Raw genomic sequence first — 72089 nt, forward strand, 5'->3', positions numbered from 1 at the left:
TTTAGACATCTGCTTATTCTCTTTCCACGGGAAAAGAAATTGTGCATTTTACGGGAAAGTAATGGCATAGCTTCAGTTCAACACCAAAGTGAAGAGCTCTACCCTTCACCTTGTGAAGGAAGAATGAAAGTTCTGAGTTAATGAAACCTGCTCTTTCTCTCCCTGAGTCAACACAGCAGCACTTGGGACCCTACATTCCCCTGTTAATAAATCAAGGAAATAATTTTATGTTTTAAAAAATCATGTGAATAAAAATAAATTTTAAAATCATGTGATTAATCGTTTTTTTCTGATAACGACTGTAAAGTGGATGGTAGTGGACTCTGCAATATCTGGGATAAAATTTTAGATATTGTTTTACTGAGGTTGAGAAATAGAGGAGAGAAGGATGTAAATCTGTTAGCTAAGGTTGTCCGAATGGTTAAAAATACGTTTTAAAAAGTATTACTTTAACACTGTCTTCCAGAAGTGCTCATTTTCCTAGGCAGTTTAGGTCAGAATCTGGGCAGTAGAAGCTTTCCTTCTTCTCTCTGTCCTACCAGCCTCTGTCCGATTTGAAAGACTGAAAAGCCCTGTTCTTCATAGCAGGTGTAGATATCCACAGGGCCGTTATAAGAATCCGCCTCCCTCCCTTCCCCCACACACGAGATAATCAAGGAAAGATAAACAAAATGGACAGAAGGGAAGAGTGCTGCACTCTAGATCTTTGATTCTTGGTAGTTATATTCAAATGGGGCACTTCTCTTTGAGAAGTGAAGGTGTTTCTCACGGCTACAGAATTTATAATCAGAAAGGGAGCCGACTTAACCGATACCAGCAAAGGTTTCCTTCCTTTTCTTAATCCCTCCCTGCTTATTTTAGCCGCTTCTCCACCCCGCCGGGAATACCATCCAGATCTTAGTCCAGGTAGATCTGACGTCAAGAGATGGCTTTCGTAGATTTGACGTGTAAACACTCATTTCCATTCCGACTCGGAAGGGCTGGGGCTCCACTCTGCCGGGAGACCGGGAGACCGGGAGACCGGCAGACCGAAGCGCTGCACTGAGCGCTCGCCGCCGCCGCCCAGCCTCTCTTGCGCGTCTGTATCTCGTCCGCGGAGCAACCGGAGCGAGAAGTGGTCCAGAGCCCAAGGGTGGAAGGGGCAATCCTTTCTGGCTTTTCCACCTCGCTTCTCGTCCCCCCCTCCTTCCCACTTGTGTGCGAGCGAGTGTGAGAGCCATGGAGCGAAGAGCCTGGACTCTGCAGTGTACTGCTTTCGCTCTCTTTTGCGCTTGGTGTGCACTGAACAGCGTAAAAGCGAAGAGGCAGTTTGTGAATGAATGGGCGGCGGAGATCCCCGGGGGACCGGAGGCAGCCTCAGCGATAGCCGAGGAGCTCGGCTATGACCTTTTGGGTCAGGTAAGAGTTTGCACTTTCAAGAAACTTTCTGGGGACCGAGGGGACTGTCGGGACTGGAGCGCAATCTCCCAAGTGGGAGTCCCAGGTTGCACTCTCCTGAGCCCAGTGGCAAAGGGCAGGAGCTTCTCCAGCTCTCGCCCCTGGCGCGCTTGGAGAAGGCTTGCATTATTTATTGTTTGGGCTGGGCGCAGCCAGGCAGAACCAAGCCGCTGCAGCTGGGTAGAGCTTAGTCCTGCTGCTGTCCGCTCTGGAATTGAAATCCGTTCCCGCGCGGTTTGGAAGAAAAATCCCTCACGCTTGTTCACGGAACTTGAGATGCACTCAGTCTGTTACCAACCAGCACCCAGGGGAGAGGCAGTGCGCTCTGTCCCCTGGGACTCAATGGGTCTGCGTCAGGAGCCGGCTGTTTCCTTCTTTTCAATATGGCAGCATCAGATCCAAGTCCTGATGCAAGGGACCAAGCAGGCTTGGAGATGTTCTCCGGCAGCCTTCGCGGATACGCCCAGGACACTGGGAGAGTGTCAGTGGCCAGGACTCGCGACCCGGTGGCTCGGGGGCTGCGGAGTGGTAGATGAGGTGGGTGAAAGACATGGGACCAACTCTCTGGGCCTCTACCGCGAGCTCCGGAGTCTCACTGGAAACTTGCAAAGTCCGAGCTTCACAACTTTGCTCCGTCAGTTCCCCTGAAGGGTCAAGCTGCCCAAGTGTCTGTGGGGAAAGGATTTCTTTCTTTCTTGTTCCTCAGCCAAATGCGTATTAGCTTCCCAGGGGTCTCATCTTGTGAAAATATCTGCTGCCCGTCCAAGCGAGGACTGGGTTAACAGATAGCTGGCGGCGGGTGGGGGGTGGCGGCGGGGAGGCGTTAAGGTGTTAAGTAGGGGGCTGCTTAGCTGTGCGATTCCAGGTGAACCGCGGCGGGGTGTGAGTTCTAATCTGACCTTTCCTGTTCCCTTGGCTCAGAATCAAGCCCGCATTCCTTGCCTTGTAAGTTGCTGTGCATCGAAACGGGGGAGGAGGGAGTTGTAAAACATTTTGGCGCGTTTTTTCTAGAGGCGTTGGTAGAGATGCAGCTGAAGTCAGGGATGAGTAATCGAGCGTGGGCGTTGGCGATTCCACATATCCAAATCCTCTGGGGAATGTGCCTTTCCTTGCCAGAGGCTTCATTCTCCACCTTTATGAGCCAAACTGTCTGAAATGTCCAGCAGGAAGTCAATACTCATATTGACTTTGCTCCTCCCTGTCCCAGTAGCAGACCAATACTTTTCCTTTTGCCCAGGCCTTGTTCTGTGCTAGGCTCTGTGTTGGGGCTGAGAAATAATAGGAGGAAAAGAATCGTTTAAGGAATTGAGAGTCTAGAGACTGGTTTAGAAACAAATGATTGCAATCGCAAGTAATTGATATAGCGATAGAAGCTCTTCCTGGAGTCTCAATACTTGTTGGTTGAAGGATTGAAGATGGAAGAGAATTTGGAAAAATTCCCAAGGAGGAAACATTTGCACAGTTTTATGAATCAAAGGTTGCCTTGGCGAACATGATGAGATTGGAGAAGGCACTCCAGGCATAGATAACAGTTTGTGGGAAACCAGGGAGATACAAAGAAAGTGACTTACTTATAAGTCTGGAAACTGCAAGGAATTTGGGGAATTTAAAGAGAGTGTGAGCAGTGGATGGAATATACTGGTGGGTACTGTGGACATCATGGAAACCTTGTGTATTCTATGAGGGGGAAAAAACCAGGAACTTAATCTTTTGGGCAGCTAAACAGCATTGGTAACTGTGTGAAAGGAGATTGGAGGAGAGAGCAAACAATAACTCCCTCTTCATTTTCTCACCTATGAGCCCCAGACATACATCCAAACCTGGACCATGCATTATGGGAACTGCCTTTCAAAATCACAAGTCCCAATAAATAAATAAATAACAATAAATCAGTACTCTTGATAGGATCTTCAAGGCAGGGATGGCATAGTCACAAGAAGCTTTAGAAAATAGTGGGAAAACCTATTTATACTTGCGTGTGATTTGCATATGCATATTTCCAGTTAAACGGCATTACTAATAAATGTTTTAAAAATAATAATTCTTTGTAAAAGACTGATAGTGCTTTCCTGGCTCTGCTTATGTCTTCCTTTGTTTACACTTAACTTAGCGTCACTATCTTGAACTCCTTAAAGCCTCAAGATAAAGCAAAACCAGTTGATAGCAGAAACAGAGCTAAGCATCGGTGATCTTTTCTCATGGCTACTATTCTCTCTCCCCAGTTCCAAGTAAAGCTTAAAGCAGATTCACCCCCTGAAGTTCAGGCTTGGAGCAGGGCCTACGCATCTCTATTAAAAAATTCTCTAGGTGATAAGAAACACCAATTTAAAAAATGTAATTCTTCTGAAATTGTCAATTGTTTGTCTCAAAAAAAATACACGGCATCTAGAGAATCTGATAGGTTCAAATTAAGAACTATTTTAAATAAAGGGAAACTAGCTTAAAAGAATAACGAATTTAGTTCTAAATGGACCAAATGTATTGATAGTCGCTCAGAGACGTTTACACACTGTAAAGTGGAACACCTGTCCTAAATGTGGCATGCTATCTTCTTCCTCAAAGCCTTGAACTATTGGAAAGTCAAGTGCTCACGACTAGTACCCTATAACAAGTATCACTGTGGATTTGATGGCTATGTTTCATAATAACAACAAATTGTTCTAGCTGAATGTGGCAGTGCCCATGTATCATACCAAAGGGTTTGCTTGCTTTCCACAAATTATTGTTCTCCGCTAGAATAAATTTGACAAAATGAATATTTTTTAAGAAATGTCTATCTACACAATAACATCACCTAGAAAAGCAAATGTAGTTCCTCTGAAACATGTGAAACAGAAGCATCATCAGCCCCCAAGTATGCTGTGAGCCCAAGTGATAATATCATGAAGTTTTTCTCACTCAATACACTGAGAAGAGAGGGAAGGCTTCTATCAGCACCTTCCTCATGAAGAGAAAAGTTAACTTCAAATACAAGAAATGGACTTAAAAAAAGTTGCCTGTCTCCAAGTTAGCTGGGTTTCAATATAACCTATATATACTTATTTTGGAAAAGGATTTTTATTTTAATTTTTTCTTTTATAGATTGGGTCACTTGAAAATCACTACCTATTCAGACATAAAAACCATCCTCGGAGGTCTCGAAGGAGTGCTCTTCATATCACTAAGAGGTTATCTGATGATGATCGTGTAAGTGTTGTGCATTTGTCTTCAAACCAGTAACCTGACTTATCTGCTTTCTTTGTGATTGCTAACAAGAGCAAAAGCAAGTATGATTCTTTTTATTGTGCTCAGTTATTTATCTGTAGTGTTTATTATTTCCATAGGGTTATAATTACACATGATAATAACTGGATCTGATTGAATTGGTTGACTAAATTCTATGTGTATAAATATATAATATATATAAAATATACATACAGTATGTGTATGTGTGTGTGTGTATATATATATAAAACACCAGCTCACAAATCTGGTCTAAGAGCATGAAAATGAATATTGAGAATCAAATGGTAGCACTAATGAACTGTTTAACAATACAATCAATCAACAACCTTTTATTATATGCTTATTATGTACCAAATACTTTGATATCTGATGTGATGATGCCAAAAAGATATAATACATAAACCCTGTTCTTAATAACGTCAGTGTAACTGAAAAATGAAATTTTCAAATTCATTCATTCATTTCAATTTCAAAATGAAATTTTCAAATTCATTCATTCATTTCAATTTCAAAATGAAATTCTGCCATTTCTATCTGGTTTTGTTATATAGGGAACTAGTGTTTTTGAAGGAGCTTTAAGTCCATGTCTTCATGAGGCAAGTGTTTCCATAAGTATTGTATAGCCTGATCCAAAGCATTTGATCTCTTTTTATTCTGCTTTGTATATTCAGTGATTAGGCAACAGCAGGAAATGTCTAGAATAAATACAGGTAAAGTATGGGGCCAATTTAATATTTATTTAATGGACCTTTCAATTTTTGAAGTCTGTTTTCAAGGTCAGCAAACATATCAATGGAAATGTTGATATGAAATAGAAATCTGAAGTATTAGAATTTGCATATACAACGTTGCCTTTTCTCAAGAATGCGCCATACTGGTGAGAATTTCTTCCAGCTGGCCTGATATCTGTGTACAGGATTTCTGTTGTCTAGGACATTCTAAAGAATTATGGAAGCTTTGTGAGGGATACAACACACACTTTCAACTTCCCGTGAAGAAAAGTATAAGTGACAGCAAGGTGCTAGAACTGTTAAAAGTACATGGAATTCAGGAACCCTGCAAAATAATTTTCTACTTTATTGTTATGCAACTGATTGAATTTTTAGAAGGAAAAAAAGAAGACATATTATGAGTGTAGGAAATGACTGGGCCTGGGTTACCAGTGTTCAAACAGGAAACAAGCAACCAAACCCGGACCAAGAATGCTGTATCAGGACCACGGACAGTAACCCACAGCTCACAAACAACCATTGCTGGCTTTTACCCAAGTTAATGGCTCGAAGCGAGAGACCTAATCAGAGGCCCTGAACATCACTTTCAATGTTTCTTGTCCAGTGAAATCTTCCCTTCGCTGTCCCAAGGCAGATGGCTAATTGTACGTGGGCTTTGAAAGTAGGACAACTTCCAGCTCTCTGGCTAGGCTTAGTCTTTGGGCAAAACAAGAGATATTTCCTTGTCTGCTTAAATTCATGCCTGACATTAACGCACAAGGAAGTCAAACTGACCTCCCTTCTCATCTTCAAGGAGAAAACTGGATAGAGTGGAACAGACCTAACTGTTATTATTACTCAAAATATCTCACTAAAATGAACAGATGGTCCAGTTCTATCCTTTAGATATTTCCTTAATAATTGATTTGGGGGAGAAATCTCAAAGCATAATGAAGAAGAGCTAAGAATTTACTCTCCAGCATAATTTCATGAAAAAGAAGTCTCTATAATCCTATGAAAAGTTATCCTCAGAATAATTTTATTTCAGGAAAAACCCTAGAAACCATTGAAGCTTGCAGTAGAAACTTGGACTAGATGATTTTTAATGGCCTTCTCAAATCAAAAGGATTATTTACAATTAAGCACATGATACTTATTAGATACATAATAGAAGGACACCCCCAATTTGCTCTGTTCCATTTGGTATGCTCTTACAGAGATTAACATGGCATTTGGAGTTAATGACATTAATCATAACACTGTTTCCAACAATTGGATGTTTATCTGATCAGATGACAGAGTGCCTCTTCTTATACTCCATTTTTTTAAAATTGCTTTTGATTTTCATTTTATTGCTCTTTTTTGATAGGGATAATATTCTTTCAAATTAGCACTCTGAAATGCAGCAATAAGCTATCTTGATAAGTCTGTTAATGAAATCTCCAACTGTAAGTGACTCTCTCCCTCAAAGATTAGTACTTGTTCCCTAGCAGCCAGCTCCCAAAGACCAACTCAGATGACAGGCAGTATATTCCAAGCACTGAGGTATTTTAAGCCAAAACAATTAAGCTTGAAAATACAGGCACTTTAAAAATAAATTATAGTGACTAATTTCCAACTCTCAAGTCCCTCCCAATGTTTATAATAGGTTTGCAGTATATTTTCTAATTGAAAATTCAGGACAGTCTTAGTGGATGGTTTTATCCTTTAGTTGTAAATTATTTTTTGGTTTTTATTTTTGGATCTGACATTAGTATTCTCACATTAACAATATCCTGTCACACACTGGACTATTATCATGTGTACAAAAGAGAGGATATGTTTTGGATAGGAAACAGTCATGTTGCTCAGCAAAATAAGAGCATGGTATTATCTCACAATTAGTATAACCACAAGGCAGCCCCTCACCCTTTCAGGGCCTCAAGTATAATAGGATTATGCCATAAATGTGGGGAAGGTAATTTTTATTGTCAGATCTCTTTGCATAATACATGAAACTAAATTAATGGTAAGTGTGCATGGTCAGGAGTGCTCATTCATCACCCTGGATCTGTTTCTCATATTAAATACTCTTAAGCAGAAGGCTGAAGCATAGAGGAGCCAGAATTTTGAATCTGCAAAGACATAGCACCTTTCTTGCCTTTTGTTGCATTTGCAATTTCTATCTTTGTGTGTAAAGAAAGAGAAATTAAGCTGTAAGAGCAACATAACAGCAGTCTCTGGGATCTCTTAGCTTGTTGACTCATGCCATGAAAATGGACAAATTTTCAGCTACAGAACCCTGGAACCTCAATATAAAAATCAGTATTATGGTCCATTTGCTGATGAAAGCAGGCTGAACTTTTACTTCCACTGTAATCACAGTGTAAATGATTTGAGGGAATCATCACTTCACTGACTGCTTCTCCTCCCCCTAAAGGTACACTTTACTGTAATAGAGGAAATGTTCATCTCCCTAGTGGGCAATCCCTTCTTCTCACTGAGCTGCCAGTTTGATCTGTAGTCAAACGAAAACACTGTGGAGCTGCCTGAACTCTGATGGAGAGAGTACTAGGGCTAGTTAGAGGGAAGATGATTACACCAGAGGTGGCTATTTGTTGATTTTCTTGCTATAAAACTCCTTGTAGGTGATATGGGCTGAACAACAGTATGAAAAAGAGAGAAGTAAACGTTCAGTTCTAAGAGACTCAGCACTAGATCTCTTCAATGATCCGATGTGGAACCAGCAGTGGTACTTGGTAAGTACCTAGAGGAGGACTATGTTGGACCTGGGTTATTTATTATGTCTGTACAATAGATTTTTTTAAATGATAGGTAATTCAGCAGAGGGCTGTGCTACCTAGAGATTAGGGTTGATGGGACCTTCCATGATCTGGATCTTCTGTTTTACTATGTGAGAATGTCTGAAACACAGATATTTAGCTACTATAAGAGGAAGGGTTGTTGCCTTTTTGTCTTCTTAAGTTTATCTGCAATAAGTACAGAAGAATCATGTCTTACAAGTTAGGGGTTCCAAAACAGTACTCATGGTAAAAATCACATTTGCTGAAAGTTACTCTTGAGAACACTTTAAATCACCCAAAGAGTACAGTGAACATGATTCAGTATATATAGCCCTGAGTGGCAATTCTTACATGCTTACAGGTAAGATTTTCTGAATTAGGCTAAAGGAAGGAACACAAGGAAAGACAAAAGGCATCTATTTGCAGATGTCTAGACTTGCAAACCAGTTCTACCTTTAAGATAGTTATCAAGTCCTTATTGGAATGTGGGCATTGAGTAGAGAAACTGCAAGTGTTCCTGTTTGCCCGCAGAGTGCTCTCCTTCTGTTTTAATATTAAGCCTCTATCATAGTAATACATGTTAATAGAAGTGTTTATTGTTGAGAACATTATAAAAGACAAATTTTCATGAAAACCATAAGCTAAGGCTTAGATATCCTTGTTGCATAATGGGAAAGGAGATCAATTCCTCTTGAAACTCTCTTAACCTAGGCAATACCTACTCATTGCAGCTGAAGAGATTCATTAGTTAACAGTGGTGCACTTACTATGTGCCAAATACTATCATAAATGTTTGACATGAATTAACTCATTTAGTTCTCACACAACATTTTGTTGTAGGTATAGTAAGTACACCCATTTAACAGATGAAGAGACAGAGATATTGGCAAGTTGAATAACTTGCCAAATATCACATGATTATAGTGATGGGGCCATAATTCACAGCTCCGGGAGCCATACTCTTAACAACCACACTCTATATTGTTCTGATTGACAGAGAGTCCTTCTTCTCTGGTGTCGGCCAACAATCTGTGTGTAACTTCTGTGATTCAGCTTCACGTTGGCCTAGTAAATTCTTGTTTTGCCTCACCTCTTTCTGATGAGCATCAGCCAGGGGTCAATGCATTCATTGATACTTTTGATTGTTGTTATCTATAAATTTCTTGTTGACCCCTTCACTAAAAACCTGGCATTCTAGTACATCTCTCTTGAATGCTTAGGGATGTGCTCATATCTGTGTTCCCTTGCTGTCTAGCTCCTCTACCCTAGGGTCCCAAATACTGTAGCTATCAGAAAAAAAAAAAAATCCCAACTCTTCTCTCACCGATACTTACTCCCTAAATCACTCATACTTGGAAATAGGCAGTTAAATTACAAATCCTGTTAAGACCACAGCCTCCTGGGCATTCCAGGTTCTGCCTTTTCTTTTAGAAAAGTTATAAAAACATCCATGAATAACTGTGAACTAGACAAAATAAAGAACATTCTGTGTGGCAGTAGAGGCTAGGGATTTGGGGGGAGATGGAAACATGGAACATCAAATAAGGCTTTGATAGATGAAAAGCTTGAGCATGTAATTATAAATGAAAGCAACTTAGGGATAAGCTTCTTCAAAGCCACACAGCTCAGAGACAAGGGGCACAGGGTGATTCATCCTTTCGAGTGATTTTCCATTGGAATAAGTGGAAAAAGGGCAGCACTATGATGATGCACTTGGTCCTACCCTCTGCTTTGTTTTTTTATTTCACCTAATCACCTGCTTCTAAAAAAAGAGAGTGACCCCAGGAAAAAGAAAGGTGGGTCTCCAGATTGGAGCTTCAGTTCTCATTTTGCAGCTAACAAATCATGATTTTTTGTTTTTCTTTACCAGCAAGATACTAGGATGACTGCAGCCCTACCCAAGCTGGACCTCCATGTGATACCTGTCTGGCAAAAAGGCATTACAGGCAAAGGAGTTATTATCACTGTACTGGATGACGGCTTGGAGTGGAATCACACAGACATTTATGCCAACTATGTGAGTCTAAGCCCTCCCATTGTTGCAACTTAGGGAGCGTCTACACAGACACACAGTTAGAGCTTTGCTTCCCTCAAGCAGGAGGCTGCTCTGATGTCAGCACTGGGAATGATGGGCCAAGTTTTGTCACTTCCCTCACCCTTCTGCCAGTGCACAGAAACTTGTTTTTTGTTTTTTTGTTTTTTTTTAAATCACTGGGCATTGAAAGAATTCATTGGAGCCAAGGATTGCACAAAAGCATGTGTGTTGGGGTTGAGGGAGGCACTTACACCAAACTCTGTGACACTAAGTATTTGGGGACATGAAAGCAATCATATCAAGCCTGAAGTCTGAGAGCATTTTCACAGTCTTCCTCCTCACATCCTTTATGGGTCAATATCTCTCACATTGTGTAGTTGTATGAATGTGATTCCTTCCATGTAAATCAAAGTGTGTACTACACAGCACAAAAATGACAAGCTGAGAATAGTTTACTAAAAATGGGAAATAAGTAAATGAAAGTCATTTCCTTAATTGTTTATGAAGTTCTCCATAATATTTTAGGTCTTTAAATCAGTGTTTCATCTTGAATATTGCCCCTTGTCTTTCTGTCATCCTTTCTACTCAGTCAACATTCCCTAGCTAAAGAGCAAAGGAAACAGGAAGGAAAAGGAGAGATGAAAAAATTAGGAATTATTAAGATATGTGGAAAATATAGAGATGTAGCAATAAGTGGTGTTACAGTTCCTATGTGGAAGATGTTTAAGTGTAGCAATCTGATTGGAAAAGGGGGTGGGACCTGGAAGCTTGTCTTGAATTTCAAGCACACCCTCTTTAATAAAATTGCATGTCTAGTTTAGTATAACTGGGGAGGCTGAAGGAGATCACTGTGGACCTGAGCCCCACGCCACAGCCAGATCTTTGCACCTATATTCTTCTGAAGAGAAAGATGAGTGTCAAAGTGTCACTAACTAGCTCTATAGCTTAGTAAGCCATTTAACTTCTCTAGGTCTCAGTTTTCTCATTTGGAACATGAGGTGGTTGAATGAAGTAAACTGTGACTCCTTCTGTTCTAATATCCTAAGAGATTCTATGAGCTATCGGTTTGGAAACATTCACGGAGAATTGGATGTTGGCTCACTTTTCTGGGTACATCATCTTTGCCTGGTTTATGCATATGATAAATGATCAGCATCTGGGCCCAAAACTCTAAAATGCAGACTTTTGAGCTATCAGCCAGGATGGGAACAGGATGAGGTAGAAGACTTGGAAAGCACTGCTTTTTTTAATGCTACAGTGTTATTTTTGTTTTCTCTTTAGGATCCAGAGGCTAGCTATGATTTTAATGATAATGACCACGATCCATTTCCCCGATATGATCCCACAAACGAGAACAAGTGAGTAAATGTGGATTTGGGGGCGGGGGTAAGTGCTTTAAAATGCTTTTATCTTATTTGAGACAATTACACTGTAAATATGATCCACATCTTAGCTCTCAGAAAATGTTCATGTACACCACCACATTTTGTTGATTTTAAAGCAGAAACAAAAGCTTCTATTTTTATATTCCTTTTGCCTTATAGAACCATATTTCAATTAAGCTTTCTTCTTATATCACAAAATGTTCCCCTCAAATGTTACTGAACAGTGATAGCTTTAGAAAAAATGTTTGGGACATAAAGAATAAAAATCCGGAGTTCACCCCCCTGCCCCAATTCCTCTATGAATCTTTTACTGCTGTCAACGTGCTTGATAGTCGTGAAGAGAAATATAGATGACCAAGATAACAGATCCCCATGACTTCCTATGATGGCCACAACCGTGCTCACTAGTTCCCTCAGAAGAGTATGGCAAGACACCAGACAAGAGAAATATACCATGAGGTTGGGCCCTCAAATCCAACACAGTCTCCAGGGTATTGGGGTACTTAGCAGCCTATTCCAGAGTTTCTGCTGGGTATTCTAAAGCTAAAAGGAAGAGAAAAAGGACATCTTCTGACTCCTAAATTAACTCTCCATAGCAGCCACAGGGTGGTGAGCGAGGCCAAGAGCCAGACCCGCCAAAGCAAGAGGCCAAATAAAGACCCAAAGGCAAGAGATGTTTTAACCTTTTTTCCCGAGCTCCAAAGAAACTTCACCCTCTAGGCACACAGGCTCAAGTGTCTATGCCCATGTGAGAAGTCATCTCTGTGCATAATGATGTCTCTCATGGACTTCAAGGAGACCTTCACGCTTTCCTCTCCATCTGCTCCACCCAAAAGAAACTTGCACAGAAGCAGATGAACGCCAAGGCAAAATGAGTGCTGCTACAAGCGGAGATGCAAAGAGCAAGCAGTGAAAAGCTCTTTGTGGATGCCACATAAAGTGCTTCCCTTTTCTTTCTTCCTCTCTCTTGGACTATTACCCAAAGAACTCAATCAAGTTCTTTCTTTCTCGCTCTCACTCTCACTTTCCCTCTCCCTTTCTCCCTTATTGTCTCAGAATTCCCATGTGGCTGGGGCAGTAATGTTGACCTAAAGTTGTTACTTTGGACTGTCCTCCTCCAGAAGGCCAACAAACTCCAGGAAGGGAGGCTGGGGCTCAAGGACTTGGCCTCAACTCCTGGGTGTATGTTTTTTCCTTGTGGGGAAGGGAGGGCTTTTTTCCTTGGGGAGGGTTCCTTCAGTACCATTTACTTCTTCTAGGGTTTATCTCTTAAAGGGGTTAACAGCAAACAGCCCTAGAATATTCTAACATTCCAATAACAATATAAAAGGAAACATGAGGGGGCACCCTTGGGAGAAAAGTGGGAGGTCTCAGAAACTTAGAGCAGGACCTCCCAGACAAACATTCAGCCATATCTCTGAGTGATAGCAGTGCAGAACCAGGAGCGACATCTGTTTTTTAAAGCACGACCTTGTAATGTTAGCCTGGTTGGTAGTGATGGCTTTGCCAATTACCAGGAGGGAGGATGACCTTGAGGAAAGCACTCACCTCACTCTGTCTCTATTTTTCATTTTGTCTCCTAAAATGATGACAAGGTATCTGTTCTCTACCCTCCTGAAAGAAACTTCCCAAGGAAATGGGCAATAAGCGCTTGGAAGAAAAGGGCCCTCTTCCTAGAATTAAGTAAAAACGATAACTCTCATTCCATCCCCTTGGCCAAGACTGAGAGGGAAAACTGCCCCCAACCACATGGGTACAGCTGAGGAGACTGTTAGCTGGAGGTGTCAGCCTCCTTCTCAGAATGCATGCACTGGGTCTAGCCCCAGGATCCAATGCTGGTGATAACTTGTGTGGTAGATGCATGATGGGTGACTGCGTGGTGAAATAATATTCTCTAAAGTTTTGTACTCATGAGAAGGGGATCTCAGATGTCCCTCTTCCCTCCCCCTGAAAAAAAGGGACTCTCAACTCATGGTAATAGCCACATTTCCCCCAATTCACAGAGTTCCAAAGGCCCCAAGGAAGCAACCCATATAATTGTGTGTATTTTGTGCCTGAAAACTCAGCTTCCACAGCATAGTAGACCATGGACCTTGCCCATAGCATAGAGTTAGTGTAGCATGGCCAAACACTTAAAAGCACAGACTTTCCAGCTGGATTTAGATCAAATCTTAGATCTTCCACTTAATAGTTGAGTGACCTTGAGCAAATTATTTAACTTCTTTGTGACTAGTTTTATCATCTACTAAAGAGACAATAATAGTACCTATTTCATTGCATTATTATGGGGATTAAATACGTTTACATATGTAATTGGCTTGGACAGTGCCTGGTACATAGAAAAAGTTAAATGTGTGCTATGATGATGAGGATGATCAAGGCTTCTCATTTAGCAACGAAAGGAGACCTCCTTTCAGTGAGAAAACAAGCATGACAAGAATAATAGCATCTGATAAGAGTAGAAGCAAAGACAAGTCAATTTTCTGAGCCAATTCAGAATCTGCTATTTGAAAACGACACAATAAGCAACTATCTGTCAGGGTCCTCTTGACTATCAACCAAAAAGCTAGCATCCCCATCATTTATCAAAAGGTATAACAAAAAATAGAGTTACCCTTCTAGCATATTGTCAGAAATAAATCCCTTAGGTTTAGAAAATAAATGGCCCCATTTTATCTTGGCCTTTATAGCAGTTAGAGGCCTATTATCTCTCAATTCCAAGGGCATTATCTCTCCAAACTATCTGTGTTGCTGCTGTTCTTTATTACTATGTAAATGAGGCTAATAAAAGCTGCATTTGAATTCTCCTCTGCAAATCAAAAGAGGAACCACTAAATAACAAAATTTTAAAAGTGCAGGTAACTCTCACTACTAATCTGGCATGAATTTGTAGTCAGTATTTCAACACCAATTATTTACGGATTATTTTTCTAGTTTTATAACATGTGGCAAGGAAATTTTAACTAGTACAATAGTAGTCTTTATCTTCTGGAATAAGTTTTAAAAAATCAATTTGTAAATGCCAGTTACAACCATTGTTCTAAGATAATAGAGGGTTCTTTTATCTCAGAGCCTGATTTAAGGAAAGAAAGCTGTAGGTCTAGGAAGATGCTATAGAACCACTTTAAAAAAGTTTTCTCTTTTCTCAAGGTGTGGAGGTGAGAAGTGAGGATAAGAGGAGGAAAAGATATCAACTCCTATTTGTACCATGATCTTGCACCTTTTAAGAAAATAGTACTCAGTATGTAAAGAGAGATAAATAAGAGGTAGTGTCATATTGCATCATTTTTAGGACAGAGGTACAATGCTAGATACGTTTGCCAACAGGTTGATTCTGTAGGCTCTACCCGGAGACTTTACTATCTTGGGCCCTGTCTTCCATCTTGTGTAAATGGAAATACAGGTGGTGGTGATTTCTGGCAGCATATTTCCCAGATGATGGCAACTGAATTTTTCCTCCTACAAAGGGAAAGAGGGCTAATCCACCAAAGAAGCATAAGGTGCCTTCTATGTTTTCAATATGCATGCATTTCTCAGAGAATGGATGTATTGGTCAGGACAGCTTCAGTTGCAAGTGAGAGAATCCAAACTCAAAGATTAAGTAAAATGGAAATTTTAAAATATTTTTACCCAAGAGATATTCAGCTTCAGTTATTGCAAGATCCAGAAACTCAAAAAGTAGGCCATCAGGACACCAATTACTCTGTCTGCATCTCCTAGTGCTGCTCACCTCCACTTAGCTTCATTCTCAATAGAATACTGCCTGGTAGCAAGATCCACATGGCTCACATGGAACTTAAAGCTGAAGATTCTGCATCAATTCTTGAATGCTGTCTGGGAGGACAGGCCTCATGATAGGGAGTCACTAGAAGTGAGTGAGGGCCACTTCCCAAAAGGGGGAAATGCTAGAAGACCCCCCCAAAAAAGTGGGTGTCTGCTACATTAGGGAAGACTGTGAATTAAAGATAATTACATTGCTCTGACTTAGGACTCCTATCCAGTATTAACATAAAGGAGGAACATCAATTAGTGGAAGGAGAATAGGAAATCATCTTTGGTATTTTAGGAAAAAAAGATAAATGAAACAGGCTTATTTTAAATGACCCAGTCAATTTAGGATTTTTATATTTCATGCTGGGCTAAATTAATAGATGTCTAGCACAGTAGTGTTAAAAGGAACTGACTGACAGAATTGCTCAGAGCTAACCCTTCCTCTTTTTCCCTCTATGTCAGTATATCTGGTCAGTGGCTCCTCCAAGGCACCAATAGCCCTCACGCTGCTCCTAGGAGCTTCCACAATGGAATAAAGTCATGAAGTAAACAAATTCACATTAAAGTTCTCTCTACTTGTCAACCCTCTTGAGGTCAGGGAGGTGATGGGAAAAGACAAGCAATATCCCCAGAATTTCAGAATTGATACTTTAATGGTGGACTTTGGTCTGCTTTAGAGATGGATTTTTTGTTACCCAAACACTCTGAAATCATAAATCACCCTCATTGTCTAGTTGCAAAACTAGTCTTGTTCAGGCTTCTAGTCCCAATCAGAGTTGCAGGAGCACCCTGGTTTCCCGAATCGCCTGTAGCATCTTGTTAAAATTTCACAATCCTCTTGGTATCAGGAAACCTTCAGATGATTTAGTCTGGTATATGGTTAGAGGAGGAGAGGAGGGCTTGAGAGGGGGCCCTGTTCTCCATATCCTACTATGACTGGTCCAGGTTAACCTAATCCAAGGCAGTCACTAGTGAGGGGGAAGTAAGGAGTCACTTTAACACCAAAAAGTATGATGCAGAAACCATTCCTTTGAGATGGTTTCTGAAAGTGTCACAGCTGCTCATAATAAGTATCATACCTAACACTTCCTGGGTTCTTAACTATATACCAGCCACTGTTCTAAGTGTCTTGCATACAATATTTCATGGGATGCCACAATTCTTTGAGGACCAGTAACTTACCCAAGGTCACATCACTAGTTAGTGGCAGAAGCTAGAATTTGAACTCATATACTTGGGCCCCAATACTTGTTCCCTTCATCTGATACCTACACTTCATCTAATACTGATAGGAAGAAAACCAGCAACAAGGCTGACAAAAAGTTAATATATCCATGTACTGTGGATTCACATGCAAAACTAATGTTTGTCCTCATTTATGTTTTATGAATCCTCTTTTCTAATCCTCAGACATGGGACCAGATGTGCAGGAGAAATTGCCATGCAAGCGAATAATCACAAGTGTGGGGTTGGAGTTGCATACAGTTCCAAAGTTGGAGGTAAAGCAAAGGGTTGTTCCTGTAGTTCTGCACTTTGTCTTGCATTACCCGGTGTAGACGGGATGGGGTGGGAGGACTTTTCAACAACCAGAGGCAGAAATGAACTTCATGCAAAGTTTGCTGCACAACTTGACTGTGATTTGCAAGCAAATCGGTGGATCTGGATTCTTAGAAAATGACAGCCGAATATAGCCCATACATCCTTCTTGGGGGATAGGGGTGGGGAATGGAAATGTTGAATAGCTTTTGAAGCAAATCGAATTTTCTCTGTGTTCTGATTTAGAAGGGTTTGTTATTGAGTGCTTGCTAAGAGAACAGACAGAGGGGGTAAATTTAGGCAAAGACTTCCCCTGCCTCTTAATTCTGTAGTCCTTCGTTTCATAACAAAGAACAGTTAAAAACAGTAAAAAGAATACTTACTTGTTATAGTAAGAAGCCAAAGGTTATCTGTGGTAGCAAGAATTTAGAATCTTTGGTTGTTTCAGTCAGTGTCTTTATAGGTAAGCATATGGTAAGTTCAATCAGGGCAATTTAATAAAGGAACAATTTATAAGAGTTAAAGGAAACCATCAAGGGACTAACTAATGTAAGCAGATGTTACTACCTTTAGACTTAATGGAGCAAGGGGAGGGAGTAGTCATGGAAACTGGAGAGAGAAAGCTGTGGCCACACAAGACAGACACTGGACTGGAGCTGTTGCCATAAGTACAACAATGGAGCTGCTTCTAGGCGGGGAGGATCCAGGAATAAGTACCTCACTCTCCCCTCACCCCCAGACCTCCTGCTGATGTTTCAGTTGGCTGAAACCAATGGGAAGACAAGAGAACCCACTGCTGCCATCCACGTTCCTGTGAAGAAGGGTGCAGACTAGATCTACAGGGACTCACAGAGAATAAAATATTTGTCTCTGTTCGTCACGCTAGCCCTTCCTAAGGCTTTCATGGTTACACTATTAACTTTGCATTTAGTTTGTTTTTTAAAACCACAACAAAAAAAGATTCATTGTAGAGCATGGCAATGACGGTAAAACTCCTTTAAGCTCTACGTGAGTATACCTTGAATTTGGCTTTGTATTCCTTTTCAGAAATCAAATAAATATACATCCTACCATATAGAATGCATCTCTCACTATCACAGCACACTCCTAGATGTTAAGGGTCATTCCTGATTCCTTTGATAAAAACATCATCAAAGTGACATGTTAATTTAAAGAAAATGAAGGCAGAAGCGCAAATTACATAATCACCTAGAAAAATTTAAGTAATAGTGAACTAAATAGCTATAGTTGTGAGAGAATCATCTCATCCCTTCATTTAATAGAGCAGGAATCGGAAGCAAGATTCTCAAGGAAACTAAAACACACCCACTGTGTGTCTGTCATTTACCTTCTAAGACATTAGCCACATCCTGGAAGTTAACAGGATGGATTTGTGTGCCAGATTTCTGGGATTCCAGTCCCAGCTTCCCAGTTGCAAGCTGTGTGGCCTTGGGCAAGTCCTTGTCCCTCGCTGGCCTCAGTCTCTCTCCCTGTAAAATGGGGAGAATTACAGTACCCATCTCAAATGGTTATCATAAGATAGATGAGTTCATATATTTAAGGCCTATACAATGGTAGCTGCATATAGTATATCTCAATGCACATGAGTTGTTACCATCCCCATTTTATAGATGAAGAAACTGAGGCACATAGAAATTAAGTGGCTTGCCCAAAATCACAGAGGTAGTACGTAGCAGAGCTGGGATTTTTTTCCCCAAATGCATTTAAACAATTTTTTAAAATAGATATGACTTCTACTGGTCATGTCAACTACATGTTCTTTTACCCAAGCTCCATAATAAATAATAGTGTGAAAATCCAAGGCTGTGCACTCTATTGCATTATTAGCCTGAAGCCAGGAATAACCAGGTAGCTGCCTGTATCTGTCTAAATTGCTTTTGCCTTCCTGGCTCTTGAATACATGAGTCTGATGATGGGTGACAGCCTGCTGGAAAGCACAAAGAGCTACCGCATCTGCCTTCTCCTGATGAAAAATGATTCCCCCTCAGGAGTGAAATCCATGGCAATGATTTCATCCTTGAGATTATTTAGAAGAAAAGGAAGCATGTTCCTTGAAAATGTTTCTTAGCAAACACATAAAAGAATGGCCTCTGGGTTATTTTTAATCAGTGCTTAGAAACAAGAGTTCTTTCCCTATGTGTTAGTTTTCTACTGTAGGTAGATCTTTTCAAGCTGCATGGTTTCCCATACAGAGTCCTTTGTAAGGCACTGGCTGGGCCACAGCCATTCATGGTATAGTCATGAGCAGGCATGTTTGATGCCTCTTTCAGATAGCTATCCTGTCATTTTCAGGTTATTAGGGCAGCAGAAGGAGGGGAGACATTTTGTAATCAACAAAAACCATGGCCACTGCACAGCACGTAGAGTTATCTCTAAACAGCAGATAAGAAAGCTTATGGAGGCAGTGACTTGATCTTCCTGCTGTGCTTTCAGCAGCTGGGTCACAGGCATTTGGGGCATACAATAGTTCCCTGTTTTTGACTCTTTGGGGAGTCCCTTAAAAAACTGAATATTAAGAGCATTTGCCATTCTACACGTACACACTGACATCAACATTTGTGTTTGTCTGTTTTGCTATTCAGGCATAAGAATGCTGGATGGCATTGTGACCGATGCTATTGAAGCCAGCTCAATTGGATTTAATCCTGGACATGTGGATATTTACAGTGCGAGCTGGGGCCCTAATGATGATGGGAAAACTGTGGAGGGGCCTGGCCGACTAGCCCAGAAGGCTTTTGAATACGGTGTCCAACAGGTGAGATGCTTAACACAGACCCCCTTGAAATGAAACCTGACCAATTGAATACGAGGAGAAGGGAAGAGCACTTAGTTTATATGCAAAGAAATAGTGGTGAATTTCTTGTTTATGATTTGAACTGCATTTAGAGAGCCAATTCATTCTTCAGAGGGATGGAAGTTAAGGGTTAAGAAAGCTTTCCTCATTTGGGTCTGACATTCAACAGATATTCATCACTCTTAGAATGTTTACTTTTAAAAATACTCCGGATACGTCCTTTCTCATTTTCCCACTGCTTTTGGATTTCTACACTAGGTAAACTACTACTCAGACTTCTTTCAAATACTCTGAAAATACATCCTTAAATAAAGCAACGTGCCGCCTCCCTCTCTGCACGTGCCTGATGAATACCTGTGCCTTGGTTGTGCTGCCCTGTCACTGGGCTTTAATGCATTCTTGCCAGGATTCTAAGGTCTCGTTCTGCACAGGAAGAAAAAAAAGTAGGAACTTTGGAGAGCACAAATTGAAAAATCATAGAAAGGGTAGCCTTGACAAGTTCCATTCAATTGAAGAGTCCCTTTTAATGCAGCTGCAAAGCAGATCTGAATAATGCCTGATTTTGTCATTCTATCAGTCAGTCAGAAGATTCAAGCAGAAAGAAAGAGAGGACGTTCAAAGATTCAAGCATAGTGACATAAGCCAAGGGAACAGTGAAAAAAATTGAGTGAGTGCTAAAGGCCAGCTTATGAATCCACATAATAAAGAAAAAAAAGTCCTCACTCAGCTCCATCCCAGAGGGGGCCCAGATGAAGGAGGACTGGCAGCACCAGAGCCCAGTGGCTTACAGCATGCAGTTTCGTGAGAGTTCCAGCATCGATGCTGGAGGACCTGGAGTTGAAACAGACGCCATACTACTCTCTCTGAGAACTTCTTGCATGTATTTGTGTATTTGTTGGGGATTGATTGGGATGTGACAGTGACCCCAATAGATGATAATAGATGTGACATATTTTGGCTCTTCCTGTAGGGGAGACAAGGAAAGGGCTCTATCTTCGTCTGGGCTTCTGGGAATGGAGGGCGTCAGGGAGATAACTGTGACTGTGATGGGTACACGGACAGTATCTACACCATCTCCATCAGCAGTGCTTCGCAACAAGGCCTATCCCCCTGGTATGCGGAGAAGTGCTCTTCCACGCTGGCCACCTCCTACAGCAGTGGGGATTACACCGACCAGCGAATCGTATGTTGCTTTTGGCTAACTCTCTCTGCTTAGGTAGGAGAGCATGGCTTGTCTTCAAAACGATCCTTTGGTCAAATTGATTTGCTTAAGCTTCATGTCTCAGCTGGGGAGGCTCACACTTTACTCACTTGAAGGGTGGGATGTATTGGGAAGTTTTCTCTCTCAGGGATAATGACGCTTCTGCCAAGACGATGTTGCCTCTTGGTCATTTTTAAACTCAGCCCTGAGAAGCCACCAACCTGTCATTACATATGGCCAAGATGCCAAATGTCAATTCAGCTTGTGAGATGCCTCCCTGAAAACAGCCTTAAAGGAGATTTCAGGGTTGTTGGGGCTTTATCACCCTTGTACTTGTTGATGCTTTAATAGCAGAGAAAATGTCTGACTTGCCCTTTAGCAGATGATAAAAACACAGAGCATACACCAGCTATGTCTCCTAAGAATGGAGGACCTACAGGAAAATAACAGTCTAAATTTCCCCTGAGGTGAACTTCTCAGCATCCGAATAAGCAGCTTAGGAAGGTTATATGCTCAGAGAGCATCTCTGGCCCACGCTTGGCTGTGCCTTCACTTCCATGAGTCAGACTGCCAAGGGCAATTATTGGATTTCCCTTCAAGGGCATGATGATGAAGGGCCATTCGGGGGCTTTGAGAACAAAGAGAAGCACTTTTAATTTAAAAATTTAAAGCTTCAAACTTAACTCCTGACACAGAAAAAACCAACCAGCTAAAGCATGTAGATCCTAATCTCGATAAAATAACAGGTCATGATCCAATTAGATTATGGGTAAACCCCCTTCTAATTAGCCTTTGGAATGTGTGTAAAATTCATATTAATGGCATCTCAACAAAACTGTCAGAACTACGATCTTCATGCAGGATCCCTCTTCTGGAACTCTGTCTCTTTCTGCAACCTACTCTAGTTTAGACAGTAAAACTGTGGTCTCAACTTAGAAGCCCTGGCCTACCTCTCAGGCCCGTATCTTTAATTACTCAAAGAGACAGTGACATTCTACCCAGGGGTTCTTTATAGCAGGTATATCTTACAGCTTTTTTTTTTTTTTTGGCGCACGGGCTTAGTTGCTCCGTGGCATGTGGGATCTTCCTGGAGCAGGGATCGAACCTGTGTCCCCTGCATGGGCAGGCGGATTCTCAACCACTGCGCCACCTAGGAAGCCCTGTCTTACAGCTTTTGAAAGGAGCCTATGAGACATGTGCCCCACTTGCATTCACAACTCCTGGATCTTGATGACCCTGTCAATGTCCAGAGTGGCTTTTCAATAAATGGCCTGTTGTCCATTTCAGAGTCACCGTTTCATAGACTGTCCCTCATCTGAGCCACTGTGCTTTAAAGCAGGAGAAAGAGTTTCCAACTTTGTAAAGATCCCTCCTTAGGTAAATCAGCCATAGAAGAGACAGCTGGTGGATTCTATTTGAGACAGTTGCAATAACATAGCCTTTGTCTTACGCAACCCTCTTCCTCAGCACAGTCATCCCTGGGGGCTTACTTGCGTCAACAGGTAAAAAGGGCAGGCTTGCTTCCACAGCCCTCAGAGGAACAGAGCCACCATAACTTGAGATATTCAGCGACTCCAAGTGGGAAGCCAAAGGAGGTGATAATAGAACAAATTATTTTTTTACACCTCCCTCCCACACATTGAAATCTCTAGCTAAAAAAATCACTCTGCGAGAACCTGGGTGGGTGTCTTGTTAGTAATCCTTTGGCCCAACTACTCCTTCAACCGACAACACTGTGGTCCTTAAGGCAGACTAACTGGAAGTCTTTTTGGTTTCTTCCCTTTGTCTTAGCAACCTCTTCATTAAGCTAAAATTAGCCTGGGTAATTCCTTATGTGCAGTAACATTGTGTATAATGCTTTCACAGACAGGATCTCATGTCAGCCTCAGAACATGAGTCCAGAAATGTCAACCTCATTTGACAGATGGGGAAACCAAGTGACTTGCCCATGGAACACGTCTACTGAGTGGCAGGTCTAGAATTTGAGCCCAGATCTACGTCTAGCACACTTTCATTTGAAAAATTCACCATTTTCATCAAAGTACAAATGTGACACTAACTCATGGCCATCAGATTACATCACCAGTAAGTGAAAACTACACATAAAACACATTTTGTGCAAGTAGTTCAAGTGGCCAAAATCAGGGTGGCTTCACCTCCTTGTGCTGAAGAGGCAGTCAGATGTCAATCTGAAGGCAAAAGGGAATTGCGTAGGAGGCAAAATTTCTAAATATGCCAGGCCAAACACAATGGACCTGATGATTAATGGGCCAGCATGATTCACAGTGATTTTGAAACAGTCCCTTTTTTACAGACAGCATTTCATTTGGGAATCTCAGAAGAGAAAAAAAATTCATAGTGGGAGGACTTCATCCCCAGAAAAGGCATTCTGATGCCAGAATTATAGACAAGTTGCATATAAAGGAGAGTGAGCTAAAATATCAGCAGATGGCAAACATCCGCCTGCGGTTTAGAGGAGGAAGTAGGGAATCGAATCAGCTGGGCTTCCTGATCATAACAGATGTAGCCCTCTGTAGGGTTAACCCCCGGGGACAGGATCACACTCCTCACATGTTCTCCCACATTTCTTTCTTTCCTGGTGCCCCTCAGACGAGTGCAGACCTGCACAACGACTGCACAGAGACCCACACGGGCACCTCTGCCTCTGCACCCCTGGCTGCTGGCATCTTCGCTCTGGCCCTGGAAGCAAAGTAAGGCCCAGAAAGTTTCTAATCACCTGTAAAAAGCTGCTTCTCCTTCTTCTTTTTAATAGCATATATTATTTTCTGAATATATGGTTACAGTAGAAAACTACAAAAAAGTAAAGAATAAGCTCTCTTCCTGTTAACATCTCAATGTAGATTTAATACACACACTTATCTTACAAATTCACACACTATTTGTAATTTTTTCTTTTCTTGGCTGCACCACATGGTTTGTGGGGTCTTAATACCCTGACCAGAGATGGAAACTGCACCCTCAGCAGTAAAAGCGTGGAGTCCTAACCGCTGGACCGCCAGGGAATTCCCTATTCTGTAATTTTTTAAAATCCACCTATATTAAGAGCAATTTCGCACATCTAAATCAATCTTCCTTGACCTTTAAAAACTCATGCTCTCCTCCCAATCCTCCTCCCACTCAGCTGTAAGGCTTTCTCACTTCTGCTTATTCCCACCAAGAAAGACTTAGTCCAGATAATTTCCTGTGGGCATTGTTAGGAATAAAAAGTTTTTAAAAGATCTTTTTTTTTTTTTTTTTTTAGATTACATAAGCCCAGTCCTAGATCTGATATAACACATCAGGGGACATGAGAATTAAAAACAGGAGTTTTATCTTTTTGTAGTAAACCATTATATAAATGCAAATTTTATTAAAGCCATTCATGCTTAAACACCCTTGTCCATAGATATTAGTTATCATTTCTGATAATTTCCTTAAGATAAACACTTACAATTGGAACTTTGGGGTCAAAGGGCATGCATGTTTTAATGGTTTAGATACATACTGACAAGTTACTGTCTAGAAAGACTGTACCATCTTATATTCCCACCAGCAGTGTATGTGTGAGAGTGCCAGTTTCCTAAACCCTTCTCAAACCTACCTCTACTATCTTTTAAAATGTTTGCTACTTTGATAGGTGAAAATGGCATCTCATCTTTATATGTTTTCATTTTATTACTAATGAAGCTCAATATTTTACATTCTTTTGCCATTTATCATCTGTGATTGCTTGTTTATGACCTTGATTTTGTTTTATGGCTTTAGAAAAGCTACTAATGCTTGGTTAGTTTGACATTTTCCTTTTCATTTTATTTACATGTAATTTTTAATGTAATGAAGTTAATGTGTATGCAGTTATCTTTGTCAGTCTCTTTAAGGTTTTATTCCTTTTTTATGCTCAGAAAAATCTTTACAACCCCAAATTATATAAATATTTATTTATATGTCTTTTAGTATGGTTCCTTTACCTTATCTATGTTCTAAATCCCCCTGGAATTTATTTTACTGTATGTGATCAAAAAGGCTTTTAGCAACATTTTTCCCCATAATAGTTATTCAATAGTCTAATACTTAATACAGAGGAAAAAAGTCTGTCTCACACTCTATCCACAGCTTTTTATTCATCCTTATTTCTGCTTTCTGCTGTTGTGTGGTGAGAAATCTTTAAATGTTGTCAGGTGGTATGGTTGCATGATAGAGGAAGTGTTTAAACTTGTAAATTACTATTTTCCTTCCTAATAAGGAGATTATCCTAGAAGAACATACATACTCTCTACAGAGAGGACAAAGCAGTCCCATCATGTCATATTCAGTAGATGAGGTTCACAGTAGCAGAAGAACAGAACATCTTGGCCTGAGCCATAGCTGGAAAAGCCCTGCAATTGCTGAGGAGAGTCCAGCATCACTCCAGGAGCCCTGGAGCCACCTGTGGAGTTGTGGTTGAGTCCCTGGTATCTCAGCTATGAGACAGCCACAGCAGCTAAGCTAGACAGGCCTAGTGAGGCTTGTATCAAGAGTCTGCTTACTTGGAGGGGCTGGAAAGATATCCGATAAGGGAAAAGCAAATCTAGATGCCCAGTCAGAAGCAGGGAAATCGGAAGCTCTTGAATTCAACAGAAAAGCTATGTTCAGAATCTGAGTTCAGTTATAACAGGAAGGGGATGGACAGAGGGCAAAGTCTACAGACACAAGCTAAGACTGGCATCAGCAGACCCAAAGCAAATTTGAGGAAAGATAATCTAAGCAGTGAAAAATGCAAGGAATCCTTGGCTTCAAGGGCTAGGCGTATTACTAGCTACGTGACCTTAGGCAAATTAATCTCCAATTGAAGCCTCAATTTATCATCTCAAAAATGGAGAGGTCAGATCAGTTCATTTTTTCCCAAACCTTCTCCCTTTATAAGATCCTCCAATTTGAAACTGAAGGTGTCAGCATATATAGATCATCTAACACGAATTGCTGAGGTTGGTGGTAAGAGGTCCAGAGTGGAATAAGGTCCTATAAAGGCAAGTAGTTACACACAGGTGATGAAACAAAATCATGATATTTATAATTTTAGGATATAAGCTTTTAGCTCCAGGGAGCTTTTAAGAGAAAACTATCCTTAAAATTTTGTCTTCCCTACCCAAAACCTATCAGATGCATGCAAATATAACCAGCCAGACCTAGCCCATCCTTATCTAGCGACCAGAATAGTAGAAACACCCATCTAGCTAAACAGATGTAATGTTATTTTGACTAAGAACTGAAATTTTAAAATTGTAATCTCTGATTTCTAAAATTTCAAAGCTTCTTTTTCCATATAAGAAAATCATCTAAGAATGATCTAGCCCCATTAATCTCAGTTAATTCCTAATGGACTATTTATAAAGCAGGGGCTATATGGATTGTTACAAAATACGTGGGGTCCATGAACTTCTTTGAAACTAGATGCAGAAATGTTTGAGAGTGTTTGTCTGGCATTTTCGGGGGAATGGTGTGTAGGTTCCATCAGATTCTCACACTGCTCGTGATTTAAGAGACATTAAAGAGTCTACAGTCTCCCTGGTGTGTGTAATAAGAATTTAATTCCTTTCATTTTGATTCAGTCATCAGTAAGATGGACATAATCTGTCTTAGCACTTATAAACTTCCTACCAAAGTGCATAGAGATTATTGAGATGTCTGTCCGCAAACGGACAATTTTCTTAGATCTATTCAATTGTCTATACTAAGACAATTATTTCAGAAAATCTGAACACCGGAATTTCTAGAAAAGTCCCTAGATAATCAAGATTGGGAGAATCATTTAACCACAAGCTTCTCCTCAAGGAACAACTATGGAGACTGAGGAACAACTCTGGGCTAAATTTATCAAGAAGAATAACATTCAGTATTTGATATCAGGCGCTTACCATGGGCCAGACATTGTGCTAACCTCTTTATAGACAATACTAACTCTAATCCTTACAACATTCTTGTGACATAGAAATTATTAATTGCATTTTACTAAGAAAGAAATTGAGGCTTAGAGAGGTTGAGAAATGTAAGCAAGATTCCACAAGATTCAAATTTAGGTCTATCTGACCCCAAAGCCTGTGCTATCAGCAGCTATAGGACACTGCCTGCTATAGTCCTGTGTGGGAGGGGAAATTTCATCCCCTCAAAGAAAGAGGGGTCAAGAAGACTGAGACTGATAAAGAAACATCTTAACTCTCCTGTTTATGATTTAGGAATAAAAGCCTCCTGTCACACAGACTACTTATGCTGCATTAAATATGGGACTCTGGGGAATGGGAAAAGGAGAAAGAAGGAGAAAGAATGATTCATGGCTCAAAGAGTGGTTTCTGGATCAAATGTAGAGGAGAATATTTCCTTCCCTAGAAGAGTGTTTCTCAAACACCAACATACATAGTCATCACCTTGGGTGTTTATTTCGTTTGCAGATTCCCAGATCCAATTGCCAGGAACTCAGATTCAGAAGTTTCTGATATTTGGCCCAGGAATCCCTATTTTTAATGAGTATTCCAGGCAGTTTTTATGCTGGTAGTTACCTTAGCCAAAATTTGAGAAACAGCTGCTATGAAGGGTTACCTTACAACTGTATTTTCCTACAACCTCATCAGGCTGTGACTGTGAAGATGCCCATTAGGGTACCTCATAAATAGGCATATCCTGGAAATATATAAATTATATATATTTTTATACATATTATATATATATAAATACACACACACACACACACACACACACACACACACACACACACACTAAAAAAGACAGGAATTCCTTGGATAAATATGCCTGTGGTACTATTATACTTAAGAAAGACGGCAGACAGTAACTTGTCTTTTGAGGGGAGAGCAAAGAATCAGAATGATTTTTAATAAAGAACAAAAAGTGAAACATTGAATCCTTCCACACCTTTGGAGGTATTAAACAAACAGATGAACCAATCTTCTGTTTTCATTAAAGAGGGAGGGAACGGAAACGGACTTTCAAAGTTGCATGAAACGTTTGGATAAAGCAAAGAATTCCTTGACTCAGTGCATTGTGAAATGTGGAAAAGTCTCTAGGTTAGAAAATCTTCAACATCTAGGCTTACCTAGTTGTGCTTAGAGGCTAAACCAGGTAGCCTCTAAGACTTTTTTCACTTTAGAATTTTGTCTCCAGATTACTTTACTACACACTTCTAATTAGAAGCAATGCTTAATTTCAATGTTTAATTCCAAAGCCCTTATTTTCTATAAACATATCCCTGATTAGCAACCCAATGCAATTTTAAAAAATTTAATTATTGTGGATGCTGTTGAGACGCGAGATGCTAATTAACAGAGGAAAGCTGTCAGGGATGAGATGCACTATTGTTAGAAGCTCCTTTTCATTTATGAAATGCAATCACTCAAATGAAAAATAACTGTTAGGAAAAAAGGCTTAATTTTCCTAATTGCATGACAATGAAGACAGAATATTTTGCAAAGAATAGGTAAGAGAAAACAAAACAGCAATAAAATCTGCAACTAAATAAAAAACAAATGCTCTAACTATAAAAATGTAGGAAATCTGCTTTGTGTTTGATTATCATGATTATCAAGACCATGACTTATGCCTCCTCAGTAGATCTCCTCATCCCAACCTCCACACACACACCTGCCCTCACTAAGAGTCCAAGTGGGAAATTGGTGTGTTGCCCATAGACTACCTTGATAAGAGGCTTTTAGCTAAAACTCCCTTTAAAAGATGGGAAGGAAGCAAGAACTTCACTAAAGTGCTGTATAGGCCAGAATTAGTTTCTACATTCAGAAAATAGCCTATCTGCTCAGCTAGTAAACGATTCCTCAGTGTGGGAAGGCCAATGTGGAAACAACATCTACAATGAAGTATGTATGGTATTGGGCAGATTGGAGATCTGAAGAATAAGGAATTTTCAAGACGGTCATACTTAACCTCTCATCTTATAGATGAGTCCACGCTGGCCCAGGGAGATGAAGTGGCTTGCTTAAGGTCACGCAGGTCTTTGGCAGTAGAGTAGAATGTAATGTGCCTTCTTTTACTCCCTATTCTGACCTCTAATTGTCTTCATTAGTTATATGCTTGTATTCTTTCTTCCAACTCCTGTTATTTTAGCTATAACATAAAACTTCCTAGATAGATTTTTTTAAAATATACATATAAAATCGTGTCTTACCCTCAGATATGTTGATGCAGTAGGTTTAGGCCTTTATCAGTCACTCTCTGAGGTTAAGTGTTATGTTTGTCAGGAGATCAGCTGAGCAGAGAGAAAAAAGTGTATTGAGCTGCCTGGTGTCAGAGCAGCTTTAAAACAACATACCAAAAACAAAAGAGTTAAGCCTTTCATCACTTACTGTGATGGTATAAGCCAGAGTCTAAAACCAGAGAAAACACTGACTCTCCCTGTTCCATTTTTCCCCACAGAAAGTGTACCAGTTGAGGGTCAGGTTAAAGCATGGACATGGGGGTGGTCTCACTGTTGAGGGAGCCCAACGAAAGGCTCTGGTAGTTTTATGGACTCTGGGGTGGGGTTGGGGTGAGGGAGGAGTCTCGGAGTGGAGAAGCACTGGGTACTGAGTCAGAGTGGGGAGAAATATCTTCAAGGTTCCTCCTCCTCCCCGCATCAGGAGCCTTGGCTGAGGCGCCTGAAGAAGAGTTTTGCCTAAGGTCTCAGATAAGGAGACCTAGGAAAGAAAGCGCAGGGCCTAGGAATGTAAATATGGGAAGAGCTTGACGGGGGCGGAGGGCCTGAGTCCTTGCCTGCAGCTCCCTTCAGAGACGGCGATGCAGGAACTGTGGCCCAGGCTGGGGTGGAAAAGGCAGCTTCCCCGTGAGGCCCACCAGGTAGAGCCTTCGTAATGCCTATGATGAGGACTGGGTTTTTAACCAGGAACACACTCCTCAGTGTTTAGGAATGTGCACTGTCTCGCTTGCCACCAGGGGATTGTTAAACCAGTCCATTACCGTCTCTGGGGAGAAAACAGCAAATTGAGCCAGATTCCCCTGATGGCTGTTTCACAACCCAGCGGTAAGATAGAGACCTTGAGGACTCACACTTAGGCATTTATTTATTAAATAATGCTTGATAGAAACAATGCAGGTCTCAAAGCTAAGGAAAATCTGGAGATTGTGAAAGACTTGAATGATTAACAGCAGTAAGTTTTAAAATTGTTTTTAAGGCTAGTTAACACTTAGACACATTCAATCATCCAACCAACCGATATTTACCCAGTATATACCCCATATCCGGCATTCTTCTGAGTGCCTGGTACACATTAGAGAACAAGATGGAAAAAAATCTCAGTCCTTCTCACAGCTGATTCTAGCAGGGGAGACAGACATTAATAATAACACAAAACAAATGAGTTGCTCAGTGTGTTAGAAGATAAGCACCATAAAAGAAAAAAAAAAAGTATAGCAAGATAAGAGAGCTCAGGAGTATTTGGGGAGAACTGAAATTGTAAATAGGGTGATCAGGGAAGGCTTCATCTTCATTACAACAGACCCAACAATCCCATGCATCTCTGATTTATCTTTATATTGCTGCTAAATTAATTTTGCCAAGACTTCTGATTATAACATTTCCTTGTTCAAAAATGCTTGATGGTTCACCCTTGCCCAAAGGATAAAGTATAAGCTCCTTTTCCTGGCATTCAAGGTCCTCACCATCTGGCTCAGTACTCCTCCTCGCCTCTTGCCTGCTCCAGTAAACCAGACTATTCTCTGTACTCTGGCCACATCCTATCCTTCCCCTCTCAGAGGTTTTGCCCCATTGCCTCATCCCCTCTTCTCTCTCTTTCCACTGCTTGACATTCTACCCACCCTCTAAAGATCAACTCAAATATTTCCTCCTAGAAAAGCCTTCCTAGATCTTTCCATCCCCAAAGAATTCTTTCTCCTTCAAAGTTCTACAATACATTATGCTATGAATACAGCATTCAACAGATATATTATAGTTATTAAAAGACTCTGTTCCCTTACTGGATTGTACACTTCTTAAGGACATGAACTACCTCCTTGAATATCCCCACACTATTCAGCCTGGTGCCTTGTGAGAATGATCTCAAGTAGTTAAGAGCTTCTTGACACTTTTGCTATATAAAGAAAAGAAACAAAATATATTTAAGATTAGGTAGCCAGCCTGTGTCTAAATCTGAGTCTTCCCAAAAAGGAAGTCAAAAGCTCAAATGTGGGTTCATAACACTGAAAATACTAAGGCTGTTAATGAATAGCAGAAAATCAGAGTACACAAAGGAAGTGCTGTCATTCTAAATTTTTGCTCCGGTTAAATATAAGTACTTAGAAATTAGGGACCAAGTCCTACATGTCTACAATGCTGAAAACCAATTTTACTCATGCTAAGATCTAACATATGTGGTTTAAGTCTTCAAGACTGTATTTTTAATTCTGAATGCAAAACATACCAATCGTAATACACACTAAAATTACATAAGTTGCAAAAGGCACCTCATCATCTCTCACTGGAGATGCTTGTTTTTAGCACTTGCTTTTGCAAGGAAACTTCATTTGTCCCTGAAAGATTCTTTGGGTCACTTCCTCTCCAGTCCAAATCTCACCTGGCGAGATATGCAGCACTTGGTTGTCTGGACCTCTGAGTATGACCCACTGGCCAATAACCCTGGATGGAAAAAGAATGGAGCAGGCTTGATGGTGAACAGTCGATTTGGATTCGGGTTGCTAAATGCCAAAGCTCTGGTGGATTTAGCTGATCCCAGGACCTGGAGCAGTGTGCCTGAGAAAAAGGAATGTGTTGTAAAGGACAATGACTTTGAGCCCAGGTAAGTGTCCCCAGGAATTTTAAACAAATGTGTGCCCATGGTACTATTTGAGTATGACGTTTATCACTCTGCCTAGTTTTTCTCATCACCCTTCCAAAATAGATGGAGGTGGTATTTGCCAGTGTTCCCTGTGTGTCTATGAGGAATCAGAGATCAAAGATGTGCAAATTATGTTAACATCTTTGTATTTTCCTCTCACAGCCTACCTACCAGATAGCAGTAAGTCACTGTGCACCATTGTTTTATATACCACTAAGAAAAATCATTGCCAGTTAAACTATTACCAAACATCAGCTTTTTAAAATGTTTATGCCAAATTCAAAGATGTTAAAATGTTTTTTTAATGCATCTTAGATTTGATGAAATGCAGTACTTGCCAATCAGTGTTACCCAAAACCTACTTCCAAAAGAACCTTGCTTCATGCCACAGTGCTTTGTGATTCATGACTTTCCCTTCATGAAGGATCTTTTATCACATGGCTTTCGATTAGACTACACGTGTCCCACTGCATCTAGCCTACAGAAGCAGAATCTGGTATGAGTGCAACCGCAGTTATACCGAAGACCCACTCACACAAAATACCCAAGGGTGGGAGGCTTGGAGGGTCTGCATTAGGGAGAGAAAAATCATTCCTTAAGAGGGTATATTTCAGTAATAGACCACTTTTTGATGGGTATAAGACAAAACTGCTTGAATTCGATGCCATAGCAAATAGCATTGTAGTCAAGTATCTGTGTGTTCCTTACTATTTTCTTTTTCTTTTCTTCCCTTATTTTATTGTTAAGAACTCTTAACATGAGATCTACCCTCTTAAATTTTAAGTGTAAAATACACAATTGTTAACTATAGGTACAATGTACAGCTGATCTCTAGAACTTATTCATCTTGCTTAAGTGAAACTTTATTGATTAGTAACTCTCCATTCCCGCTCTGCGCCCCCCCCAACAAGCCTTAAGCAACCAACATTCCACTCTTTGATTCTATAAATTTGACTATTTTAGATACCTCATATAAGTAGGACCATGCAATATTTATCTACTTGTGACTGGTTTATTCACTCAGCACAACGTCCTCAAGTTGTATCCATATTGTCACATATAGCAGAATTTCCTTCTTTTTTAAAGCTAATATTCCACTGTATGTAAATATCACATTTTCTTTATCCATTCATCTGTTGATGAATATCCGGGTTGTTTTCACATCTTGGCTATTGTGAATAATACTGCAATGGACATGGGAGTGCTAATATTTCTTTGAGATCCTGATTTCAGTTCCTTTGGATAAATATCCAGAAGTGAGATTGCTGGATCATATGGTAGTTTTATTTTTTTAGGAAACTTCATACTGTTTTCCATAGTGGCTGTACCATTTTGCATTCCCACCAATTGTGCAAGGGCTCCAATTTCTCCACATCTTAAACAACACTTTTTTTTTTTTTTAAAGTAATAGTCATCCTGACTCTTGATGGGTGTTTTGATTTGCATTTCCCTGATGATTAATGATGGTGACCTTTTTTTTTTTTTCTACATACCTGTTGGCCATTTGCATGTCTTCTTCAGAGAAATGTTTATTCAGGTCCTTAGCTCATTTTTGAATCAGGTTGCTAGGTTTTCTTTTGCTATTGAGTTGTAGGAGTTCTTGCATATTTTAGAGATTAACACTTTATCAGGCATTGTCTATCAATCTGCAGGCTGCTTTTTCAGTTTGATTGTTTCCTTTGCTATGCAGAGGCTTTTGAGTTTGATATAGTCCTACTCATTTATTTTATTTAATTAATTAATTATTTTTTTTTTTTTTTTGCTGCCTGTGCTTTTAATGTCCTATGCATTAAATCACCGCCAAGACCAATGTCATGAAGTTTTTTCCTTATGTTGTCTTCTAGGAGTTTTTACAGTTTCAGGTCTAATGGGTGGGTTTATTTCTGGGATCTCTATTCTGTTCTATTGGTCTGTATGTCTGTCTTTATGCCAGTACCATACTTTTTTTCTTTTGAAGTATAGTTGATGTACAATTATATGTTACAGATGTACAATTTAGTGATTCACAATTTTTAAAGGTTATACTCCATCTATAATTATTAAAAACTATTGGCTTTATTCCCTTGTTATATAAGATACACTTGTAGCTTATTTTATACCTAAGAGTTTATACCTCTCAATCCCCTACTCCTGAATTGCCCCTCCCCTTCCCTCTCCACACTGGTAACCACTAGTTTGTTCTCTATATCTGTGAGTCTGTTTAATTTTTGTTATATTTACTAGTTTGTTGTATATTTTAGATTCCATATATAAGTGATATCATACAGTATTTGTCTTTCTCTGTCTTATTTCACTTAGCATAGTACTCTCCAAGACCAGCCATGTTGTTGCAAATGCCGAAGTTCATTCTTTTCTATGGCTGATTAGTATTCCATTGTGTGCGTGTGTGTATCTCACATCTTCTTTATCCATTCATCTGTTGATGCACACTTAAGTTGCTTCCATTTCTTGGCAATTGTAAATAATAGTGCTATGAACACTGAGGTGCAGGCATGTTTTCAAATTAGTGGGGTTTTTTTTCTCAGTACCATACTGTTTTGATTGCTGTGACTTTATCATATTTTGAAATTAGGAAGTGTGATGCCTCCAGCTTTGATCTTCTTTCTCAAGATTGATTTGGCTATTTGTAGTCTTTTGTGGTTCCATATAAAGTGTAGAGTCATTTTTTTCCTATTTCTAGAAAAACCTTATCATTTTCTTGTGCATTAAAATTAATTTATGCCTAATCTTAAATTAGGTTCTACTCATAACAGAGAGAGACAACAAGCCTAGCTGAGTATCTACTTAAAAGTGTTGTGTACATGTTTCCATAAAATGCAAGGAAGAAGAGATACACTTTGTTCAGTGATGATTCTTTAATGTATTTAGAGCCTTGAAAGCTAATGGAGAAGTTATCATAGAAATTCCAACAAGAGCTTGTGAGGGACAAGAAAATGCCATCAAGTCACTGGAACATGTGCAATTTGAAGCAACAATTGAATATTCCCGCAGAGGAGATCTTCATGTCACCCTCACTTCTGCTGCTGGTAAATTAAAAAAAAAAAAAAAAAAAGTTCAATTTCTTCTAAACTATGTGTTTAAATTTTTAAGTGTAAATTAAATGATGTCAAGTCAATGCTTGATTTTTGTTTGTATACAGGCCTAAATCGTCCAATAGATACTTTCAGGTCTTGAAAAATATGCTTCTTTTTATTTTTGGCATCAGAACTCTGCCCTGCTCATTCCAACTGATCCTTAGATAAGCAAATAATGAGGCCTATTCAAATAATAACAATTAATAAACCCTTCTGAGTTATGCATTTCCAAACTGCATTCATTTTCCCAGGTCACTGATCTATCACTCATTTCTCTCAGGTAACACATTAGTGAAAGTTAACTCTAATAATTAAGCTGACATACAATAGACACATCCAAGGAATTAATTGAAAAACTTAGAATTCTGATCCATGAAAGAGAGTTGAGAAGACTAACAAATTTTCCACAATTATATGATTAAGCCCTTGTGATATTTTATATGGACATTTATCCTTTCCTGAAAGGTTACTAAATCAGACAAGATCAGGGATGGTAAAGAGCTTATGAAATATAAACCACAATCCAACCAGGAGAAGCTGTCCTAATCCTTTTTCGTGTTTTAGTAGGATTCAATTGACTAAATTCGATTCCCATAAGTGATGTATGAGAAAGATGAGCTATCTCTATAATGTTCTTCCAGGATATGAACTTCCTGGAGGTTTGGAGTAGGCTCTGTTAATTTTGGAATTATGCTTTCTTAATATCTTGGAATTGGCCTGAAATATTGGTGGAATGCTTTTTCATTAATGGCCCTATAGTTCATTTGACACTTTCTCTTATTTATTTATCTATAGAGAACTTGGATTTTAAAATTCAGAGTCTCTTACTAGTAGTTTTTATATGACAAGTAAATTATATACGGTTTTATTTTATTATGTCTATGCTATGTTATAGACTTAGGCACCTATTAAATTTTCAAAATTTCCTCTTAAATTTCAAAATGATAGTTCTTTTAATATGTATGTTGGGTCTTTGACTCTCTTCTTTAATGTAGTTCATAAACATACTTCTCTGAGTTCTCCTTATTCAAATAAACCGTACTTAATATATTCATCCATTATTTATTTTTCTACAATATTTATTGAGAGCTTATTAGATGCCAGGCAATGCACTAAGTATTGTGAATAAAAACTTTTTTTGGGGGGAATGTCCCTATCTTGGTATTATACTCAATGGGAAAATTAAGAGGGCTAATCTCTCCTGACTTTCATTTTCAGTTATCAAATGCTACAGTGTTTCCTGCTATCCAATCTGTTAGGACACTGGTTAACTTGTGTTTCTTGCATGAAAACAGGAACCAGCACCGTACTGTTGGCTGAAAGAGAGCGGGATACATCTCCTAATGGCTTTAAGAATTGGGACTTCATGTCTGTTCACACATGGGGAGAGAATCCCATAGGCACTTGGACTTTGCGAATTACAGACATGGTAAGTATGAATGAAAGGATACAGAACCACAAGCTCACTTTTAAACACTTTGAAGCACTTTTTTTTTTCCCATTTATTTATTTATTATTTTTGGGGGGGTACACCAAGTTCAATCATCTGTTTTTATACACACATCCCCGTATTCCCTCCCTTCCTTGACTCCCCCCCCCTCGAGTCCCCCCACCCTCCCCACCCCAGTCCTCTAAGGCATCTTCCATCCTCGAGTTGGACTCCCTTTGTTATACAACAACTTCCCACTGACTATCTATTTTACAGTTGGTAGTATATATATGTCTGTGCTACTCTCTTGCTTCGTCTCAGCTTCCCCTTCACCCCCCACCCCCTCCCAAACCTCGAGTTCTCCAGTCCATTCTCTGTATCTGCATCCTTGTTCTTGTCACTGAGAGTTAGTGCATCAGTAAGGGCCCAGAGGAACTTTGATCACTCCGTATAGAGGTAAGGAGAAGGTATAGTGTTTCAAGCTCTGCCCACTTGGCTACACAGATAAATTTTTTTTTTTTTTAGAATTAGGCACCAGCCATATAAGAAGGAAGAAAAGATATTTTGATACACAATGTGACAGACTGTGGGACAAATTCAAGTGTTCCCATGTCAGAACACAGCCAGCCACATGCCCTACTCAGCCACCAGAATCAGCTGTATTCACAACCATAGTTAAATGCTACACTAGCTTTGCTATGACATTCTGCTGGGGTCATATGAAGGAACTCTTACCAATATTTACTGCAGTGGCTATTTAGAAGTAGCTTACTTGTTAGATAACATATTTAATGTGGCTTTTTTGTTTTGTTTCAGTTATGAAGCAATTAAAAGCATTTCTCAGTTGTCTTTCTGTCTGCTAACACTCTCATATTCTTCTACAGTTGTAACACACAGTCCCCAAAATAAAGTGTCTGAGCAAAAAGCCAAATACAGTTGAATTATTTATTTTTATATCATGTCTCCCACATTTTCTATAGGTGAGCCTATAAATGAATGGTGTTTTTGGTCCAAGTTCTGAGATAGCAGTGTTAAAATTATCAGTAGTACCAGATTTAATGTCTAGATAACTTTTTAAAAATAAAAATCTCAAATTCCTGGAGATGTCAATTAAATTAATACAAATTCTACAGTCATTGTTCCTTTGTTTCTCTGAGAATAGCTTTCACCTAAAGACTGCTAAAATTGTGACTCAGCAATGGAAGTTGTAAAAATTTCTGCTCTCATAGGGAGAATAAGAAAACATTCTTAGTTGATGATCCTGTTCCTATACTTGGCCTCCATTCTTTAGCTCAATTTCACCATAAGGAAACTAAGAAAATCTGTTTACCAAGATGGGACTGTTTTATATCAAGTCTGCAAAATCTGACTCCACAGTTTTAGATTTTTTTAAAGATATTTTAGATTTCAGCACTTTTTTTTAAAGAACTTTTATTGAGATACAGTTAACATACAACAAACTGCATATATTTAGAGCGTACAATTTGGTATCCCAATCTCCCCATTCATTCCCACCCAACCCTTCCCGCTTTCCCCACTTGGTGTTCATATGTTTGTTGTCTACATCTGTGTCTTTATTTCCACCTTGCAAACCGGTTGATTTTTACCATTTTTCTATATTCCGCATATATGTGTTAATATACGGTATTTGCTTTTCCCTTTCTGACTCACTTCACTCTGTATGACAGTCTCCAGGTCCGTCCATGTCTCTACAAATGTCCCAGTTTCATTGTTTTTTACAGCCGAGCAATATTCTGTTGTATATATGTACCACATCTTTTTTATCCATTCATCTGTTGATGGACATTTAGGTTGCTTCCATGTCCTGGCTATTGTAAACAGGCAGCACATTACTTTTAACATAATTGTTGAGCCTATGAAAATTATTACTCTTCCCATAAATATATACTTCTTAAGGACTGCTTAATGCTGAAGGCTATTTATAATACTCCACAGACTTTTTCGCCCCCAGTGGAAAGTTTCTACAAGTTGATAATTGATAAATATAATTCTCATTATATAAGGTACAGTCAACTTTAAGAACACACCCAATATAGAAAAGGTGGTTCATGTAGAGAGTTCTTTTTTTTAGTTGAAAGCGGTTAATCAGTTTTTAAATCTTTGAACCTGTTAACTATCCATTTTCATAGCAAGAATGAGTCCAGTGATTTACATCTTTGTACACAGAGCTCTACACATGAAATGCACAGAATTTTAAAATCAGATTTTTAAAAATCTCTTTCAGCTATTTTGAAGGAGTTTGTTTTATATTGCTCAGAACACACACTAAAATTATGTATGCTCATTCATTAGTCTGGAAGAATGCAAAATGAAGGAAGAATCGTGAACTGGAAGCTAATCCTGCACGGGACCTCTTCTCAGCCAGAACACATGAAACAACCTCGAGTGTACACGTCCTACAACACCGTTCAGAATGACCGAAGAGGGGTGGAGAAGATGGTGGATTCAGGGGAGGTCTGTGTGGCTCTATGTCCTTTTCTGAACTGTAGTAGACACCATAGTGGATGAAGCTGCCCCTAACTTTTACGCAGGAAGTGAGTCAAACATGGGTTGGGAGGAAAGGGAGTAGGAGTAAACTGTTCATTTTGCATAGGCATTGTTTTATTCGTTTATTCTTTTATCCAAAATTTAGAAACTAAAACGAATGAATTCAAAATTATTCAGTTCTTTAACATGAATTTTCTCTATCTATAACAATATCCAATTTTAAAGTGAGCTGGAGCTGTCTTTTTGTATGATCACATATAGCTAACATTTGTATTGTATCTAGTTTTTAAGCATTTTTCACATTGTCTCGTTTAACTTGTAATCCCTGTAACCTAGAAAGGATAGATCTCAGTATGTCCATTTTACAGAAAGAAGACCAAGGCTCAAGTGACAAAATCATGCAGGCTTTTCTCTACTAGTTCCTTAACTGATAGTTCTTGGCGACTCCGAGGGGAGCTATAGAATCACATTTTCTCTCAGAAAATTGCCGAGGAAAGCTAAAGCCAGTCTGTTACTCTCCTAGGTCTCAGCCTACTAAGGCTGCTGGATTCTCCCTTATCAGATGGTGGACAGAAGACACATTTTCTTTATCTCTGTATCCCCCAGCCTTTAGCACAGGGCCTCAGATGTAGTAGGTAGGTAGGTTATCAGAATTTCCAGAACGACCTTCTCTGAATAGGTCTGGCTCTGTGACGGGTGTTTTGGAAGATAGAAAGACATTATTTATTCAAGAAATTTATAAACTAGCTGTGTGAAGGCCTCAGCTCATATTCTGGCCCCATTTATATTCTGCAGAACAGCTTTCCTCTGAGACCCTACCCTGGTGGCCTCCTCTTCCCAATGCTGGAGGCAGGTGGACCTTGTGGGGATTCCTTCCTCTAAGATTCCTTAAGGGGTATTAACAGGACCTTGAAGGGGGTATTAACAGGTCGGTGGTTGTTAAAATACTGAAATGCTTCCACAATGGTTGACAAATAGGCACTTCTTTGATCTCTCCAGTCCCTGCTTCCCGGCCCACCCCCCCCAGGGTCTTCCCAGACCCCTTCTGACAACTAGGCAGCTGAAAGAGCAGCTCCTGACAGAGCAAGAGGCCTCCAGAAAGCTGCTCCCACACGACAGCACTGTGGTGCCTCTGTATGAGTTATTACCTATTTTATTATCAGCTCCTTCCCAAAACATGGGTGGGAGGAAAGGGCGTGGGAGCGGTAAACTGTTTTATTTTCCACAGGGTGAAACCCTGCTATCTTTTAAAATTTGTTTTTTCATCCAGAATTTATAAATTAAAATTAACGAATATTGTTAAATGTCCTAACATGAATTCTACTACAGCAGGCTGACAAGCGAAGGAGACCAATAGGTCTGAGCACTTAGGTATATCCTCTCATTCAGGCTTCAAAACCACCAGCAGTGGAGGGATTCTAATTGCCATTTTACAGGGGAAGTTCGAGGAGATTAAAAAGGTGCCAAAGGTCCATTAGTAAATGAGAAAGTGAGGACTGAACCCCAAGTTAGTGTGAGTCCAAGCCTGTGCTCTCTCTGCTCCCCAACCTGCCTCTCGAGGGGCAGGCAGCGGGTGAGTGCTGCAGCTGGCTTGCTTGCGCCTCAGTAATGAGCCTTCTCCCCTTTGCTGGTGTTTTTCTGTGTTTCAGGAGCAGCCCACACAAAAGAACCTGAATGAGAACTCTCCGGCATCCAAAAGCCCCAGTGGCAGCGGTGTTGGGGGCAGAAGGGATGAGCTGGCAGAGGGAGCCCCTTCTGAGGCCATGCTACGACTCCTGCAAAGCGCTTTCAGCAAAAACTCATCCCCAAAGCAATCACCAAAGAAGTTTCCAAGTGCAAAAGTCAACATCCCTTATGAAAATTTCTACGAAGCCCTGGAAAGGCTGAACAAACCTTCCCAGCTTAAAGACTCTGAGGACAGTCTGTATAACGACTACGTTGATGTTTTCTATAACACAAAACCTTACAAGCACAGGGATGACCGGCTGCTGCAAGCTCTGGTGGACATTCTGAGGGAGGAAAATTAAAATGAGTGGTGGTCCTAAGTTAGAGATAGTCATGCTTCTTCCTTGCCCTTAGATTTTGCCTGTGTCTGAAGTGGTTGTTTTGTCATTGATTCTTCTGCTTATAATATCCTTTGTGGTACCTTTTTCTTTTCCTCCCAAAACTGGATATTTGAAAGCTATGAGCTCAAGCACTAAATCCAACTTCCTGAATTGATTATAGCTCTTTCAAAACAGGTCTTCCCTGCCTGCACAAGTCAAATGTTTTGTTCTTTCTGGAGCCGCAGTTCACATGCAGTCCTCATACCGCATGAGAACGCCTCCTCAGGCTTCCCATTTCATGCCTCAAAAGAAAAGGCATAACCTGGGCAATAGATTAATTTAAAAAAGCCAACTGCAAAGAATGAGAGGAAGGAAGACTGTTCTTAATAGCTTATCCCCAGTCTTTGCTATGTGGTGATTCAAATTTTGATGCCAAAGGATTTGGAAAGTCTCTGATGAAGGAGTTCACCAACAGTCTCGTACTCTGGTCCTTTCTACTCCAAAGTACTTCTCACTTGGGGAGGGGCCATTAGGTCATTTAGGGGAAAGGCTGGGTTATTTAGATCCAGACACAGGCCTCAAGCCCTGCACTGTCTGGTTTGAGCAGGTTTACAATATTTTTCCTTGCTTGGTGTGCCATGCAGAGGCCTCCATGGATCTCAAGGTGACTGTGACTCAGGCTGTGAGCTCTGGCCTTCCCTCTTCCCATTACCTTCTCCTTTCTCAGCCACAAACTACATATAAGAGAGCTATTGATCCCACTTTCTTAGAACAAACTTATACTTGGGACTTGGCAAATTCCTAGTCATAATTTTTTTTTTTATAATCATAATAGGAAACCACTCATAACATGGGAAACCAATAACAGGAAAATATTCACAACAGGGAGAGCCAATGGGAGGTTTTGTTTGTTTTTTAAATTATATTCATTAGAGCAGATTTTTCTGGATTTTTGAAACTGGGTGTTCATTCCTTGACACTATAGACCCTTCTCCAGCCTTACAGGTGACTGTATCCAAATTCTCACCAAATTGTTTCCGAGCTTCAACTTAGAGGACAAGCTGGCAGCCCACAGGCAGCATTTGACCCTCAGCTAGATTTTGTTTGGCATGTTAAATGTTTTAAAAATGTGAGTAATTGTTGAAAATATGAGATTTCACATAAAACCTGATTCTCAGACCCATTTTCCCTCATTGAAACAGTTGGCTGGAGCTGAGTAGCAGCTGCCCAGCTAGACTTGAACATATGTCCCTGTGATACCCTGTTCCATGCTGCTTATTGCAGGCACCTTACTGGTCAGCATTCAATAGGCATTTGATTTTGCCCATTCCTGCACTAATGAACATGTACAAAGTGTAAATGCATTAGGAAAAAAGTATCTCCAACTTCTCTCAGGTAGGACCTGTATGATAATAATTATAAGAATTTGTCATGATCTAATTTACAGGCCAAAAAAAAAAAAAATGGTATTTTAGACCCCTGAAAGTACCTCTGAAATCTTGACTTATGTGTTTAAAATTAATCTCACCTTACCCAGATGCTCATTTATACTAATTAATTAATTGCCAACCCCCTAGCTTCCCACCCCTTACATGCTCACAAAGTTTCCAGTCACCTACAATACTGGCATTCTCCCACTAAATTTGCTGTTTGCAATTCTCTCATGAAGTTTGAACTTCATAAGGCCATACATGCACTGGACCAGGAAGAGAACTACATTGGACTAGATCAGGAAGAGAACCCTAGAGTCTGTCACTTGCGTTAAAGCGTGTTTGGTAAGAGAAATTTTCACCCCTTATTTTACCATTTGAATTTGTGCAAAATGAGGGTATTTCCACAGCAATACCCATGATGCATTGAGGATGTTCTTCTAAAAGAATTTCAGTATCACTCTGTCCTTGGAAGTATCACATGCTATTTGATACATAGTGTTAGAATAGAATACATACATAGAATAGAATACATAGAATTCTGAAGATTACAGCACATCAAAAAGTATTAAATAAAGCTGAAAAGTACCAGAGAGTTATTAGATTAATTTTCAACTAAAAAAAAAAATAAAGCTAAGGCCCAGAGAGGTCAATAAACTGTAATAAATGAAAACTCATCCTATCCCCATTCCTAACCTAGTGCTAATTGTATGAAGTTTTCTTTTTCATTCTTCTAACAGTATCTTTTCCCGGTTAAAACTCCAACCAACCATTGGATTGTAGCCAAAGGTTCAATCAAGAGAAGCTTTACTATTTAAATAAAGTCATGTGTGAATGTTTCCAACCTGGAACATATTGTTCAGACATAAAATATTTTTGTCAGTCTTTCTTAGTGCCTGTGTGGATTTTTGTGAAAATGTAAAAGAGGAAACATATATTTCCCTCAGAATTTTAAACTATATTTTCTTTACAGGTATTTGTAATGCTTTACCAAATGCTTTTATCAAAAAGAATTTTAAAAAGGCATAATAAATTATATTAAAAACCAAAATTTTCCTGAGAATAAGACAGTTTCATCCAATAAAATATTTTTGAAAGGCATGTTCCTCTGTCAGTGAAAAAAAAAAAAGTGTAATATGTATATGTTGTGGTATTAAAAATGACATTTGTCTAATAGCCTAATACAATGTTTAGCTGAGTTTAACGTGTGTGGTCTTAGCATTTTTAGAGGAACTCCCACATTATACACTCGATGTATTAACTAGAATATGTACAATATGGTTATAAATCAAAAGAATAAATGGTTTCTCACAAGGTCAAAAAGAGAAAAGCTTATGTTTCCAACAAAAACAGGATCTCCTTCTCTTATTTATTATATCTCCCAAATGAATTGTAAAAAGGAAAGGGTAAAGGTTTACATTAAGAAGTTAAAAGGGCTTTCTTATTTATTTATGGGCCACACTGCAGGGCATGTGGGATCTTAGTCACCCAACCAGGGATCAAACCCATGCCCCCTGCAGTGGAAGCACAGAGTCTTAACCACTGGACTGCCAGGGAAGTCCCTAAATGGGCTTTCTCGAAGGCAGTTTAAGAATCTACTTAATTAGGTATATTTCACTTTCCTTTATAGCCCAGCCTTTCACTTTTTTGAGAACAAAGTTGTATGACTGAGCATTAGCCGAAGTGTTGGGGGCGGGGTGGCGCCCGGCGGACTAAACAAAACAAACCCCAAAGTACAGAGACGGCAACTGAAAGAAGTCATTTGCAACCGTTCACTAATCGTGACTTTGTTTACAAGCCAGATTATAGCAACTAAGCATTAACTCCTTCTTGGAGGGCCCCTCATCAGAAGCCCCCAGTTCCTAACTCTGATCTCTTACTCTCAGACCCACTTTTCTCCCCTGCTTCAAACCTTCATTCCAGGAATTTCCACCCATCATTTTAGAATCTGACCTCTTCCTACCTGGGGTGGGGGGTGTGGTTTTCCCCCAAACCCCATTCTTTCCTCCTAAGTCATAAATACTCAGTAAAACTAAAATAATTTTTCAAAAATTCCAGAAGGATTGTTCCACTGGCTTTTGTCCTCCATGTCCAGCCATCTTCAAAGTCTTCCCACCAGGAGGGTTGAAGACATGTCTCTGTCTTCTTTCAAATGCCCATTTGGTATCTATTGTATTAACCACGTGCAGGTTTTGAGTACAAACACAAATACACACACATGTCCCAAGGACAGACATTAATTCTTAACTATAAATTTAAACCTATAAGGAGAAAGAGTAATGTTTTCCTAACTACCTCAAACTTTTGCAAGGCTATAGCACAAATACACATGATAATGATTATTACTCACTCTACTCTCTCTGCCCCAGTAGACAGGGTGTACTTTCCTGGCCTATGGATGCTAAGCCTGATCTCCTCTGGTCAATGAAATATTAATGGACATGATGCAATCAAGGGCCTTAAATCTGCTCACACTTTGGCTTGGCTCTTACTTTTCAGTGGTTCAGTGCTGAGAAGAGTATGCTCCTGGGAGCTACTGCCCCTTCAGCCTGTTTCCAGAGCAAATGTATATGGAGCAGATCCACATTCTGGAACCAAATCCAGCCAACTCACAGCATGAACCAGAGCTGTACAGATGAGTGCAGCCTAAATAAGCTGAACTTGTCACCTTGGCAAGTTGAAGTGAGAACAACCAGCCGAGTCTTCAGGTAGTTGATTACACAGCCTTATTATATCAACAAAACTAATAAAATAAAAGTTCCATTTGTTCATTCCACTACCAATCCCATCCCTTTCAAATTGTGCCTTCTTGAGCATAGAGTACAAAAAAAGAGCCAGTATTAAACCATACACCTCTTAATGCTGATCCCATAGGAAACAAAGACTCTGCCCAAGCTTTAAAATCTTCATTTTTAAAGATGTTAACTTAGTTCCTCCTGGAAGCAGAGCCTCAGATAATGAATGACTGTGTGCAGGTAGTTATTTACGCATAGAAGGTAATAGCGGAGGGCAAAGGTGACTCTCACATAACTCGCAAGGAGCATGGAGTAGCACTGATCAGCACAAGACTTCCCAAAGACCAGAATGGATGTTTCAGCTGACAATGGTATTGGTAGCTGAACAGACACCTATGATCCCCCCTCTCCCCCGTCCCTACTCCATCCAATGCCTTCATAGTCCACGGGCCGCTCTTGGAAGCTATACGCAACTCCAGGGTAAGGGAAGAAAGCTTGATTGGCTGAGATCAAGTTCGCACCCCTAATTAGAAAGGGAACTTTTAACAGAAACAAAGTTCTGTCACAAAAAAATGAAGTACATTTTGCTTACTTGGGTTTTGGCTTGCAACTTGTACATTTGTACAATTTGTATTGCCTGTATATCGCCACATGTAGATATTAGGTAAGCACTCATCTATCATCAAAGTATGGACAAAGAGGTGACTAGGGTCATTATGTGTCTACCATTCTCAGGGCAAGTGCAACGGAGGCAAAAATCACTTTCCTGGTTTCTATACTGGGCCTCTACCATATGTGCTCCTTCCAGACAACTTGCCTGCAAACTCCACAAAGCACTTCCACTCTCATCCACACCCACATACCCTCCACCTCCACAGAAGCCCATACTGTAGGTATCTTCACTGAATATTTACCTGGGGAAGGGGTCACAGGCTCAGAAAGGGTTCCCGTCCACAGGAGAAGGCAGGGGGAAACCTGCCTGCAGATCTGTTCCTGCAGGGTGGTCATGACCATTCCCTTCCATTGTCCCTTCCTTTATCCCTGTCCCCAGCAGTCCCAGCAGCAGGGGATTTATAGATCTAGATGCTGTTTTGATGTGAGGAGAGTAGCCTCTATGTCTTATTCTGCCTTAAATCCTTTAGAGTTACTTCTTGCATCATCATTATTAAAGGGAAAGAAAAATCTGAAAAGGCAACAGCAACACAAAGTGGCTAAAGGTATAGGTTCTTGAGTCAGCCACAAGTGAATCTGAATTCTGGCTCTACAATAGCCTAGCTGTGTGCCCTCGAGAAGGCTACTTCACCTCTCTGGGTCTTGTTTCTTCATCTATGATAACGAAGTCTACCACTCATAGGTCTGCTGCTAGAATTAAATAAGGTAATGCAGATAAATAATTTAGTATGGTTCTTGTATCTAATACATATTCAATAAGTGTTAGTTTTTATCATTAGTGAGACTGTTGCTCTTATAATTACTGTGGTGCTGTAAAAAGAAAATGGACATTAGAGCCAAATAGATTTGAATTTTGCACCTCTCATCCACAAGCTCAAGAAAGGAGAAAAAATTAGAATCAATGAAGAAGATGGAAATACTGTAAATTATTGCTTGCCAAGGTGATGTTGCCCTGGGAACTGTCTTTCCAATGGGAACCTTCTTCTCCTAAGGCCACACTGGAAACCATTTAATTGTAGCCAATGAAGACTGGACTGCAATGAGAAGGAAGTGTCAAAGTGACAGTTAAGACTCAAAGAGCAGTCACCCAAGGCCAAGGAAAACCAGACGTGACAAGTGAAGAGAAAGGAGATGAAGTAAAAAAGAAATCACTTGCTAAGTTTTGTCTTATGTCCAATCACTTTTTGTGTGTGCATTGAGTCAGGGTTTTCAAATGCAAACATTTTATAAAGCATTGAAAAATGTTAATATTAATAACAATGAAAAACAGTCCTTACCTATATCTGCAGCACAGTGCATTGTTTAGTTGAATTCTCCCCAAAATTGTAAATGAAATAGGAGATAGATAATATGAGTGTCCCTATGTTGTAGATTAGAGAATTGAGGCAGATAGAGGTACTGTGGTTTGTTCAAAGTGACATAGATAACAAGTAGTAGAGTTGAGATTTTAACCTGGCAGTAATTCTAGACCCTAGGCTATGCCTTATATTAGCAAGACAAAAAGGTGACATACATTTTAGAAAATATTTACAGTATGGGAATCAAATGAACACTATGTGTCTTATACTATCAGTTCTTTCCTGCTATTAGAATTAATAGAAATAGCTTTTAAGTGAATATTTACTACATTAGCACATAAGTTCTGTATTTTCACAATGATGACATAGTAAATCACGAGAACAGATGTGCTATTTCTAATGCTTGCATTATGCTACAAGGGAAATGTTTTTACAGATATTGATAATGAGATTCAGAGAGGTTAACTCACTGGCCCCAGGTCACACAGCTAAGCCAGAATTTTAAAACTGGTTTCTCTGACCCCATCTCTTCACTATGTCATCCTGTCTGACTTTTCAGTTGTACTTCCAAATTTTTCAAACTGATGCCTTAATAGACAATCTTATGCTTCCAGGAACAACTAGATAGATTTTACACTGCTTCTTTACTTCAAATTTTCAAATCTCAATAAATTTAAAAGTGAGAGGGGCAGTTGTCTTTATCAGTAATCACTCTATGACCTATCTTGAAATGAACAAATGCTCTTCTCTTAAGAGAGCAACAGGCCAATCCAATAACTCAGTCATCTTTTGGATCAAGTATCACTTCCACATCAATTTATGTGTAGTCCAGCCCAAGGGCTGCCAAAACATATTGAAAACAAGGACATTGCTAGTTTGGGCATGATCTCTAGGAGTTTTCAACTATGATGGACCATTTTATTTCTCTGCCCATTCGTCACCCTTCCCGCCTTGATGCTAATGTATCTTTTTTCCCCCAAAGTGTATTCTTCAGCATATTTTTTTTAGCTTTTTATTGGAATATAATTGCTTTACACTGTTGTGCCAGTTTTCGCTGTACAACAAAGTGAATCAGCTGTGTTTATACATATATCCCCATACCCCCTCCCTGCTGTGACTCCCTCCCCCGTTCCCTATCACAGTCCTCTAAGTCCTCACCCATCACTGAGTTGATCTCCCTGTGTTATGCAGCAGCTTCCCACTAGCTATCTGTTTTACATTTGGTAGTGTATATATGTCAATGCTACTCTCTCACTTCGTCCCAGCTTCCCCTTTGCCCTCCCTCCATGTCCTCAAGTCCATTCTCTACATCTGCATCTTTATTCTTGCCCTGTTGCTGGGTTCATCAGTACCATTTTTTTAGGTTCCATAAATATGTTAGCATATGGTATTTGTTTTTCTCTTTCTGGCTTACTTCGCTCTGTATGATAGTCTCTAGATCCATCCACCTCACTACAAATAACTCAATTTCATTCCTTTTTATGGCTGAGTAATATTCCATTGTATATATGCGCCACATCTTCTTCATCCATTCATCTGTTGATTGGCATTTAGGTTGCTTCCACGTCCTGCCTATTGTAAATAGTGCTGCAATAAACATTACGGTACATGTTTCTTTTTGGATTATTGTTTTCTCTGGATATATGCCCAGGAATGGGATTGCTGGGTCATATGGTAGTTCTATTTTTAGTTTTTTGAGGAACCTCCATACTGTTCTCCATAGTGGCTGTACCAATTTACACTACCACCAACAGTGCAGGGGGGTTCCCTTTTCCCCGCACCCTCTCCAGCATTTATTGATTCCAGATTTTTTGATGATGGCCATTCTGACCGGTGTGAGGTGATACCTCATTGTGCCTTTGACTGGTGGGTCAAAAAGGATCTTGGGATGTGTGTGTGTGTGTATGTGTGTGTGTGTGTGTGTGTATGTGTGTCCGCTTCAAGAGGGAGATGCATTTCTCCAGACAGAGTTCCTTTTTCCTAGACCATCTTCCAGGACCAGTGTTCTCTCAGCTCACCTGGGGAGACAAGATCTTCCAGCAAACTATCTCCAGCTAATACTTTCCCAGTGTGATTCTGGGTTCTATCAGAAGTAAGGCTTACAATCACCACATGTCTGTTGATTTCTGAGAGTGTACAGCTCGTGCCTTCTCCTTGCCTCAGTACAAAATGCTGCAGCACCTGTCAGCTGACAGAAAGCAGGTGCCAACTGTTACCAATAAGGAGATGAGTCAGAGCCCACCCACGGTGATCCCCAGGGAGAACTGGAACTCATCTTCACGAAGGGAGACAACCGAGATGTGAGAAAAAAGAGGGAACCCACCCAGTCACTCATGTCCATAATAGACAATTTTTTGTCCCAATTTGTTGAGTACAGCTCAATTTATCTCTGTTGTCCAAGCATAAATTATTATTTCAAAAGTATCTTGTTGGACAAAAATTGTATTTTGTTACAAGGGTATGGGTGTGGATTGCCTTCTTGGCTCACAGATGATAATGCGCTTGCCTACATTGTTTTCTGCCCACCACAATCAGAGAATCTCAGAATTGTAAGGGATCATCTATTTTTTTTTCCAGCCTCCTACATCTGAGAGAAATGCTGTGAAGGATTCTGGGGAAAGTGTTGCCCCCTCAATAAAAAGAGATGCAGGAAAGGAAGCCCCCTCCTCTTCCTCGTCCAAACCTCATTGTGTTCTGCACGCAATGTCTCTGGGCCTTTGCCAGCCATTTTTGGACCTGACTTTATACAGACTATCAGTTTCTGGAGGGGCTCCCCAGTTCCATAAGCTTCAGGCTGTGTGAAGTCTGGGTCAGCCTCCTGCTCGTCTCCCTGGTCTAAGTTACCAAGTCTATGAAGTCTATCCCACAAGTAGCCTTCAAATCTACCCACTTTTCTCCATCTTCAATCCACTGTCCTGGTCCACACTGCCATCTTCTTTCAACAGAGTTCTCCCTCATGTCCTTTCATACTGTGATTTTTCTAAATTGTATATCTTATCACATCAGTCTCTTCTTTAAATCCTACTGGATTTAGGATAAGACCAAAATGCTTAACCTGGTTCTGAGGCTCTGGGAAATCCAGCCCTAACCTGTCTCTATAACTTCATGCACCTTACTGCCTTACTCGCTCTCTGGGTGTAGCACACTGGCCTTCCTTCTTTTACTGCAATGCCCTGAATTAGTCTTAGGTACATGCTAATCTGCCAGCAATGCTCTTTCTCAATTTATTTTCTAGTTAATTCTTTTCTATTTGCCCTTCAGAGCTCAATTTAAAAGTCCCTTCCTTGGGGTAGACTTTCTGACCATTCTGTCAGATTAAATTAGAACCTATATGCTCCCATACAGCATTCATCACAAAGGCAATGACATACATATTCTGACCATTCTGTCAGATTAAATTAGAACCTATATGTTCCCATACAGCATTCATCACAAAGGCAATGACATACATAATTAATTATTAAGTGGCTGTCCCCCTGGATGGGATGTAAGTTCCACTAACATCTCTCATGTTAACTGACACATCCTCAAAGATTAGTACCGTGTCCGATGTAAGAAGGTGAATACTCAATAAATACTTAGGAAATGTTTTGTTGAACATTTGGTTTATCTGCAGGGTGATGATATTCTTTGGAAACTAGAAATTAAGGAGCCAAATTCATACCTCTCAAGCATCATGGATAGCTCGTGTTAGCATTTCCTTCCTAGAGATGCTGCATAGGTACCGGACTCCAAACTGAGTCAAGCACAATTCTGATTCTGTCACTTACTAGCTGGGTGACTCTGAATAAATGGATCTTCCTAAGTTTTAGTTTCTTCATCTGTAAAATGGTGAGAGTAATTATATTTACCTCATAGGCTGGTTGTTTGCTTTTTGGCACATGTTTTTAAAACATCAACTATATGTCAGACACTTTGATAGAGGCTAGAATTAATGTGCTACATGGACAAGGCATCTGCCCTCCTGGACACTGTTTTTACTCATCTTGTGTCCCCAACTCTAGTACAATGCCTGGTATACAATAGCTTAATATGTATTTGTTGACGTATCTAATATAGTTCTTTATTTTTTCCTAGCCATTTAAAGTACAGTTGAGATAAAAGTGCCAATGAGTGAAAGGGCAGACGAGCCATGGCTGATATGCATGAAGGACTTGCTGGGTGGCAGGCAGGATGCTGAGCATGGTACATGGACTGTTTCACTTAATCTTCATTCAGTGCTATAGATTCACTTATTATTATCCCCATGATATAGAAAGGGAAAGAGAGCAGAGACAGCCGAAGTCACTTGATCAAGGTCACATAGCTGGTAAATGGTGAAGACGTATTTCCACACAGGTGACTTCACTGTACTGACAGCATGCTTAAGTTATATCAAACTCTAGCTGAGAATCCAGAGTCTCAGGGAGAGGGGAAATGAGGAGATAAATTCAAAGCTCAGGAAAAGAAATACTGACATCAGAAAAGCAGCAGGAAAACATCTTTCTTTTCTTCCTCTATTTTCATCCTGCTGCTTTACCTCTTCTGTTTTTTTGTTCTATATCAGGTAATAATAGACTTAACTATGTCAGGCTGTATAGTTTCATTCAACTCTACATTATATGTCATTATAGAAGCACTGAATCCTAAGAATGCCATATAATTCTATGTATTTTGATAAAGAAATGCACTTAAAACAGTAGTCTGTTGTAGTCTACTGATTATTGCTCATACTGATTTCAAAGTACCCCAATGAAATGACATAATAAAAGGTAGACAGAGAAACAAACCATATGTCAGAGGTATTAAACACAAGGAAACCAGACAGAAGACTAGTATCTGAGATCAAGAAGGTGTGTATGTGACATGGCAAAGAAAACAGCTTCCCTAGGAGACAAAGAGCTGTATTTACCATCTCATGCCAGTAACCAAGCTCAGCAGTCTTCAATGCATGTGAACAAAGTGTCAAAGAGGCTATTTAAAGCTTTTTCTTTCTGACTTCTTAATTATTTATGTGACTGTTATCGATCGTTATTCCCACTTCTACATTCAAATCAAGAGGTCATCCTAATCTACTGCTAAATATATTAACTTGCTTGGTATAGTTTCATGATATTGAAATGCAAAATTCCCCCCCCCAAAATTTATTAGGGTAGCATTTTTAATTTTTTTGGAATCAAGTCCATTTTACATTCAACATTATTGAGGTGGTTAAACATATGCAAATCAATATATATGAAACATCACATTAATAGATGAAAGATCTATCAAAACAGTATGGTACTGGCATCAAGACATTTACACAGACCAACAGAACAGAATCGAGAGCTCAGAAATAAACCCACATGTGTACAATCAACTAATATTTGACAAGGGCACCAAGAATACTCTATGTGGGAGACTGTGTCTTCAATAAATGGTGCTAGAAAAGGAATATTCACATGCAACAGAATGAAACGGGTCTCCTACCTTACACCACTCACAAAATTAAATCGAAATGGATTAAGGACTTAAATACAAGACGAAACTATAAAACTCCCAAGAAAACATAGGGAAAAATCTCCTTGACATTGGTCTTGGCAATGAATTTTTGGATATGACACCAAGAACATAAGCAACAAAAGTGAAAAATCCAGTGGGACTATGTCAAACTAAAAGCTTCTGCACAGCAAAAGAAATGATCAACAAAATAAAAAGGCAACCTATGGAAAAGAATAAAATATTTACAAATCCTATATCTGATAAGAGGTTCATATCCAAAACATATAAGAAACACACAAGGCAAAAGCAAAAACAAAAAATCAACCAAATAATCTAGTTAAGAATTGGAAAAGAAACTGAATAGACATTTTTCTGAAGAAGATATACAAATGGCCAACAGGTCCATGATAAAGTGCTCAACATCACTAATCATCAGGGAAATGCAAATCAATGCCACTGTTAGGTATCACTTCATTCCGACTAGCATGGCAGTGGTTCGTATCAGAAAGACAAGCAATAACAACTGCTGGTGAGGATATGGAGAAAAGAAAACCTTTGTGCATTGTTGGTGAGAATGTAAATTTGTACAACCACTATGGAAAACAGGATGGAGGTTCCTAAAAAAATTAAAAATAGAACTATCATATAATCTGGTAATTCTACTTCTGGGTACATATCTGAAGGAAGTGAAAACATTATCTCAAAGAGATGTCTGTACCCTCACATTCATTTCAGCATTATTTACAATAACCAGGACATAGGAATAACCTGTGTCCATTGACAGACAAATAGAGAAAAGGTGAGATAGATAGATAGATAGATAGATAGATAGATAGACAGACAGACAGATAGACACACAATAGAATATTATTCACCCATAAAAACAAGGCAACCCTGCCATTTGTGACAGTATGAATGAACTTTGAGGGCACTACAAGTGAAATAAGTTAGAGGCAGGGGGTTGGTGGGGGGGAGGATGGATAAAAGTGGTCAAAAGGTACAAACTTCCAGTTATAAGATGAATAAGTTCTGAAGCTTTAATGTACAACATGGTGACTACAGTTAGCAGTACTGTATTTTTGTACTTGAAAGTTGCTAATACAGATCTTAAAAGTTCTCACTATACAAACACACACACAAAAAAGGTAATTATGTGAAATGATGGATGTGTTAACTAACCTTACTGTGGGAATCATTTCATAATACATACATGTATCAAACATCACATTGTACACCTTAAATTACACAAGGTTATATGTCAATTATATTGCAATAAACCTGGAGTGAAAGAAAAGCTAATAACAACTTATACCAAATGATGATTTGAGACATTTTTTATTTCCTTCATACTATTTTACAAGCCCTTGAAAATACTCAAGATTTTTTCCCTAGTGCCTTTCCTTGTATAGCTACGGGGAAAGTTAAAGGGGAAAATCTCATATTTAATCAAGAAAAGAACATTCAAATTTGAAGGCCTCTAAAATCTATCAGATTCTTTATTCTATGGACACTTTGAATCTTCCATTTCCAAATCCCTTCTTAGCTATTTCTGCTAAAGTTAAACAAAACTATTACCATGTTGTTTCCAGAATCTCAAGGAGAGTCAGACAATTAGACTTACAATGCTGAGTAGTGAGAAACCAAGTGCCCAAGAACAATACCCATCCACCTATGGGGAGGTATCCTAGTGAAAACACCACCGCTGCCACCGCCCACTGCTCAGCACCAAGCACCAAGCACTGGCCAGACGTGCCACCACTGCAAATCCAGAAGAACAAAAACCCCTCTGCCACCACGCTAGCCAGGAATGGATCCGTGTGGGACCACATCCTCGTGTTGTTCCCTTCCTCATCCATCTCTAGTGCGGGTGCATCCTAATGGTGAAATTTAGGTCATGTATCTTAAGCAGCAAGGGATCCTGGTACAGCCTTTTGCAACATATCTCAATAAGGCAGGACTCAAAATGTGGACATGATCAAGACATAAGAGAGTGTTTTCAAAAGATGTTAAGCAGCCTACTGTACCCATGGGCACATGGATTATTCAGATTGAAGTTGATAATATGCTGAGCCACAGAGAAGGCTCAGGACAGTAGTCTCATTGTGTTGCATTCCCACCTCCCTCATCCTGAGCCTGGAGAATGGAAATCAAATTATTTCAGTATACAATTGCTTTCTATTACAGCTTCTCTATGTCAAAAGTTTCAGAATAGATTAAACATTTAATAGGGGCATATAAAGGACTTTTTCTGGAATGTCTTTTCTAAAGAACTGGCTTGTTTTCTGGAAATGGATCTGTGTTATATGGTCCTAAATATTTCCTGCTATTTTCTCACTTGTCATAATAGCAAAAATCTGATAAAGAGGGAGAACATTCTGAATTTAAAAAAAACAAAAAACAAAAAAACCAAACAAACTTGCATTTAGATTGGAAAACATATGGTTTAGGCAGACATTGCTTTGGTGCCATGGAAACTCATCTTTTCTCCACCAAGTACATTTGAATAGCTGGCAATTATCCAATTCTGAGTGGCTCAGAAGAGGTTCTCTACATAAGGTGCCCAATCTTAATGTTTTTACACATGCTTTATATCAACTTCATATGCTAAATGGAACAGCAAATCCTACTGCCCACACTCATAATAGGCAAAATATCAACTCTTTTCAGCAAAAACAACCAGCTGAAGAAAATAGCATACAAGGCCAAAGATTTTTGGAATCCTGGTAGACTGAGATTTCTCAATCAGGCTTCTTCTCACCATCGAATAGGACAATAATCTGTCAAGGTGTTTCCACCAGTGATTCAAAGAACAAGACTTTCCATTACTCCAACAACTTAGATTCTACCAATAGGAAATCACATGCTCCCTGTCCAGCAAAACCAGCCTCACGGATGACAAGGCTCATGCTGTGCCTTTGAACATTACAATTCTACTCTTAGATGTGAAGTTATTCACCAGTCTGTCTTCAAGGGAATAGCTGCTTTTATTCCCTATGAAAATTTCTACAGGGCTTCAAATCTTCCAGGATATTAAGCAATTTTCTGAAAGCCCTACACCTTAGTAAGGAAGGAAAACCTGGTGTTCCTGAAAAAGAAAAATGGCTACACTCTCTGTGGAATATTTTGGCAAAAACAGAGAAGATTAGGTTGATCTACCAGCATTTGAGAGTTCTATTGCATTTGCCTACCTATTTTAGCAGAAAAAAACAACTCGTTGCAGAAGCTGAGATACAGTATTTCATGTCCTACTCTGAGCCTTACCCAAAGAAGCTCTTATCCATTATAAAGAGTCCCTTGGTGCTCCCTGCCATCTCATCCCTAGCTCACAGGTGGAAATAACCCTGAAGCCTTAATTGGTTTTCATAGGTCATCATCACTGTCAGCCAGCACTCTTTAAGGAGCAAAATTTTAAAAGGCATGTAATGTAATCAGCTGTCAGGGTTCAGCTTTTCCTCGGAAGACAATCCTGCCTGTCAAGTGGAGAGAAAGTATTACTGCAGAAAGATGTGCATGCCTGCATTCAAGCAGATGCTAAAGATTCTCTCGTGAGGAAGAACACAAAGAAAATGGAGGATTGGCTCAAAAGAGAGAGGGTTGTACGTCCCAATTAGCAAACCATTTCCTTTCCTAGCTGTGCCTGGACTCTGCACTAAATAAATTCAAAATGAAGTGCCAAAGCCGCTGAGAGGAGAACTGCTGCAGTTCAGCCTGGGAGCCGGATCACGGGGAACAAAGAGAAGGATGGGTTGGAAGTGAGGTTTCAGTGCCGTGAGGAGCAGAGAGTAACCATGAGCTTACAGGACATGTCGGGAGTGGTTCCAAAAGCTGGCCAGAGACAAAGATTGTCAGGAAGTCAGAGCAGCTCTGTTTCATCGGGTTGAGTATTAAAAAGATGTCTAGGGCTTCTTAGGTCGCGGCACAGTGGTTAAGAATCCACCTGCCAATGCAGGGGACACAGGTTCCATCCCTGCTCCAGGAAAGATCCCACATGCCGTGGAGCAACTAAGCCTGTGCGCCACAACTATTGAGCCCATGTGCCACAACTACTGAAGCCCACATGCCTAGAGCCCAAGCTCCGCAACAAGAGAAGCCACGGCAATGAGGAGTCTGTGCACCACAACGAAGAGTAGTCCCCGCTCACTGCAACTACAGAAAGCCTGTGCGCAGCAATGAAGACCTAACACAGCCAATAAATAAATAAATAAATTAATTAAGAAAAAAGACATCTAGGAGCTCATCTTCTAAGACAATGATGAAGGGGCTCTCTTCAATGTGCACTGATGGGGTCTCAGCTGAGGGTATCCATAAAGCAAGGAAGAAAGATCACAGGAGATAAAGGAAATAAGTAGTTCCCAAGGTACATCCTGAGGAAAGGTAGAAATCTGGCAGGTTTCAGCCGGGAAGGTGTGAAGGGAGCCCCAGCAGGGATTGTTGCTTTTGTAGGGACAAGGACAACATTTAAATCTGGAAATAAGACCTCCCAGTGACCCTTCACCTTTGCATCTGACTTGTTCATCTTCTACCCAAGTCTACGATGTCCACATTTTTGGTCAATGCCACACTCCCTGGTGAGTTCTGGTTTTTCTAGGAGTATTCAGCTGTATTCTTGAGCAAGTGGGGTTCATCCTCCCCAAGTCCTCCTCCTGCAGGTTCTCATGGCTTCTAAGGGCAGCTACCACAGTGTTCATTGCATATAAGAGCCAACTCTGCCCCAGGTCTAGTCAAATTCTAAAGGTCATGGGTGCAACTTCAGTGTCATCAAATTCATGGACAAAAGAAAAAAATGAAGGATTGAAGAACAAAGCTCTCAGGAAATTCTATTCTAAGTAGAATTCAAGGGGATGAGGTATGTCCAGGGAGCACTGAAGGAGCTATCTGATATTTAATAGATACTGTGATATAGCAGTCAAGTAAGCCTGGATTCAAATCTTAGCCATTTTATTTACTACCTGTGGGAAAATTACTTAAACTCTCAGAGCCTCAATTTCTTTATCTCCAAAATAGTGATGGTATCTGCTTCCTGTAATTTACAGGAGAAAAACAAAGATAAAGTATCTCTGCATAGTATCTATAATTAATAAATGTAAATTTCAAAAAAAAAAAGAATCTTAATCAAGAGCAATTTATTAGAAGGAAAAATCAGAAAGTGAGCTAGGCTACTGGGCATATACTCAGAGAAAATCATAATTCAAAAAGACACATGCACCCCAATGTTCACTGCAGCACTATCATGGAAGCAACCTAAATGTCCATCAACAGATGAATGGATAAAGAAGATGTGGTACACATATACAATGGAATATTACTCAGCCATAAAGAGGAATGCAATTGGCACATTTTCAGAGACATGGAGGGACATAGAAACTGTCATACAGAGTGAAGCAAGTCAGAAAGAGAGAAACAAATATCATATAGTAACACATATATGCAGAATCTAGAAAAATGGTACAGATCAACTGGTTTGCAAGGCAGAAACAGAAACACAGATGTAGAGAACAAACATGGACACCAAGGGGCGGAAGCAGGGGGGAGGGTGGGATGAATTCGAAGATTGGGATTACCATATTTTACATTACTAATAAGAAAAAAAATCAAAGTTTACACTTTAAATATGTGTAGTTTATTGTATGTCAATTATATCTCAATAAAAGTTCTTTAAAAAAAAGTGAGCTAGGGAATTTCTATCAGTGATAACAAAGGCAGCCAGGTATACTGCCTTAGTATGAGATTATAAAGTGCCATTTACCTCTATATTGATTGTAAATCCTGCTGTGTTTAGGCGTTTTGCCTGCTTGTCTTCATTTTTTATTCTATTTTCAACCTATATGTCAAGCATGTTATTCAAAGACTAAAGACATTTAGGCTCATGACCAAAATTCCTCCCAGTGTATGCATACAATTTATTCATACTTTCAGCCAGTGAGTATTATTGATCACCTATTATTATTATTATTATTATTATTATTATGTGCTAGATGCAATAGTAGGCAATGAGGACCCAATATTCAGAATGGTTCTCTCCTTCCTGGAAAGCATATTTCAACAGGCGAAAGAGACACAGAGATTCCTATTGTAAAATAAGTTGAAGAAAAGTGCTATTTCGCACCTTGAAAGCTCATTCACCTTATAAAACACTTCATCACCGCATCACTGGCAAAACTGTTCCTGAAAGGAGGGGGAAAGGAAGGGAGAGAGAGGAGGAAGTGTGCCATCGAAAAATAACATAAACGTGGATATGCTAAGCCTCTGCCCCACACTTCGTTGACATTTGACAGCAATCCAAGTAGACTACCCCTCCCCCACAGGCTGCCATGGGATTAGTAAAGTACCTACAGGCTGTAGGGTTTATTGAATAGCCTTGTTAATGATGACCTTCCTGGAAACTTTGCCAGAATCTCTGAGCGGGCTTTACCCCCGCTTTGAAGCAATCATGCTTTATCAGTTTTTCTACATAACGACCTATGGAAACAAGCCAACCATAGAAAAATGACTCCATTTACTTAGCTCTGAGTTACAGATGGCCCAGTGAACACTGTGAGCTAATGGAAAACTAACACATGCTGGTCCAGGTCAACAGCTGTTTCCATTGTAACTGTGGCCTGTGAGACACAGGTGTACTTCATGGGCCCTGATGTAGACTGCCATCTGCTCAGTGAATGTTTTTCATTTCCTTTAAATATGAAGATAGATACCAAGAACTGGAAGTATAATTGAGTGTATGATAGACATCAACCTTGCTTCTTTTAGGCCTATGTGGTTGGAGAGCCCTCCAATTTGATCTACATCATGAAAAGGTAAATTTGTAGCTCAGCATCTCAAGCTTTCTCATTGATCTTCTCTGAAAGAAACAGCAATGATGTGTGCTTTCTTCTGTCATTCTGCTTGAACATTTAGTGTTTATAGACTCTCATGATTTCACCACATTGAGTCTTTTTGGAGTCATAGTTACACCAAGTAGTAGAAGCATTCAGTGGGCACTTACAATCCAACTCTTAGCCGTATCACCAGTCTGAATACAGAGACAGTGCAGATAATGCAAGTGTTCTTGATTCCTTTACTGTGAATCAGTGCCCTTTTCCCTATGAACTTTCATATTCTGGGTGTACAGGCTGGGTACAGTTGTCAGGGTGAGAGTGGAAGTACCAGTTGGCAGCTCTACATCGCTCTCTTTAGTTTATGAGGGCTCATACTGCCTACGTTTGGGGACTTTGGCTGAAATTGCAAGATAATAGAAACAATTCCATTCAATGCCCTTTTAGACTTGTTTGCTTGATTTTTACCTCTCTCACTTCCAGAAATACCCAGCAGAGACCCTGTCTACTTTAATCACTAGTTTATCCTCAGAGCCTCTAATACTTACATACAAGATTTTGGTCCTGGTTCTACTACTGCCTAACATAGCCTGATCTTGAGCAAGTCATTTAACTTCTCTGGGCTTGAGTTTTCTCACTTACTATTTATTAGATTACTTTCATACAATAAACTATAAAAGATATTCAATACCTCCTATTATCACTTCCCTATCACTAAGAAAACGCTATTAATCTTTTATTTAGTTTGAACTATATGAAGTTGCATTTTGAAGGTCAAAAACAGTTGAATAGCAGAAATTCCATGATTTAACCTCTCCCATTACATAAATTTTTATTGCACACCTCCTATGTGCAACACATTGTGGTTAGATATCGGGGATACAGCAGTGAACAAAAAGAGATAAAGGCCTGTTTTCACTGACCTTACCTTCTGATGGGGAAGACAAAGAATAAACAAACATGAATATATAATGGGTCATGTAGCAAAGGGTGTGAGAAGGAAAATACAGCAAGACAAAGAGACAGAGAATCACTTGAGAGCAGGGGTACATGCTGAAAAGAGGGAGAGTGAATGAAATTTACCTACTGAATGTCGAGACTCTCAGCCATCTTCTCTTACTTGGCACTAGATTTCTGGCAGAGGGGTGACTAGACATCAAAAAGGCAATTAATAGGAGACTGTCCTCTGAGGAATATGAGTGAAAAGATCTAAAGATACTAACATTGGGTATTTGTTAACAAAGTGGCTCGCTCACATCATGTTAAAGTGAAACCCAGCCACACAGCTTCCAAAAGAGTTTTTTGGTGTCTAATTCTTAAATATGAACAGTGATCCAGGAATGATAGATGTTTGAGGATAGCTACTTATCTTAATGTCAGAAGACAAAGCCAACAAACAAAAGCAATAACTTAGAGGAAACTTCATAAGAAGGAAAGGTCAAAAAATGTTGATGTGTTCAGATAGAGAAGAGAAGAAATGTATACTTGTTTAAAGACAAATTGGAGAATAAAATAATTCTAAGAGGGACTCCCCTGGTGGCACAGTGGTTGGGAGTCGCCTGACAGTTCAGGGGACACAGGTTTGATCCCTGGTCTGGGAAGATTCCACATGCCATGGGGTAACTGAGCCCGTGCATCACAACTACTGAGCCTGCGCTCTAGAGCCCGTGAGCCACAACTACTGAAGCCCGTGCGCCTAGAGCCCATGCTCTGCAACAAGAGAAGCCACCACAATGAGAAGCCAGCGCACCTCAGCGAGGAGTAGCCCCTGCTCGCCACAACTAAGGAGAGCCCATGTGCAGCAGTGAAGACCCAAGGCGGCCAAAAATTAAATATAAATAAATAAATAAATAAATAAAATAATTCTAAGAAATAAAAAATATATGTAGGATCCAAGGAGATAAAGGGAAAAGCTCAGTGAGAGGCTTGCATGAAAACCTCCCAGAAAATAACTAAAAATAAAGTAGAGGAATGTAAACAAAGATGAAAAATCATACATAGAGAAAAATATATAAGTAAAAAAGACAATAATCCACAAGATCAATATCCAAATAATGAAAGTTTTGAAATAGAGAGAAGAGAATATTGCAGAGGAGGGGATGAAATCATTCCCTTGCATCTCCTTGAATCCTCTCATAATTCAAGGAGTTACTGACAAATCATTGTGAAGTTTCAGAACCCTGGTTACAAAGAGAGGAGCACTTTCTAAAAGGGGAGAAGATAGGTTTCGCATAACAGCAATACTGGAGTACAGGGCGAAAATGGAGCAATACTTTCTAAATAGTGGGAGAAATTCTTTCCAGTTTGAAATTTCATACTCAGGCAATTAAATGCAGGGGTAGAATAAAATTATTTTTAGATATGCAAGGTTTCAAAACATTACTTTGAAACTTTCTCAGAAAAGTAATACAATAGACACTCTATACAAAGGAGCAAATCAAGAAAGACTGTGTAGGATCCAAGGAACAAGGGCTTGTTGAACAAGGGAACAAGAATCCCAGGGAGCTGGTGAAAAGAAATGCCAAGCTCACAGTCCTGCAGCAGCTCTGCCATCACACTCCCGGCTGGAGGGCTCAGAAGACTCTGGGACAAAGAACTGAATGTTTCTGAGATTTATACACAGAAGAGTGAGTTTGAGAATAATTACATAGAAACGTAAGCAAATTTTTTTAAAAAGACAATAACTCCAGGGGAAAACAGAAAGGAGTGGGAAACAAAGAGACAAGATAGTTAATTAAAGAATATTATATGGTCCAGCTGTGAAAATGTTTATATAGTCATACTACAAAGATGTTGGATATTAATACAATCAAATTACATTATATGCCAATGACGGGTGGGACAGTAGAGGAGAGGGTATAAAAGCATAATAGACCTTCACCTTTCATAGTGGGAGGTCAATGTTTAATGGCTAAACCCAAGAATCAAATATATGTATACATATATACATATTTATATATAACCATATTATTCAAAGAAATGAAAGTATAATATTTCTTCAGTTCTGAGACATTTTTTCACATTTCAACATGTCCATAATCAGGATATGTTTCAACCCATGGTGTACTGCAGTGTAACTGGCAGCTTTTGTAGCATCATATAATCACGGGCATTGGTGACTGAATGAAATGTGGTCAATATCAAAAGAATCAGATAAAGGAGTTCAAAGCGGCTGCCTCTGGGAAGCAGTAAATGGGAGGGAGGGTGGAGGCAAAGGACTACTGTTTAACAAACTTTTGAAGTTATGTGACTCTTTAAATTATGTATATGTATACATTACTTTTAAAAACATTAAAAAACAATTCCTGTTGGCTGCTTTGTGGAAAAGTGCCTCTAAGAGGACAAGATTGGGAAGAAGGAGATGAGTAGGGGCTCTTGCTTGGTCCAGGAGGCGACTGATGATGGCTTGGACTAGATTGAGAACAATGGAGGTGGTGATTAGCGGTCAGATTCAGGATATATACTTAAAATAAAGCTGACCAAATCTACTGATGCATTCAGTGTGAAAGAGGAGAGTTAAACATAACTCCAAAATTTTTAGCCTGAGCAGCTAGAAATGAAGTTTCAGTTTCCTGAGATGGGAAAGATTGCAGAGAAAGCAGGTTAAAGGAGGGAGAATATCAACAGTGCCACCGGGACACAGAAGTTTGGATGTCCATTAGACACCTAAGTGGACATGGTGAGCAGGCAGGCTACATGAACCTGGAGCTCTGTTCTAGCTACACTGAAGATCAAATTTGTGTCTGTTTCTTCATTTTCCTACCTCCTCCTTTAAACAGTATGGTAAATTTTTGCTTGCTTTTATAGATAGTAATAAACTAAGCCTTAGTTTTTGTTTATGCATTTAAACAGAAATATTCTATTTTTTAATCAATTGATATTTGCAAGTGTTTCCTTCTCTATGGCATTGTCAGCAAATGCACATCACAGCCAAGTAAGACTTCATACCTGTCCAGTAAACCTAAGCATTTTTTTACTTAGACTTTGGTTCTTTCAGGCAGAATTCATTCTATTCTAGGTATTGTGTTTAAAGGGATGCTATAAACCCTGTTTGTGGAAACAGATACTTCCTGCTTAGAGAAAAATCTAAAACCAGATCTCCTTATCGCACTGAAGTATGGATGCCACATTTCTCGAGTAATCCCCTGGAAGCCCCTGGAAACAGCTGACTGGTCAATTACACGATGTCTAATTTCTTGGAGCTCCCTCCACACACACATACACACCCTGCAAAGCAATTAAAGATAACTATCGATACATTCAAGTCAGATGAAGCAACTAATGCTTACTTTCTTTAACAAACACTAAAGTCAGGCCCTGATTTTATCCTCTCATTAGACTTGTTTTTGAGATATAACTGACATGTACAACATGTTGATTTGATCATTGATATATGATTATAAATCAACAATACCATACTAGAAACTTCAGAGTTGCTGAGAGATTAAATCTTAATTGTTCTTACCACAAAAAAAGAAATAATTATATGGTATAATAGAGGTGTTAGCTAATGCTATGGTGGTAATCATATTGCAATACATAAATGTATCTCATCAGACTTTTCAATTCACATTTCAATCTGAGGAACACTCTAAGAGACATAAAGAAAACATTTCTAACCAATAAATACTTTGCCTACCTCATGTGTAGACCCCTCCAATCTTCCAAGCGCTGGAATGACCCTCTAAGATGCGATGAGTAGAGTGGGGTGACACCCACAGGCTAATCCTAGCTGAGGAGTCAGAAAAACACCCAGCCAACAGTTTTTTTGGTCTCTGTGGTTAGAGGCATTTCTATTCACTTTTCTTTCATCCTTTTAGAAAATCTGGAGAACTTTCCATTTCTTTGTACATTTATTGTTTTGAAGTTCCAACTCCTCCACCTCCTTCTCTACCCCTCAGCACTTAAAACAAAATATTTGATCATTTTTATAGCAGTATATAGTTAAACATGAAAGAACAAGTAGGTTATTTTCACCAATTCCTAGTGACAATTTAAAGACTATTTTCTACCAATTTTTTCTTGCTACACCCACACTACCTTTCCCCCCAATGTTTCTTTCTTATAAAAATGACTCCAGATATATAATAGAGGTGTGTAGTAGAAATATACACCCTTTATCAGTCGAGATAGGTTGATTACGTTGTGGTAACAAATAACTCCAAATCTCAGTGGCTTAGAGCAACAAAGGTTTATTTCTTACTCATAATACTTTTCCCTTATATGCTACCTGGGGGTCTGCTCCACATCACTTTGTCCTTACCCAGTGACCCAGCCAGAGAAGCAACCACTGGCTACAATTGCCAGTTGCCCTGGCAGAGGAGAAAGGCAGCCAGTGCAAAAATGTACTGGTTCTTAAACTTCCACCTGGAAAGGAGAGACATGTCATCCCTGTCATTACATTTCTTTGACTAAAGCAAGTCATATGACCAAACCTAATTTCAAAGGGTCAGATAAGTATAACATTTTTACAAATGGGGCACTGAATATTAGTAAAGAGTTACACAGCCTATTACACATACTCCACTACCGAGGTACAATGCATCTGCTCTAATATCAAAATCCCTAGTAATAGAGAAAATTTCTGTTCATTTTGCCCAGATATTTTTCAGAAAAACATCTGCATTCTGAGATCACAAGTCACTGTCTCAACCCCACTCCGTATGTTTGGCTAACAGCTAATGGTGTCACATTTTGTAGATAAATAAAGGTCATCATCTCATTAAATGAATATGTTTCAGACCACAGGAAAATGTGTGACACAGTTACTAAGGTTCTTCACTTATAATGAAGGTCTGAAATGTCACCAGGGGAGACCAAGAGCCAATTTCAGGCTGGAAAAATCAGTTCCAATTGCGATTGTGCAACGGTAATTATGCAACTGTTTTCCACCCCTCCTCCCTAAAGTTATGGATGTCAGGAAACGTGCTGTTCTTTTTAACACAGATCCTACATGGCTCAGAAAGATATTTGGGCCCAGATGGAGGAGGATTTAGTTGAAGTGGGAGTAGTGAAAAAAATGTAAGTTCAGGAATCATGACCTTTCTAGTATAATTTGACAAATCAGGCAGTTTAGTCAGTTGCCAATCAAGTGTGGGTTGTATATCCACAGTTTACTTCATCCCCATCTGTGATATTGTGATAGAATAAGAAATATTTTGCTCTTGTCTCTGGTTCTTGGCACAGCACTCCTAAAACCCTTGAAATTTCTTGAGTGACAGGGATGAGAAGAGCATCTTTTGTTATTCATGAGAAGCCCCTTTCAACTATATCTTTACTTATGCTAATGAGGTGATTCCTGAAGGATGGCTGCTGGGTGCTAGAGGAATCAACCACGTGATTAGAGGGTTGAAACTTTCAGCCCTAACCCCTGACCTCCAGGGAGAGGACTGCAGCTGGAGCTTGAGGTTATCACCAATGACCAATGATTTGATCAATCATGCCTATGTAACTCAGCCTCCATAAAAATCCTAACTGAAGGGGCTCAAAGAACTTCTGGGTTGGGGAACACACACAGGTACTGGAAGGGTGGTGCCCCTGGAGAGGACATGGAAGTTCTACTCGCTTTCCCCAAACCTTGCCTTGTGCATTTCTTGCATCTGGCTATTCCTGAGTTGTATCCTTTTATAATAAACTGCTTATATAGTAAATAAATTGTTTTCCTGAGTCCTGTGAGCTGTTTTAGCAAACTGTCAAACCTGAAGAGGGGTCACAGGAACCTTCAATGTATAGCTAGCTGGTCAGTCAGAACACAAGTGACAACGTGGACTTGTGATTAATGTCTGAAGTTGTGGGGGGAGGGCAGCCTTTTGGGACTGAGCTCATAAACTGTGGGATCTGAGCTAACTCCAGATAGTGTTATAATTGAATTGTAGGACACCTAATGGTATCTAGGAAATTGGAAAATTGGTTGGTATGGGGAAAACACACACACACACACACACACACACACACACATTTGGTGTCAAAAATGTTTAAATTAGAGGAGAAACAAAAGAGTTTAGTTCTTTTTTACCATCTTTGTATACTGGTCATTTGTATAGACTAGAGTCTTGATATTTCTTACCTAGAATATGTCACTTTTCTTATGCCTCCAGTCTCTCCCTTTCTACTCCAACTTCCACAAAGCAGCAAGTTATCCTACTAAAGCTCAGTTCTGATGGTGAAAGTCAGCATCAGCAAGGAGTTTAGTGGCACCTTATTGCTTACAGAATCCAATATAGAATTGCTTAAGAGTCCCTAAGCACACCTTTCTCTCAACAACTTGAAGCCAACCTACTTTTCGCTCTTTATTTTTCAAAACACTTCCCAGGTTTAATGAAGTATGCAATTGACAATAGTGAACATTTCTCAGCTGCAAACATGCCCTTATTTTCAAAGATATAGGTATATCTACTCTTCTCCATAAATTTGTATGTCTCTGACCCAAATGGTCTTTGAAATACTCATGATAACAGGCCAGCTGATAGAAAGGGAAGACAAAAATATCTGTAGCCAGTTTTTGATGAACAGTTACATATGTTGGATTTAAAAACAAAAAGTAGATCACTTAAAAATTATAGCAAGACATTCAATCATGTCAGAGTAAAGTCAAGGACAGAAAGAATAAATGCTTATATTTAGTTATAGTCACAGCAAAAATGGTGTATTTTAATGCCCAAACATGAGTATAACCTTAAAAGCAACACCTCGGTTTAGACTTGAGCAACCAATAAACTTTAGTTCCTAGTAAGATTTATTTGAATACAATTTTGTAAATCATCCCAATTGGCTTGCCCTGCCTAAGGAACAGTTTATACCAATGAGTAGAAAAGAATGGTGTCTTCATTAGCTGACAAAAAAAAAAAAAAAAAAAGAGACCAGAAAAAAAATTATAGCAGTATTTTTGCTGTATAATGCTCTGTGTTTTCTCCTCCCTGACCTTATCCCAGCTCTAATCTTTGCTCTCAAACTCTATTTTTCTCTCTGGAAACCACAGCACTAAGACAAACAACTCCACATCCTCAAACTTATCATCCCTCTACTTTCTGCTCATAACTAAACCCAACTTCCTCTAACCTGATCTCTAATCTTCCTCTGACTAAACCTAACATCACTTCCCTTATAACAGAAGTTGCATTTTTCTAGTTTCCCAAGTATCTCAGGGTTGGAAGTGGGTCCATGTTTCAGACAAATATTTTCCACTTTCTGCCAACCCGGGACCTGAGCTGTGTGTTATCCTTTCATTGCCGAGGTCATCTGCCCACCTTTTGCACACTAGCTGAGCTTTCTTTCAGACACTGCCCACCATCCTTACACCTCTTACTTTCACTGACCCATGAACTCTTTTCAAATGACCTTAACTCTTATTCAGGGAGAATAAGCCATCAGATTAAAATTATATAACCTCAACTTCTCACCGCCAAAACCTAAACTCTCCCATCCTCCTCCCTCCTGTTTCAAGGTGGAGATTGTCTCTTACCATCAAAAGCAATCCCTCCATCCAGGCTTAGGTTCTTCTCCTCTAGATTTTTCTTCTCAAAAATTATGCACGAAGGAATCTCAATCTTTCTCTCTCTCTCTCTCTGTTTCCCTCTCCATCTCTGTCTCCTAGCTCCTTCCCACTAGCATTTAGCCAAGCTCGTCTCTGTAAATTTTTTTAAAAAACCAAATACAGAATAAAACCCTAAATAACTCCACAGCCCTTTCCATTCATCACTCTATTTCCTTCCTTCACTGTTAATTTTTTTTTTAATTTGGCTTCATTTTCTTCCCTCCCACTCTTCATTCTAAATCTGATTCCTGGGCCTACTGTCCCACTGACATTGCTCTTACCAAGGTCATCACTGTCACATGACATTACATCCATTGAATGTGTTTGAGATCTCAGCTTACTTAATGACTCAGCACCTGCCAACTCAATGGAATAATCTCCTTTTCCACCTGGGCATCATCTCTTTTGCAACTCTTTTCCTGTCTCATTTGTTGGCAGTCTCTTCTCATTAACCACCGAATACTGGGGTCTTATAGGTAGGGCTCCGTCTGAAATCCTTGCTCTTCTCCCTTTACCCTCTCTCCACATCATCCACTCCTATGACTTTGTAGTAGACACCATGGGTGGTCTGCGGGTCCCCTCAATTTATCAGTCTGTGTGCCTCTCCCCTGGTTTTAGTCTGTTTTTTGTTTCAGAGGACTTTCCTTGGAGCTTTGGAGCTTGTTCTAATGCATTTCTGAGATGATTCTTAGGACCTTGTTGTAAAAAGCTGCTTCATATTAAATGAGATGAAGATGCCAGGACAACCTCATTAGAGTTCCAAGGAGAAGATCCAAAGGCCTCAAGATGTGGGCATGTTAAAATGGTTCTGTTATATAATACCTGAGAACCCATCCAATGACGGAGGAAGAAAAAAACCTTGGTCTGGTTCATAGCTGGGTCAGATTGGTATGTTGGTACAAACTAAAAATAGACTGCTGCTGGCCTCTCACATACCACATAACCCAGACTTTGCTGTCCTGACAGAGACTGGAATGACCTCTTGAAGGGACAACCAAGGTTACAGCTTAGAGATGACATCCAGTGAGCCCTGGGTGTTGCTTTCAGGATGTAAAATATACCTTATGTCAATGGTCATTATGTGTTGTTCTGTCTCCAGTAACATAGGATGGATGAATCCAGGAGCCAGGGTAGAATTAGAATCTACGCACCTCATTCCCAGTGACCACTTGTCACTTGGGAACTTTGTGCTTCTAGGGAACAAGACCTAAGATGGGCTTTAATTACCATCCCTGTGGGGACAAATCCAAACTCTATAATCTGACCCATAACTTTCTTATGAGCTCCAAATTTCAACATATAACCACTTATGCGAGATTCAAATTAGATACTGCAGAGGAACCTGAAAGCTACTCTGTCCAGGACTGAATTTATCATCTCTCCCTTCCTGCAGGATATCACTATCAGCACACAGTGCTGGCATCTATTCAGGTGCTCGAGCCTGAAATCTGGAGGCTTCTTTAACATCTCTTCTCATTCCTTTATCCACCATAGCCAAGCAACCACCAAGTTTTTCCAACTCTTTGTCTTCTAAATATTACTCCTGTTTGCCAAGAATAGTATCAGCACTTCTCTCTAATCCTCCTGCTACCACCCAAGTTCAAACTGCATTTTTGAGTTGGACCATTACAATAGCTACACAGTGGCAGCCTCTAAAATGACCCCCAGTGACCCCCACTTTCTGGTATTCGCAGTGTGGTGTGATCCTCTCTCCTTCCACCTCTAAATAGGATAGAGCAAACATGATGGGTTGCCACTGCTGAGAGGGTGACAAAAAGACTGGCTTTCGTTGTGTTCTCGTCCTCTCACTTGCTGGTTCTGAAGGATCCAGCTGCCATGCTGAGAGCTACCCTGTGGAGAGACCCGTATGACACTGAACTGAGGGAAGTCTCCAGCAACAACTACAAGGGCCGGAAGTCCCCAGTTCAACAGTCCCTGAGGAACTGATTCCAGCCAATAGCCATGTGAGTGAGCGTTTGGATGTGGCTCCTCCCTCCTGTGGGCTTCAAACATGACAGCAGCTCTAGCTGACACCTGGATGATAGCCTTGTGAACTGGTGGCGCCAGGCAAGCTGCGCCGGGATCCTGACCCACGAACTATGAGATAGTGTTTGCTGCAGGCTGCTGAGTTTCAGAGAGATTTGTGATGCAATAACAGTCGGCTTACTGGTCTCCACCAGTGTGTTCATTCTTACCTTCTCTAATCAATCTCCTCCCAGAAGCCAAAGTCTTATTTTAAAAGTGAAAATGTAATTGTGTCATTTTCTTTTCAAGCCCTTAAATTGCCTCCTATCATTGTTGGAATTAAGTCCAAAATCCTTACTCTGGACTTTGAGGCCCCCATGATCTGGCTCTGGTTGGTTTTTTAGCCTCATTTCACATCACTCTTCCCATCACTCACCCTGATCCAACCTCACAGGCCTTTTGAGAGGTTTGGTGTTGTTGTTGTTGTTTGTCTTTAATGTGCAATGTTCCCTCCTTCCTTACACACACTGTTCTCTCTGCCAGGAATATGCACTCCCTGGCTCTTCACTTGTTCATTGCTACCCTGCTTTTAGATTCCCTCAGATGTCACCTCCCTCAATAGGCTTTACTGATTCCATTTCAGATTGAGTTGAGCGTGCCTGCTACACACTCCCATAATACATCACACGAACATGACAAGGGACATTTGTCATTATTTGTTCTGTCTGCCTTTCCTGCCAAACTATAAACGCCCTGAGGGCAGAGAAGATAACTCTCTTGTTCATATCTTTATCGCCAGTGCTAGCACAGGGTCTGGTACATGATAACAACCTTATAAATAGTTCATGAAGAAAGGGAAGAAATGGACAAAATGAATGATAAAAATATAATTGTATTGCATTATAAAATATGGTCAACTATTTCAAATCACCTTAAAAATTAGGAAGCACACCAAAAGGCATCCAGTGCTTTACCTGCCAAATGTTTGAGATTGATTGTTCATGGGAAAGCCTTTACAAACTATGATACAAAAGACGTGTGAATTACATCAGATTTTAAATATTCAAGTGCATATATCTGTCCAACTACTTTTTCTCTCAGTAAATATTGTGACAGGGGATTTTCTAAGCTCAGAACATCCAAGATAATCAATTTTCTTGCTTGAGTAACTGGGTGGATGGTGGTCTGGTAACTGAGATAGGAAAGTGCAGGGAGGGACAGGTTATGGCAAATGTAAAAATACTTTTAATAAATTAAAAGCATTATAAAAGCTTACATTGTTAATTAATAATTTTTTGTTACTTCTATTTGGGAGTCAATATAATTATTTACCAAATCATAAGAGATCTGAATTGAAACAATACCAGAAGACCAGAGACCCAGGTGTGACTGGTTAGCTAAATGGCCTTAGCAAACACCTTCCTCTCTCTTGGCCACAACTGCTCATCTATAAAACAACATGTAAATGTCACGTAAGATCTCCTCTGGCTTAAATATATTAACACTGTTTCAGTCTAAACTCTATAAATGCATGAACATTCTCTGAGTACAGGAATCTAGATTCTATACATGTATTCAATTCTCATGAGAGTTTGGAGGATTTAAGAGGATCATTAAAAAATTGCAAATACAGAGTGTCCTTGACCCAGCACCTTCACTCCTAGGTACTTTCAACTGCATTGCTTAGCAAGTTATAGGTCACAGTTCTGTGTGTATCTCAGTAGCAAAATGAAACTCGGCTTCCTCTACTCATGGGGAGCCTCCTTGTGCAGGCCTTGTAAATCACATGGGTGTTGCTTTAAAACGAAGTGTGGAAAAGAAAAAAAAAAAGCCTGTTGTGCATTAACCTTATCATTTTGAAAATAAAGGATATTTTAACTTATCCGTCCACCCAAGAGAAATGAAAACTTCTATTCACAGGAAAACCTGTATCTAAATGTTTATAATAGTTTTATTCATAACCATTCAAAACCAGAAACAACCCAAATGTCTTTCAGCTGGTAAATCAATAAACAGACTGTGGTACATCCACATGATGGAATACTAACCAGCAATTATAACAACAAAACAACAAATTACCGGTACATGCAACATGGATAAATCTCAAATGCATTGTGTTAAGTGAAAGAACATAGACTCAAAGGTTACAAACCATGTAATTCAATTTATATAATGTCTGGCAAAGGCAAAACTATGAGGACAGTGAACAGAGCAGTAGTTTCAAGGGTCCAGATGGAGGGAGAGTTTGACTATGAAGATGAAGCAAAAAGGAATATTTTGGGGTGATAGAATTTTACCTCACTGTGGTGGTTTTACACAACTATTCGTTTGTTAAAATTCACAGAAATGTTCACCAAAAGGAGTGAATTTTACTGTACATAATTTTTTTAACTATGGGGAA

The 72089-nt window shown here is 39.7% G+C and overlaps 1 protein-coding gene across 1 annotated transcript; it reads left to right on the forward strand.

Annotated features, from left to right (window-relative positions):
• Window positions 1-1140: 1140 nt before the first annotated feature.
• PCSK1 (proprotein convertase subtilisin/kexin type 1) lies at window positions 1141-41111 on the forward strand. Its single transcript, XM_057738792.1, has 14 exons — window positions 1141-1398; window positions 4519-4623; window positions 8000-8110; window positions 10026-10172; window positions 11472-11548; window positions 16757-16845; window positions 19486-19658; window positions 20668-20880; window positions 23509-23609; window positions 31455-31688; window positions 34596-34753; window positions 36097-36230; window positions 38544-38705; window positions 40388-41111. The coding sequence occupies exons 1-14, from the start codon at window positions 1219-1221 to the stop codon at window positions 40763-40765; spliced, it is 2262 nt and encodes a 753-aa protein (XP_057594775.1). The 5' UTR covers window positions 1141-1218; the 3' UTR covers window positions 40766-41111.
• Window positions 41112-72089: the final 30978 nt, after the last annotated feature.

This window comes from Hippopotamus amphibius, chromosome 1, assembly GCF_030028045.1.
Source record: "Hippopotamus amphibius kiboko isolate mHipAmp2 chromosome 1, mHipAmp2.hap2, whole genome shotgun sequence".
Taxonomy (NCBI): Eukaryota; Metazoa; Chordata; class Mammalia; order Artiodactyla; family Hippopotamidae; genus Hippopotamus; species Hippopotamus amphibius.

Coding starts and splice junctions, on each gene's coding strand:
- PCSK1 (XM_057738792.1), top strand. CDS start 1,219: ATGGAGCGAAGAGCCTGGACTCTGCAGTGTACTGCTTTCGCTCTCTTT. Junction 1,399..4,518: donor GCTATGACCTTTTGGGTCAG/GTAAGAGTTTGC, acceptor TTTCTTTTATAG/ATTGGGTCACTTGAAAATCA. Junction 8,111..10,025: donor GGAACCAGCAGTGGTACTTG/GTAAGTACCTAG, acceptor TTTCTTTACCAG/CAAGATACTAGGATGACTGC.